The 69,220-nt window shown below is 42.2% G+C and overlaps 3 protein-coding genes and 1 long non-coding RNA gene across 6 annotated transcripts in view; 3 read left to right on the forward strand and 1 right to left on the reverse strand.

Annotated features, from left to right (window-relative positions):
* Positions 1-37,957: 37,957 nt before the first annotated feature.
* alpi.1 (alkaline phosphatase, intestinal, tandem duplicate 1) lies at positions 37,958-50,538 on the forward strand. 2 transcript variants are annotated; one of them, XM_020048749.2, is made up of 11 exons: positions 37,958-39,768; positions 40,237-40,362; positions 41,074-41,189; positions 42,578-42,752; positions 43,860-44,068; positions 44,335-44,469; positions 46,584-46,659; positions 47,101-47,235; positions 47,954-48,145; positions 48,279-48,395; positions 48,753-50,538. In XM_020048749.2, exons 1-11 carry the CDS (start codon positions 39,672-39,674, stop codon positions 49,022-49,024), a joined length of 1,650 nt encoding a protein of 549 aa, XP_019904308.2. In that variant the 5' UTR covers positions 37,958-39,671; the 3' UTR covers positions 49,025-50,538. The 2 variants fall into 2 exon arrangements, with proteins under 2 accessions (XP_019904308.2, XP_019904309.1); XM_020048750.2 differs by having other exon boundaries at positions 37,959-39,768; positions 43,896-44,068.
* Positions 50,539-50,881: 343 nt separating this feature from the next.
* Positions 50,882-57,720, forward strand: alpi.2 (alkaline phosphatase, intestinal, tandem duplicate 2). Its single transcript, XM_010898704.4, has 11 exons — positions 50,882-51,020; positions 51,917-52,033; positions 53,591-53,706; positions 54,421-54,595; positions 54,817-54,989; positions 55,073-55,198; positions 55,482-55,551; positions 55,897-56,031; positions 56,648-56,839; positions 56,998-57,114; positions 57,644-57,720. The coding sequence occupies exons 1-11, from the start codon at positions 50,942-50,944 to the stop codon at positions 57,658-57,660; spliced, it is 1,317 nt and encodes a 438-aa protein (XP_010897006.1). The 5' UTR covers positions 50,882-50,941; the 3' UTR covers positions 57,661-57,720.
* LOC105026909 lies at positions 57,531-60,307 on the reverse strand. The gene is made up of 4 exons (XR_004576025.1): positions 59,921-60,307; positions 59,237-59,420; positions 58,891-59,051; positions 57,531-58,718 (listed from the first exon to the last, which is right to left on the reverse strand). It is a non-coding gene; the product is annotated as an uncharacterized LOC105026909 (long non-coding RNA).
* A 1,904-nt stretch (positions 60,308-62,211) lies between these two features.
* Positions 62,212-69,220, forward strand: part of ankle1 (ankyrin repeat and LEM domain containing 1) — a 9,876-nt gene continuing 2,867 nt past the window's right edge. The window contains exons 1-7 of one of the 2 annotated variants that reach the window (XM_010898702.5): positions 62,212-62,550; positions 63,421-63,573; positions 63,702-63,807; positions 64,167-64,293; positions 65,168-67,771; positions 68,041-68,215; positions 68,431-68,593. In XM_010898702.5, the coding sequence (XP_010897004.3) occupies positions 62,516-62,550; positions 63,421-63,573; positions 63,702-63,807; positions 64,167-64,293; positions 65,168-67,771; positions 68,041-68,215; positions 68,431-68,593 (3,363 nt within the window). In that variant the 5' untranslated portion in view covers positions 62,212-62,515. Of the gene's footprint in view, positions 62,551-62,739; positions 63,159-63,420; positions 63,574-63,701; positions 63,808-64,166; positions 64,294-65,167; positions 67,772-68,040; positions 68,216-68,430; positions 68,594-69,220 lie in introns of those variants that run through there. The other variant, XM_010898701.5, reaches the window with a different exon arrangement.

Consider the following 69,220-nt stretch of genomic DNA (forward strand, 5'->3'; position numbering starts at 1 on the left):
ATCAATATGGGCCAACATTTCTAAAGAATGCTTTCAGCACCTTGTTGAATCAATGCCACGTAGAATTAAGGCAGTTCTGAAGGCGAAAGGGGGTCAAACACAGTATTAGTATGGAGTTCCTAATAATCCTTTAGGTGAGTGTATGTGTGTGTGTGTGTGTGTGTGTGTGTTTCCGTCAACAGTTCTTGAAGTGCCTTTGTTCTTGACACTTGCCCAGCCCTAAGCTTCAGTGATAGCCACTTTGGAAAACTCCATTAAAACAACTCAGCATGCATATAAATGAAATAGCTTAGAGGAGAGGGGCACCAATTGCTTCTCTGCTGGGTGTAAATTCGATTAGTGAGCGGCAGATATTCATTAGTCGTCCAAACGGTGCATCATTTACAGGAGGCCATGCATTTTATAGCTTGTGAAAAGGAGATGCTGATACAGTTCAATTAACCACTGCGTTACGGAGACTTGGTAAAAAAACAAAGCTGGATATGATAGAAAAAACACGCCACATTCTGTAGGAAAAACATAACCTCACAGTAAATAAACATGCCCTTTTCAGTGTTCTCTTATGTTATCTTAATTTGAGCATATAAAACAACAATCATCTGAAACTCATATAGCAATAATCCGGACTTCTGCTTTTGAATTTAGGGTCGCTGATGTGATGTCTATTTCCGAGCCATCATTATTGTTATTTCAAATAAACATTTAAACATTTCTGATTGAGTCACAACTAGGAAAGGTCACTTTCGGAATGTCAAATCTGTTACATATTGTTTCACGAAATGTGTATTTGCATGCGAAAGGTAAAGTAAGGAAAGTATTTCAGTAGACGGGGCAGTCATTTGGTCATGTGTAATGTTTAACACGAAACCTACTATCACGCACCCAAGGCCAAGACCCTGAATCTACAAGGACGATAACTGCTATTGCATATAAAACACTTTAATTACAGGATTTCCATGTAAATCCAAGAGCTGTTACATATTACAGCCCTCATATCGACGGAAACCTTTAGCACCTGCACACCTGTTGACCCTAAATCAGTACAGTAAGTCTTTTGTGTGAAGTTGGATTTTGCCAGTCCACCACTAACCTCTGACACAGTGCATCTTTGGCCAGGGATTGTATGGAGGCAATCAAATTGTATTGGTGTATGAATGAAGGGCCTTCCGATCACCCAGTTTGGGTCTGGAGGTTGGAGGAGGGAAGGAGTGGAGGAGGAAGGAGTGGAGGAGGGAAGGAGTGGAGGAGGAAGGAGTGGAGGAGGAGTGGAGGAGGGATGAGGGGAGGGTTTTTTCAGTTGTCTCAGTTAGTGTAAACAACTTTCAAGGTCTTGTCTGTTAAAACAGGCCTGACAGATGAAAACTCCCCTGGGGACACGTGTCACCTATTGACTCACCTATTCCACCTAAGGCACTCTTTTGTTGTTAACGGTCCACTACAGTCCTGGTTCGAGACTTGACTCCCCACGGCTGATAAAAATTGCCTGTGGAGAGGCAGGGCTTTGTTAGCAAGGGTTTGCTGATCTCATTGTACTGTAGCATGTTTCTGTTAGCATGGTCAAATATATACAGTGGGGAGAACAAGTATTTGATACAGTGCCAATTTTGCAGGTTTTCCCACTTTCAAAGCATGTAGAAGTCTGTAATATGTATCATAGGTACTCTTCAACTGTGAGTGACGGAATCTAAAATGATTTTTAAGTAATTAATTTGCACTTTATTGCATGACATAAGTATTTGATACATCAGAAAAGCAGAACTTAATATTTGGTACAGAAACATTTGTTTCCATTTACAGAGAACATACGTTTCCTGTAGTTCTTGACCAGGTTTACAAACATTGCAGCAGGGTTTTTGGCCCACTCCTCCATACAGACCATCTCCAGATCCTTCTGGTTTCTGGGCTGTCGCTGGGCAATACAGACTTTCAGCTCCTTCCAAAGATTTTCTATTGGGTTCAGGTCTGGAGACTGGCTAGGCCACTCCAGGACCTTGAGATGCTTTCCTTACGGAGCCACTCCTTAGTTGCCCTGGCTGTGTGTTTCGGGTCGTTTTCATGCTGGAAGACCCAGCCACGACCCATCTTCAATGCTCTTACTGAGGGAAGAAGGTTGTTGACCAAGATCTCACGATACATGGCCCCATCCATCCTCCCCTCAAAACGGTGCAGTCGTCCTGTCCCCTTTGCAGAAAAGCATCCCCAAAGAATGATGTTTCCACCTCCATGCTTCACGATTGGGATGGTGTTCATGGGGTTGTACTCATCCTTCTTCTTCCTCCAAACACGGCGAGTGGAGTTTAGACCAAAAAGCTCTATTTTGTCTCACCAGACCACATGACCTTCTCCCATTCCTCCTCTGGATCCTCCAGATGGTCATTGGCAAACTTCAGATGGGCCTGGACATGAGCTGGCTTGAGCAGGGACCTTGTGTGTGCTGCAGGATTTTAATCCATGATGGCGTAGTGTGTACCTAATGGTTTTCTTTGAGACTGTGGTCCCAGCTCTCTTCAGGTCATTGACCAGGTCCTGTAATTCTGGGCTGATCCCTCACCTTCCTCAGGATCATTGATGCCCCACAAGGTGAGATCTTGCATGGAGCCCCAGACCGAGGGAGATCTTGAACTTCTTCCATTTTATAATAATTGCGCCAACAGTTGTTGCCTTCTCACCAAGCTGCTTGCCTATTGTCCTGTAGCCCATCCCAGCCTTGTGCAGGTCTACAATTTTATCCCTGATGTCCTTACACAGCTCTCTGGTCTTGGCCTTTGTGGAGAGGTTGGAGTCTGTTTGATTGAGTGTCTGGACAGGTGTCTTTCATACAGGTAACGAGTTCAAACAGGTGCAGTTAATACAGGTAATGAGTGGAGAACAGGAGGGCTTCTTAAAGAAAAACTAACAGGTCTGTGAGAGCCCAAATTCTTACTGGTTGGTAGGTGATCAAATACTTATGTCATGCAATAAAATGCAAATTAATTATTTAAAAATCATACAATGTGATTTTCTGGATTTTCTTTTAGATTCTGTCTCTCACAGTTGAAGTGTACCTATGATAAAAATTACAGACTTCTACATGCTTTGTAAGTAGGAAAACCCGCAAAATTGGCAGTGTATCAAATACTTGTTCTCCCCACTATATATGCTAGGTCTTTTGGGAGTTTTCGTGACAAGACACGCAATTGTATGTGACATGATTGGGAAAGGGTAGTCAGTAAATTAAACTGTACAGTGGTGTCAGCTCTGTATGGGATCAGAGGTGGTTGGCCTCTGTTGTCCCCGTATGAAACCTGGGAGAGTAAAACCTGTTTCGTCTGAAGTAGGTTCAACCCTCTAAGTCGGTTTCCTTTTTGAACCCGTTTGCCCCTTTTCCCAGGCACAAACCCTTAAGGAACCACTGTAAAAACATCTCCAGTTACCAAATTCTCCGTGGCTGTGTTCCTGTGCAGATTTTTACGATTGAAGTGTTTGAAGTTAAGAATGAAAAATGACAATACACTGCGCCTGACCTGAGAAAAGGCTGGTGAGAGCATTCATTCGCAATTACAAACCGCACAAGGATAGGAAAACAAGGAACATGGTGAATTCCCCAACAGAGATGTATAACACAGAAATTCAGAAGTAGGCTGATGCTCCAGTTTACTTTTATGTGTCTCAGACTGACGTGCCCGTTGTTTGCGAGTGAAGTGTGTGTGTTGAAAGAAAAGGACTCCAGTGAATACCTGGAATTATCTTCATACAAAAGTGAGATATAGACAGGTATTTCTAAAATAAGAAAACAAGTGAAATATGCTTTGTCTCTAGAAAGAACAACCTGAAAACTTCAAAACAATAAATGGTGTTCTCAAAAGGACATTCTCTGGCTCTTAGTGATAAAGCACAAAGCCCCTAGCTCCCTTTTATGAACACGTCATTAAAAAGACACTAACACAATGGCTCGTCTGACATTGTACTTTCACTGGACTAAGAACCACCTGCAATACGTTAAGGTGGTGTTGTTCATTTACTATTTCATTTAAACGCATTGAATTCAGAATTCTTCTTCTCACATATAAAGCCCTCCACCAACGTGCTCCACCCTCCATATCTCGGACCTTATTCCCCAATACCATTCCTCCAAGTCACTCCGCTCTTCCACTGCTGGCCTCCTTATCATCCCTCGATCCAAGCTGCGGAGCTTTGGAGACAGGGCTTTTTCATGGGCTGCCCCAAGACTTTGGGATGCCCTTCCACAATTCATCCGTGACTCCAAATCTGTGGCCATCTTCATCCACCACCTCAAGTCTCATCTGTTCAAACAAGCCTATCCCTAGCCCCTGCCCTATGTTGTTTGACCCCCCCCCCCCCTTTTGTTTTTGTTTTGTTAGCTGCCGTTTGTCTCATTGTTCTATCCGAAGTTGTTTATGTATGTATTGTAAAGCGTCTTTGGGTCTTTGAAAAGCGCTATATAAATGTCATGTATTATTATTATTATTATTTCTTTATTTTAATGGCCAGCAACAGGCTGCTGGGGTACTGTAACTTTGTCAGCAACCGCAAAAAACACTGTACTACACCGTTACAGATGTCTGTTTGTGTACCTGTGGAGACCTGTATGAAGCTGAAGCTAGATTTGGGCTCCGTTTGGCACCCGAAACTCACCAAGGGGTTACGGCTTATTGAGGCAATGTGAGCCCACACGGGGCTCGAACCAGCGATAGTTGCAATGCAAAGACGACTGTCACCCACGGAGTACCAATACCATTGGCCCACAAAAGTTGCGGGGGCAAGGGGAACAACTACTTCAAGGTTTCAGAGCGACGTGGCGTGACTGAAATGCTACCAGCACCCACTGTGGCACTGACTGACAGACTCTCCATTTTCCCTCCGTTTTCGTAACTGTTTACGGTCAGATGGAGGATCTGAGTCAGACGGACATTGCTTTTCATCTGGTAATTTTCTTCTTGATTCATTCAATCTACGTGCATACCTCCTTTTAGGATGGACGTTTGGGGATGTTTTTTTCTAAAGTTATCAGAGAGCATTAAGTGGGTAAAAATTTTGTGATTTGAACAGGCCAATTATTGACTTGTGAAGGGGACTCCTGTTCTGTTTATTCTACTTCTCGACATGATGAGCGTTCACCTTGTGTCTACTCAATAACACCACTGGGTGTCACTCTGCGGCCCTGCTATTCCCAGCCAAGAAACGTAAGTGAGACACTGAATGCGTTTACAAGGCAACTCAGAGTTCTGACCATAATCAAAGTTACTAACCGGAATAGTTCATTGCTTTATTTGTAACTCAATTGTAGCATGTTTGGGAGGAAAGAACACAGCTAAAATAATCTCAGACCTTCTGAACAATCAAAATATGTACTACTCCTTCCCTCTTGCTAATCAACCAATCTACAACTCCACCCCCTTGATAATCAATAAATGTATTACTCCACCTGATGCCAATCAAGAGCATTTATTTTTTACCCAATTTGATTCCTGTTATCATATTTTCTGTTGCATTTCCTCCACCACCCAGTTTCTCCCCAGTTCCCTTGGTTAATCTCCTTACCAGGATCTGTAATGAGTATTAACTGTGCAGACAAGCAGATTTCAGGACTACCCCTCCTGCCCACACTCAGTCAACTTCACCTCCATTCTGCAACAACTGAGCAACCATTTTCTCAAACCATCAAGCTCCACCAACGATCCTCCCGACCCATGAAGCTCCACCTACCATCCTCCCAAACCATGAAGCTCCACCTACTATCCTCCCAAGCCATCAAAATCCATCAACCATCCTCCCGAACAATCAAGCTCCACCAACGATCCTCCCGACCCATGAAGCTCCACGTACCGTCCTCCCAAACCATGAAGCTCCACCTACTATCCTCCCAAGCCATCAAAATCCATCAACCATCCACCCGAACAATCAAGCTCCACCAACCGTCCTCCAGAACCATTAAGCTCCACCAACCATCAGAAACTTTCAAGATCATCCAACCACCTGGAACCATAAACATCTTTCAACCATTCAGAAATCTTCAAAGATCCTTCAACTTGCAAAACTGTCGCGCTCTACTTCAAACATCAGCTACTACTAAAATTAAATATTATTTTACATCTTTCAAAGCTCAAGATCAGTCAAGTTAATTTCATTCTATACTCATACCATTCTATACTCATACCATTCTATACTCATACCATTCTATACATGAAATCCACTAAAATATGTTCTGAAGGGTGTACAATAACTTACTAGCAGCTGTAGAAAACATTTAGCAAAGCAAATAAAATAGACAATGAATTGCAGATTCATATTCAGGGAGCGCTACGTGGTGCTGCAAAATAACCTTCAACATCTAAAGGTACCGACAGTTTTCTATTGTCCATGAGAGGCATTTGTTAAGAGTTGTACATGACGAGAATGTCCAGAAATAGACGAAAACTCATGTTATATTCCTTAACTCTTTTTAATTGGAGCAACAACAGAAGGGTGACCAAAGCCACCGACAGAAGAAAGCTTTCATAAAACAGTCCTCCGTGTGGAAAGAGCACTTATTAACATGGCCAGATGGGCCATACGTGGAGACGACACCATGAGGCCATTGCGGGCGTCCCACAATAATCCACCCGCGTGTCACGCTCTCTGATCTAGCTCTTAGGAAACACAGCAGGCGTGTTTGCAGTGGGTGTCCGCGGGCATTGAAGGCCCGGGCAGGAACAGAGCAACTGTGCCGGACAACCTGTTAGCCTGATGTCCAGAGCTACTACAGAGCCACTCCTGCCATCTTCTGGAGCGCCGGGGGAGTGGACATCACAGAGGGCAGTGTGTGTGTGTGTGTGTGTGCGTGTATGTGGGGTGTGCTTATGTGTGTGTGTGCTTGTGTGAGTGTGAAACTGCCACGAGTAGTGTATTTTGAGCTACACACCAGCCCCCCCACACCCCCCCCTCCCCCGCACTCACCCATCGTAGACTGTTCTCAGCCTCGCAGCGTTGCAGCAGAGTCAAAGGGCCTCTCTGCTCCTGTGGAGAGGGCCAGGCACAGTGGCAAGAATGTAGCATGTCAGTTTGCATGCCTCTGTGGGTGCAAAAGCTGGCAACCACTTCAAACAAGCACCAGCTCCACTCTGGCCCGGGGAGAGACTACGGCGGCGCTGCCGTGTCGAGGGTGGCTGAATGCTTCAGGGGTGACTCCTCATCATTTGCTTATATTGTTGTGAAAAAGCTGGCAGAGTGACACAGCATCCTACCAGTGCGGTTGAACACATCAGAGGATGACATGGTGTTTTCTATGCAAAGCCGTTAAAGGCGAAACTGTTCCGTGTAGGCTAAACGTTCTATGCAAATCACCCACTTCATCGTGATGAAGATGTTTTGTTATGGCGGTGTCATAACAAAACATCCTTGTGGTTAGGATAACCGGATCTGCTTTGGCCATAAAACAGACATCAGATCTTAAACATGGAACTTCCAAGGAATTATAATTTTTTTCTCCTGTATTCCAACATAACCTTTTTCTACTTGATTTTAGAGTGATATCTGCTGATACAACATCTTACGTTTACCAGGACATTATAAGTATGTCAGAAGGAAGTCTAGGACACATCCTGGGTAATAAACTGACCCAGTGTTCCAGTTCCAGGAAAGAAGTCCTCACCACCACCAACCCAGGTTAGCGAGCGGCTACTGGTCCCTGTCCAAGGCGACCCTACGCTTATTCCCTTGCGAAAGCCACCCAGTCGGCCCTCACGAACCCTCAAACCTCCCTCAAACCTCAAGGTTTATGTGAACAAGCTCCGTTTTGAATGGAAACCCAGTCACAGTAATAATAGGCCTCTCTGAAAGGTTGACCAGGAAACAGTGAACAGTTCAAAGAACAGAGGATGAGACCTACCCCTTCTCCCCTCTCCTTTACCCCTGCAGGTTTTGGGAGGACGTTCAATGTGGTCCCTGCATTCTATTTATTTATTCCCTCCTCCATTTTGATTATCGGGGTCATGCGGCTTAACAGCTGTTTGTTCTGGAGGAACGTTGTTGTACTATGAACACATTTTGGGGACTCGAGAGGAAAACGAGGCAGTAACTCAAGCACGAGGGGCTAAATTGGTAGCAAATGTATAGCCTCTGGCCTGCTTACCTCTCAGCTTAAGGTATTTGGAGTGAGCAATGCTCTCCAAGATTCACGGCCCACGGGCGGCTTCTTCTGAAATCATATTTCGACAGCGGTTATGGATGTGAAACGGCGCCGGTTTCTCATCTTGGTTTGTTCCCACGAAAGTGCACTGTGGTTTTTTAAATATTTTATTTTTTTTACTGTTTGAAGGTAGCATGCGTAGTGGTCAAGGCACAGTCTGAGCTTTCTCCTTTCCCCCAGCTAAGAGGTTAGAGGGCTGCCTCCGGGAGATATAGTCCAGATGCGTGTTTACCCATACATACGGGCAGTAACCACGGTAACACAACGCTCGTCTGACACCGCGCTCCTCGCTTGGCTCAGCAGCCGGGCTGGGTAGCCATTTTGCTTTCCTTCAGTGTATGTGGGACTTCACCTGGGAGATCTCCTGACACATCTCCACATTTGCAAGGGAAGGAACAAGGGCAAAACAATCATCCCCGTGTCCATTGATAAAGCTTCCATGAGGCATTTAATAGCGTCGTCCTCATTTAAAACAAGCCAGTTCTCTCCACTTAACCAATGCCGTCCAAAGGGTCTAGTGAAACCAAAGAGCTGGTCAAATGGACGAACACATTGGTCTCCGCACTCCGGCTGCATGCATTTCCTTGATCTGTGAGTCGCTGTCCTTTCACGAAGTCGGTCTAGTGCACGTTTTTACCACACTATAGCGAAGAACCGGCGCTGTAATATCCACCGTCATAACATCCACCTTAACTCCCCCAGTGATGTTTTCAGCTTAACAAAACTGTCAACCTTCACTTACTCCGTGCCTTCAACGGACAGGCAACGTCTTCAGCTTGTCAGTCAGAGAAAGGGGAGCTCAGTGTGGTTTGACACATCCAGCCCCTAGAATATATTGGAGGATTGGCTGTTTCATAACACTGGATTTGCCAGCCATAGATGTACCTGTCAGTGTGCTCAGTCTGATATGCAAGCTGAAGCCTCCGTCCGCCCCCACCAAGCTAATTAAAACCAACAATCATAAACACCCATCAAACATCCCGGCTTGAACAAAGCACCGAGGCTTTAATGAGTTGTCTGTCGCTGGAAATTCTGGCGAGCAGATTTCAGACGCAACACGTTTTGGCCCGGAGGAGCAGGTTCCTTCAGGAAAGCAGGGGGTGTCGCTGGGACGGGCTTTTTGCGGAATCGGCTTGCGTGGTTTTAGCTTGCAGCACGCAGCGACCTGCTGGTGCCCACCATGCCCACAAGCACCCAGTTCCCTAGGTAGATGGGTCGTCCAGCCAAGTTGTCCCAGAGTGGGGTTATCTTGCCTGGCCTGCTATGAACCCCTCAAATGAAACTGGCTACCTCGCCTCTACCAGACTAACATTACTGTAGCATGATGACGAGAGGACCTGTGTGTGTGTGTGTGTGTGCATGTGTGTGTGTGTGTATGTGTGCGCATGTGTGTGTGTGCGTTTTCGCATTTGTGTTTTTATTGTGCAGACGTGACAAACGTCCTTGCCTCCTTTTATTCAAATCCGCAGCACATTCACTGACTAATCCTGACGGTTGACACAGTCAACTGACATTTAGAACCTGTGCCAATATCCGCTGTCAGATGATAATTCAAGATCATTTGGCATTTCAAATTCAAGGCGTAATTGTCCTGTGGTAGTTTCGTCCCATTAATCAGTTTTTGCACACCCTCCTAGGTGTAACTAACCTGGCAATAATTATCACCAAATGTGCCAGAAGTTGAAACCTACATAATTGTAGTATAGACGGGGTAGCTGATGTTAGCTAGCATAGCCCACGAGTAGGAGCAGAAACTGGTCATCGAGTTTAAATGTTGTGTCACATGGAAATTCGATGTGCGGACCCACAAACGAAAGAAAATATAACTGGGTTTTTTTATTTACAAAAATGAATTTGTCACTTTCATGTGGTTGTGTGAAAGTTTCCGCTACCTAAGACCTCTCCGATTGACCCGTGAAACCCCAAACCCTGGTCTAGTCTGTTGAACTGGCATGTCTATGTTTAGTGACTGACCAATGGTAGCTTGCCAGGAACAGGGTTGAAAAATCCTCCTTTGTAAGAGATCATTGGTGCAGCTGCTTTTGGCATTACCTAGAGGGTTGTGCGTTTGTATTCCACAAGGTGACAGTAAAACCTTTAAAATGGATTTGCTGTGAACCTCAGTGGTGCCAGAGTCACATGAGTGAAATACTGGCTATGCTCCTGTTGATCCAAGGTACAATCAACAACAGCTAAAACATGTGACCCATGTTAAAGCTTCTTGAAGGGTCTTTCCATGGTATGTCCACAGTGCCACACCATTTTTTTTCTATGTACACTGGAGGAGCTTTTGAATTATGTATACAATAATATGTATATAATAAATCAGATGAGGTCTGATGTGTAGAGGAATATAGTGTAATGACGTAGTGTTTTGTTGTGCATTACACTTGAGTATAGTGTACAGTAGTGTTCTATATTGTAGTATAATATAATGTAGTATAGTGTATAGTAGTGTTCTATATTGTAGTATAATATAATGTAGTATAGTGTACAGTAGTGTTCTATATTGTAGTATAATATAATGTAGTATAGTGTATAGTAGTGTTCTATATTGTAGTATAATATAATGTAGTATAGTGTATAGTAGTGTTCTATATTGTAGTATAATATAATGTAGTATAGTGTATAGTAGTGTTCTATATTGTAGTATAATATAATGTAGTAAAGTGTATTGTGGTGTTCAGTATTGTAGTACAATATGATGTACTATTGTGTATTCTAATGTTCTGCATTTTTGTATAATATGATGTTGTATAGTGTACTGCAGTGTTTAGTACTGTAGTATAATTTAATGTAGTATAGTGTATTGTAGTGTTCAGTATTGTAGTTTACTATAATGTAGTGTAGTATTTTGTGGTGTTCAGTATTGTAGTTTAAAATGATGTTGTATAGTATATTGTAGCGTTCACTATTTCAGTAAAATATAAAGTACAGTGAACTGTAGAGTTCAGTATTGTAGCATAATAGGATGTGGTATAGTATATTGTAATGTCCTGTATTGTAATTTTTATTATATTTCTATTTTGTTTGTAAAGCACATTGAATTGCTTCTATGTATAAAAAGAAACTTGCTTGCTTGCTAGTAAAATATAATGCTGTGAAATGTATTGTGGTGTTCAGCATTGTAGTATAATATGATGTAATATAATTTATTGTATTTTTCTGTATTGTGGTATAATATAATGTAGTATAGTGTGTACTGTTGTATAATATGATGTTGCATAGTGAAATGTAGTGTTCAGTACTGTAGTATAATTTAATGATGTATAGTGTATTGTAGTGTTTTATATTGTAGTGCTCAGTAATTTATTATAATATATTGTAGTGTTCTGCATTGTAGTGTAATACAATGTTTTATAGTTCTGTATTGTAGTGTTCTGTATTGTAGTGTAATATAATGTTGTATAGTTCTGTATTGTAGTGTTCTGTATTGTAGTGTTCTATATTGTAGTGTTCTGTATTGTAGTGTAATATAATGTTGTATAGTTCCGTATTGTAGTGTTCTATATTATAGTGTTCTGTATTGTAGTGTAATATAATGTTGTATAGTTCTGTATTGTAGTGTTCTATATTGTAGTGTTCTATATTGTAGTGTTCTGTATTTTAGTGTAATATAATGTTGTATAGTGTCTTGTAGTGTTCTGTATTGTAGTAGAATTGTATGTAGTATAGTGTATTTTAATGTTCTGTACTGTTGTATAATATGATGTTGCATATTGTACTGTAGTGTTCAGTACTGTAGTATAATTGAATTATGTAAAGTGTATTGTAGTGTTCTATAATATAGTGTTCTGTACTGTAATATAATATAATGTAGTGTAGTTCATTGTGGTGTTCAGTATTGTAGTATAAAATGATGTTGTATAGTGTATTGTAGTGTACAGTATTGTAGTATAATATTACGTAGTATAGTTTATTGTAGTAGTCTATATTGTAGTACAATATAATGTTTTGTAGTATATTGTAGTGTTCATTATTATGTAATATAATATAATGTAGTGTAGTGTATTGTAGTGTAGTATAGTTTGTTGTATTGCAATTTTATATTATTTGTTGTAGCATGTTTTATATGAGGGTGTTAAAGTGCTTCTGGGATTTGTTTTACGAAAACATGACAGGCTGAATGTGAAAAATGCTCTGTACAACACCAGAGGGCAGCAGAGGTTTCTCCCCTGACAGTTGACAGCCAGTAAATTAGGCGAGTTTCCAGTAAAGGCGGAGCTGTGTTCTCTGTGAGGGGCTGATTAAAGACAGCGTCTGACAGGCAGATGGAGAGTGTTGACAGATGTAAGGCCCCCAGACATGCTCTCATGTGTCTGTGACTGACTCGGTAGACCCATGTGCTTCCAGTTACAGGGGAAAACTGGATCCTCTAATGTATACTGCACACACACACACACACACACGCAGACACACAAACATAGAGCCTCTGACCAGTAACTGAAAGGTTGTTAGATCGAATCCCTGAGCCAGCCAGGTCAAAAATCAATTGTTCTGCGTCTGAGCAAGGTAGTTAACTCGAATTGCTCTCTGCTTGTTGCTTTGAAAGAGAATATTTTCAATCAATTTATCGGTTAAAATATAGGTAAAAAATTAAGTAGCACCGTACATCAATAGTTTATAAAATGTTTATGGCTTATACATCCTCAACTGTTGCTGGATCAATGAATATGACGTCACTGTCAATGTGGATACATTCAGAAGGGAAATATCAGCTTTGAACAGTGAATCCTTTAGTATGAAATGGTATATATAATATAATTATTATTCCCCATCAATAATGAACCCTGATTATTAACGATTAGGAGACCAGTTATAGACAACTTTGATGACTATTAAGGATTACACTCTAGGTATCGACAACACTGATGAGAAACAATGGTCGCTGAGAGTATCGCCAAGAGTACTTTACATTGCTTTAACCACAGCCCTTAAAAGAGCCTGTCCCCACAGGTGTGGAAAAAAGCTAACCTAGTGAAGTATCCTCTCTGGGGCGCCCATTCACTCTGCTGCCTGCTTTCAGTAAACTGACAGAGAGGACTGTGTTGAAATAGAATAAATGTTTTTCAGAGAACAGGTTAACTAGCATGTTTATAGAGAAGGGCACTTAGCACCCACTGCCCCCATTCAGATGACTGATGACTGGCTGAAATAAATTGTGACAAATTGGTTGGAGTTGCAATGTTACATTTCAGTACAGACTTTGACGTTATTGATAATAAATAGCTATTTGAAAAACTCACTTGCTGTGGCTGTACATCACTTGTCTCATCAAATTGTTGGAGAGTCACTTAATTCCGCACAACTTGTAAAGTTATTTTCAAAGGAAACCTCTCAAATGTCAGAGATGCATCCCCTAATTTAGATGAATGGTAGCGAGCATAGTGGTGACGCCAGACACACTAGGATAGGAGATGAACAATGGGATGCTTACAGAATCCCATTGTGGGATTTCAGGGCTTGCTCAGACAAAAAAAACTGTTGCTATAAAGCAGATGTTTTATCAAACGAATGTAGTTAGGTCTTTGCAGTATAATTGCCAGCCAAGATTATTTATGTTATGACCTCTATGATCCGATTATAGGAAAGCATTTAAATGTAGTTTTTAATGTACCTGTCTTAGAACTGTACCTGTTTGTTCTGTACGTTTTGTAAGACGTTTTTGATGTTTTGTGTGGACCACTGGAAGAGCGGCTGGACTAATGAGGAGCCTAGTAAACTCCTAAACCGCAGTGCAGTGCTAAGTCTCTGAGGGCATCTGCTTTTGACTGTTTTATAAAAAAGAAATACCCCTTTGCGAGAAGGGTGACGCATGCTGGTTATCCACTGTTGACTTGGTAGAGCACTGGTTGCAACACAGAGTTGATGGTCTTCAAAATGATCATCGAAGTCTCCCAGTTTAGACACCTTACATGGAACCTGGCGTCCCGAAGCCTAGAACAAACTAACCATAATGGAACATTTCCCACTAAACCTTAAACTTCAGCCAAAGTAAATGCCATTTTGAAAAAAGGGACAGGATTTTTTTTTTTTTGCATTTGTCTCTTTTTTCAGATTTAACCACAGTTTAGTCCCTGTTATTCCCATTATTTAGTTAAGTCATACACACGCACAAATAGACACACATACACACACAGACACAAACACACTTCCCCATAGCTTCCAGATATTTTTGTGTGTCTTTAGTTTGCTGTTATTTGATTTGGTTTATATGTTTGTGTACATGGGGATCTTTTCATTTTTGTTTCGCCTGTGACGTCTTTTTCACAGTGTCAGACCCCAAGCTGACTCACTGTCGCCATGGCATCGGTTAGGGGGGGTCCAAATAAACAAATGCAGCGCACCAGCAGCAGGGGTTCAAGTAAGGTCTGGTCACAGAGAACTTTACAAAACTTTATGGTATGACTGAGAAGGATAACGGTTAGCTTTAAAAAACTATCTTTAGTCTTTATTACATTGTGAGACCTTTATCAAAGCCACCTGTTGTTCAAACAGAGAGTTTTCCCAGAATCAGCACGGTGTAAGGACTTTGCTCCAGCACCTACCCCCCCCCCCCCCCCCCCGGACTGTTGGAGAGATGTCACAACGCCGCCACCCTGCACAGGTACAGTGTGATAGGAACAGTAGCAATGCGGGTCAGAAGGTTCCCGTTTACATCTGCATCCTGTGGCCCTGCCATTTGAATTGAACTGAAATAGGTGTGAGTAACAATGTTTGGGTGCCGGTACTGTTATACAGTTACACTGTATATGTCCAAGTCAAGCAGACACTGTGTACAACTCCCCCTTCTTATATTGGCAGTGTAACAGTGATATATACAGTGAAATACATTAATTACTAGAGAACCAGGATTCTGAATTGCATTGTATTATACTGCCTCGTCTCAAACCTTTGTTCATGCTAGGGACCACCGCACTGTGGGCTTTGTCATCTGGGGATAGCTAGCATGGAAATAATGTTGACCGATGCTATTATATTAAAAACATATTATTGTAATAATAGTTTAGACTATCCTAACAACACAAATAATTGTTTTAACTTTCTTTCTAGGTCTAAATGGGAAGATTTACATAATAGGCTAGTCTAGTCCCATTATACTCCTGAACACACCTAAATATATAAATGTAAACAAAATTAAAATATGAAGGATTTAGGTCTATGGTGTGTAGTGACTGCCATGTGTTAGAATGGTATGTAATAGTTCATAAAAGAAACCTCAGGGAAGATAATCAAACAATAATTCACGGTAGAAAAGAGATTAATTGCTTTGAATTGCAATTCTATCCAGTCCCATGCAGTTTGTGAGAGTCATTGTGGTAAACAGATGACACAGCCTTTATCCGAGAATCATACCTTTAATTTGATAACTAATAATTCAGACGCGCAAAACCTTTTGTTAACTTTTTTGTTAATTTGGTGAGAGTGGAGTTGAAAGGGCCCTGTGTGTGCCAGTCGCAAAGTAGCGGACATTGGCTTTATATGTGTAATGCATAAATACATACAGCAGGACATTTTCAGTAGGGGTATGCCATTGACCTGCAGGCATTCCTCCACTGGGCCACTGACTGTCCTGATACAGGGTTTGAGAATTGCGAATTGCTGTTCTTCACTCTGTGATATTTTAATCGGGTGCTGCGCTTACTACTGAATTGTGTTGTATACTATTTTAAGAACTGCATTCTTATACTCACTGCTGACCTCTTGGTCATCACCTGACTTTTTAAAAAATTAATAAGATCTACAGGTGAATTTGTTGTAGTCACATGTGAAAGACAACAGCAATTTTAGGGATGTTGGAAGAGCATAAGCTAGCTGACATACCCTGAAATGCAGATGGCAGGGCAAGTCTTCCTGTTAGATCATCTCATAAACAACTAAAAGTTTCCTATATCAAATCCCCGATTGACCAAAATAACGTATCCTTTTTATGCATTGTCTTCTTGGTTCCCATTCTGAGCTATCCCGTCATTTTCCTCAATTAGAAAATTGACGCACCCGCTACCTACTTGCCCCAGACCCGTTTGACGCGGTAGAGTGGCTCAGATGGGCTTAGATCCCACTGAGTGGCTTCGGCGGTCTCTGTGGCGTCTCCCACCGCCAGGTGACGGCCTCTGCCAGCCAGGCGCTGCTCTCCCGCAGGGCCTGCACGACGAAGAAGGGAACCGCCAAAAGACTGGGCCTTTGCCTGTGTCTCCAGCCTGGGGCTGTGCCCACATCCTTCTCCAGTGTTACACGGAAGAGACGCAGGCAACAGAACAAGCATTCAGGGCCCTGGGTGGGGTTTTATCACCGGAAACAGCAGTGGTAGAGGAGGTGAGGAGAACTTCAAAAACAGATAAAAAGAAACCCCTTTTTAGGGTGGGCTGGGCACAGGCAAGTGGCCTCGGGCAGTTGTAATATTTTTCTCCTGGCTCGCGTCCCCTTTCTTGCTCCCATGTTCTTTGTGTAGAGCGGCATGGAGGGCAGCATGGCTTGGCGGTGTGCTCCTTCTCATTCCTTCTGCACTTTCAGATGTGTCTCCCCCCAAGGCTGGCATCAACCAGACTATCATGGCTAAAAACAATGTCGCATCGCATCGCATCATCTTCCGCTTATCCGGGGCCGGGTCGCGGGGGCAGCAGTCTAAGCAGGGATGCCCAGACTTCCCTCTCCCCAGACACTTCCTCCAGCTCTTCCGGGGGGACACCGAGGCGTTCCCAGGCCAGCCGGGAGACATAGTCCCTCCAGCGTGTCCTAGGTCTTCCCCGGGGTCTCTTCCCGCCGCTAAAAACAATGTCAAATTCTAAAATGTATGTTAACTTGTAGGAATATTTGAGCTGTGTCCATGCGAAAACAACATGTTTAGCCCTGCCATTTATATTAACCAGGTGTTCAGACCTTACAGACTTAACAGTTAATTAAAGAGTAAGAGTAAAGTAATTAAAGTAATGGTTTTCAGTTTGTTCGTTTTTTGTCCTTGTAATTCAAGCATCCCACTCACATGAAGTTTACATGCAGCAGCCTGAACACATTAAAAAACATGTCGACAAATACTGCTTTAATTTGTGTACCTCAATTTAGTAAATTGCGTATAAACAGACAGTGTTGCAAAAGACTGAAATGAAAGTGGGCCATTTGGACAGGAAGGGTTGGCTTATTCCATGACTGTGTAGCAATCCAAAGGCTTGATGTTTGAGTAATGTACACAGGCAAATGCACATTGGTCCCAAAGCTTCGACATTCCGTCAAATTAATCAATCCAACATTTGCTGACAAGTAGTATAACATACACATAAGATAGGTGCAAAAAAATTACTTCCAAATACTACATACATCCTAGTTTTTCTTCCTTCACTGACACCTTTTGGTGATGTTACCCTTTTTAAAAATTCCCCACTTCCTGATTGGTTGATCGTTGACTACCGATTGCATTTCCTAAAAAGTGTCAGGAAATGATGCGGTAGGCATGCCTCGTTTCGCAATGCCCCGAGACTGCGTCTCAAATAGATCCTGGTAGAAACTAGTGCACTAGGCAGGTGCTCTTTTTACGACCTCTGAGTTCACCAGGCCGTTCGACACAGCAAGGCAGGAGCCGAAGGATCTGACTGTACATGTCCATTGGAGTCCCAAGGTGGACTTTGTCTTATCATACATGTTTATGGATTCTATACTGATTCACTAGACCCACGTTAATCAAACTGTGCTGTCACAGGGTGACCAATGACCATACAGTGTTGGAGATGATGTTCAGAGGGCATTTCCTTTTTAGTTTTGCCACCAGGGGTAAATGAGAGGAAAAGGATGTACATCTCAATAAAAGTAAAAACTCTTGATCAAACGTGTACAATACAAGCTGGCAATTGTTTTTCTGAATTTGATTAAATATAGACAGAAATACTGCCCTGTATGTGTCCCCTGTCACATAATTTGCTTCCAATTATGTTTATATAGATAGTTGCAAAGGGGAGCTTTCTGGACAACATTTGTTGTGTTGTGTCGGAGGGAAAAAAACACTGCATTCCAAAGTATTGACCCTATTTCAAAGGTCATGAATGGTGGTGGTAGAAGTGTTGTTTTGGAGATGCTTTTCTCCATAAAGACCAGAAAGACTATCATTATATACTGCTTTGTATCAGAGAATTCCAAATAATAATATTCAGGCAATCTGCCCGTGTGCTGAAATTGAAGCATACCTGGGTCATGCAGCAAGAAACTAATCCAAAACACACAAGCAAGTCCACATCGGAAGGGCAGAAAGGCAATACTTTTAACATTTTGTAATGGCAGAGTCAAAGGACACAGCTAAAGCTAAATGAGATGCTGCGGACAGACCTAAAACGTGCAGTTCATGAAAAAACTATACTGCATGAAAAAGTGGGCCAAAATTGTTCCACAGCAATGTGAGAGATGGATCAACATCTACAGGAGGAAATGAGTATGCATTACGTACAACCAGACATTGAGTGTAAGCGGCAATGGTGTTTTCACAGCAGGGCATTGGATGTTGAACAACTTTCTTTATTAAAAAAAATGAAATTAGTATGTACAGTAAATATTGTATTATTTGTTCACGCAGGTTCCATGTATTTAATATTAGCTTTTGGTTGAAGATCTGAAAACATTGCAAAATACAAATAGAGAATCAGAAATGGGACAAATATTTTTAAGGCCCAGTAAATAAAGTCTATTCAAAACTCTTTTGAACGTACAGTGTTGAAGAATTTACCATTTAAATCAGACTGCCAGATTACAATGAAGTTGCATGTGCATAACCCTTTTGCACAAAGAAAAATATCACACTGAAAGTTTTGACATGTCACAGGGAGGAAACAACCACATTTCCTCCCTCCAGTGAAATTTATAAAAGTGTTAGACCCAGATGTCCTTCGAAGAAGCAGACCGTTTACTGATGGAAAAAAAAATCCCACAAAGACAACACTGTTTAATATAATTAGTCTGGTTAAAAGATGACACTGTTTAATATAATTAGTCTGGTTAAAAAATGACACTGTTTAATATAATTAGTTTGGTTAAAAGATGACACTGTTTAATATAATTAGTCTGGTTAAAAACGTACTCCAACTGAATTTCCATGGGCAGGATTTCTGAAGTGTCACATTGCAAGGTATAGAAATATTAGCTCAATACATGAGGTACGGCAGACTCTACACTAGTACCTTATGGGACTGAAATGTCTTTCAGTCGCCTATGGGGATCCGATATATTCAAATCTAGAGTCAAACGTTGCCAAAAATATCCTCCCTTACTTTGCTTTTGTAAAAAATACTGATGTTGTTTTATGCTCCCTCACAGCATCAAAGGTCGCCTCTGTTTTTAGTTTTGTCACTGGAGGCTTCTGTCGCCTTTTAATGTCCTGTTTCATTACCGGGCCGGGATACATGTCCATGGTAAAAACAATTGTTTTGGATCTGAACAGGTAACTCTGCCTCTATTGCATTTTTAAACAAAGATTTCAATCAAATGTGTATAGATTGAAAACACCCAAACATGTTAATTCAGTTCAATGCATTTAGCCGGGCTGTTATTTTAACAGAGTAAGGGGTAAAGCCATATTTGCATAATGCCCTTTAAGTTAATGTGAGATTTCCATCCATGAGTGTGCTTTCCAGGGCTTATTTACATCACGAGACAGAATAATAGGCTAGATTGATTTGGCTAGCACGATATGTCAGTGTAAACAAGCCCTAAGTGAGAAAGTCAGTGGGGAGGGACATTCTGATTTCTCATCAACATGGTTGATGCATTTGGAGTCAATTTAGTGCGGTAACTTGTAGTTTATTCTTCACAAAAGGGGATTTCCTCCATAAATGGGTGTTTTGGATTTTTTTACACATTGTGTGTTTTCCGTGTTGCGGAGTGGGACGCAAAAGAGTTCTGGTACGAACGTAGCTTGTGAACTAGCTAGTTCTGGAGAAGTCAACAAATCTGACAACTGACATTGGCATTAATGTCCTTCCTTATCAACCCTTCGCAAAGGCTGGACTAGAGAATTGTACTCTCCATAATCCAGTCTTGTAGTGTAGATGAAGGTTCCATTTTCCCAGGAGTTTGTTGTATCTCCTCTTCCCGAAGAGTTAGACCAGGTTTTTGCTCTTGCCGTTCAAGCTCTAGCACTTGCATTTCATTGGCAGACATGTTTGCTTCTGCTGCAAAATAACATTGAAGGCATGGAATGCCACACTCACCAGACATGCAAATATCGAGCTAGACATTATTAGAGATTTTCTGTGAAACCAGATCCAGAAGTTCAAATGTCTCATAGAGTGAAATTGGACCCTCTTACTTGTTAGCTTCTAGCTTGTTATAAATGTAGGTTATAAATAAATGGAAAGTTTTTACCTCTGACAATCTATATATTTTCAAAGCTGACATTTTGGTCATACAGTTGTGTTCAAAAGTTTGCATACCGTTGGAGAATTGGTAATGTATGTACCATTTGTAAAGAAAACATGAGTGAGCAGGCAAAACACACTTGTATTTCTTATGGGATTCACATTCAACTGTAGGTCATAACATAATGCCACAATCATAAACCAAAAGATGGCAACAACGAAAACTGACCCCTGTTCAAAAGTCTGCATGCCCTTAGTTCTTAATACTGTGTATTGTCGTCTTGCATGAACCACACACTTGACATCTCCCCAAAGTGTCAGGAGACTGTGATAGCCATTCCAGAACCTTCACCTTTTTCTGCTTCAACCACTGGAGCGTCAACTTGGCCTTGTGTTTAGGGTCATTGTCATGTTGGAAAGTCCAATAGCGTCCCATGCACAGCTTTCATGCAGAAGAATGCAAATGATTTGCCAGTATTTTCTGATAACATGCTGCATTCATCTTGCCATCAATTTTCACAAGATTCCCTATGCCTTTAGAGCTCACACACCCACAAAACATCAGTGAGCCACCACCAAGCTTCACAGTGGGGATGTTATGACCATATAGCTGTATTTTGGTCTCATCACTCCAAATTACAGTGTGCCAGAAGCTATGAGACATGTCAAGGTGCTGTGGGGCATATTGTAACCAGGCTTTTTTGTGGCATAGGTGCAGTAAAGGCTTCTTTCTGGCAACTCGACCATGCAGCTCATTTTTGTCCAAGTATCGTCATATTGTTCTCCTTGAAACAACCACACCGTCTTTTTCCAGAGCAGCTTGTATTTCTCCTGAGGGTTTTTGAGTGAGTTAGTTTGTCCGTCCCGACTCCCGTAACAGTCTTAACACATTATGCCTGAGGTTCAGGACAGACAACAACTTCGCTGGCTGTAACCTTATGTAGCTACGTAATATGAAGTCTAAAATAAAACAGTTCTGGTGGATATTCAGATTTGTTCAGGATAGACAAACACTTAGTTCAATGATGGCTTTTATTTCGAAAAACTAAATCTGAGTTATCGCTGCTAGCATAATATCTTGCTGCTAGAAGAACGGCTATCACTAGCTTACTATTATATTGCAACTATTTGTTGGATTGTCTTAGGATTTCTTCAGGATAGTCAAACACTTCGCTGGCTAAACGATTCTCTTGTCTTTTCACTTGACAAAAGTCAGTTATCGTCACCTATATTGATAGATACTCAGTGTCATTCACGAATGGCTGATTAGCTGTAAAAACGGCCAGTGGCAAAAGAGGAATTGTTTAGAATAGACAAAAACTACGCTGGCTACAAACTTCTGAAGCTAGGTGAAGCCGAAAATGAAACTGTTTACTGCAGTGATGGCCAAACGAGTCTTCATTAGCGTTATTTTTGCAGCCTGATATTATGCTGGCAGCACTCAGATTTTCATTATCACAATAAAAGCCATAATTGAAATGTATAAGGCGATATAGTTAACAGCCTAGTATGTAAAAAAAGCAACAGACAAGAACAACATTGGAACAGACATTAAACATAAAATTACAGACGAGATGGACGAACTAGATTAACTATATCGCCTTATATTGTTCAATAATGGCTTTTATTTAGAAAAAGAAAATCTGAGTTAGCCCTCCTAGCATAATATCATGCTGCTAGAAGAATGGCCATCACTAGTTTACTGTTATTTTGCGACTATTTCTGGTGGATTTTCTTAGGAATTCTTCATGATAGTCGAACACTTCGCTGGCTACACGATTCTCTTGTCTTTACACTTGAAGTAAAAGTCAGTTATCGTCATCTATATTGATACAGTAGTTATTGTATTAATGTCATTAACGAAAGGCTAATAAGCTGTTAAAACGGCCAGTGGCAAAAGTCATGCATTTCATAGATACTATTTGGGGTGGAGGTAAACTTAATAAGAAACGTTACTCAGTTTAATACGATGGTTAATTCTGTCTAACGACATATACAAACTTAACGTGATGTTAACGCATGACAATATTATATAATGTCAATATGCTGACACACGGAAAATGATCAGCTCGTAGTTGGTGTAGTGGTTAAAGACATAACCTTTCATGTGGGCGACCTGGGTTTGAATCACCACTTTCAATCGGCGGGCCGGCTGTTTTTATCTCACTTGTAGGTTTTTCTTTGTATCCCATACAACTCTTCTGGCAGTTTTGGCTGAAATCTTTTTCGGTCTACCTGACCTTGGCTTGGTATCAAGAGATCCCCGAATTTTCCACTTCTTAATAAGTGATTGAACAGTACTGACTGGAATTTGCAAGGCTTTGGATATCTTTTATATCCTTTTCCAACTTTATAAACTTCCATTACCTTGTAACGCAGGTCTTTTGACAGTTCTTTTCTGCTCCTCATGGCTCAGTATCTAGCCTGCTCAGTGCATCCACGTGAGAGCTAACAAACTCATTGACTATTTATACACAGACACTAATTGCAATTTAAAAAGCCACAGGTTTGGAAAATTCACCTTTAATTGACATTTTCACCTGTGTGTGTCACCTTGTGTGTCTGTAACAAGGCCAAAAATTCAAGGGTATGTAACTTTTGATCAGGGCCATTTGGGCGATTTCTGTTATTACTATGGTTTTAAAAGGAGCCAAACAATTATATGATAATGAATGGCTTCATATGATCACTGTCCTTAAATATAAGTTTTTTTTGCATGATCAGTCATATTTTCAAAATAAAAGCCAAAATGTCACAATTTCTGCCAGGGTATGCCGACTCCTGAGCACAACTGTAAATGTGTGGTGTGTTTCATGAAAAATCCTGTCTCATGGATCCCATCCGACCTGTAAGCCAAAACACGCTGGTCTGTGAAGTGATTAGTGACTCCCATTGGGATTAGACCAGGAGGAATCCAGGCAGAGGAAGGATTTCAAACAGTCTGAATATTTTAATAGCCACGACCTGAACTCCGAATAACTGCTGTGGTGAAAGGCTATTAAAGTGTCCTAAGTCATCTAAACCATGATCTCGGTAGCAGTCGCGACAAGTCCAACCTTCCAACCAAAGGGATATGAGTTGGTAAAGGTTGAAGTGATTCATCATTATATGGCATACACTTTTGAAATCTGAAGAAAACAGGAGATAGACTGTGCAGTAAACTGTTCTACAGTATGGAAACTGCCTGAGAAAAGTACACATGAACATTATTCGCCCAAATGCTAACATTTTAAACAGCGACAGTCAGGGCAAACGTGCTGTGGTTTTACAATGTATCCCTACTTGTTCATCTATGGTAGACTGGCAGCACTTATAAAGGCCATAGACGATGGCCGCCCACTAGACTACGCGGTTATGCTCTATGAAACAGCCAATGGAAATTCCATGCGCACAGAATGCTCCCTGGTATCTAGCGAGACCATTGTGTGATCCATCAAATAGGCTTATTATTCATCTCGCAGTCATCTTAGCAACAGAACAAACTGACATTTTGCAACTCTGCTCAAGTAGGACAGTCTTCCCTTTTTTTCTTCTCGTCATGTGTCTGAGTCATGGAGCCATTATGGAGTAATGTGTTTAAAACCGTGTAGTCTGAATAGCCTTCAGTACCTTGCTCTTCTCGCCTCACGCCCTTAGCCCTCGGTTGATAGAACGAGACAGAGGCAAGCGATTTTCAGCGAAGGCCCACCAGCGGCTACCAGAGGACCTTTGACATCCGTCACTGCTGATGACCGGAATAACAGAAGCCCCGTTTCCCTGATAGGCTGTGTCTGTTCGACACCTGTTGCAAGTGGAGGTCACCGCAAAAGGATGTTTTTTGGACAGGGGCCTTGCCAGCTACACGCATGGCCCCCTGGGTAAATAAACCAGGGCCTGACACACAGCTCCAGTCAGTGGGACTCATCACTTCCCCGTTGGGCGCCATGTTACCTCACGTGTGTGGGAAATGGAACGTCACACCTCAGTGACCTGGAAGAAAAGATGTCCAAGCAGGAAAGCGTCCTGTTGGGAAAGAAAGCACTAATATTGTAAAGTCCCCATGCACACACACACACACACATCTTTAAAGGGGCAATCTGGAATTGACAGATATTTATATACACATTGAAATACTTACATTTTTATCTAAGTAATGTTGAAAGTTCACATGTGCTTCGTTTTTACTGTTGTACCCAGAAGCCAACATACCGGCTTGTTTTACACCAATGTTGGTGAATACCATGCACTTAAACAAACAACCCGCAGGCTGAAAGCATGGCTGTAACTACAAGATGGATACCATGGATTGTCAGTCCTTGCCTCCGTAGGTCTGTGCATGAATGTCCGAGTGGTCGTGTTTGTCCAGTCAAGTCCCTCAGCTTTTCACTGGAACCAGGGCAGGTAGCTCCCTTTGTTATTGTTTTAACTGCTGATTCTGGCTTTAACTGAGACGTTTTTCAGGCCTCGTTGACCACCATAAAACGCTGACACACTCGCATGTCAGCATCTGGCAGCGCCTGTCTACAGTGTGTGTGTGTGTGTGTGTGCTTGCGTGCGTGCGTGTTTCCCGACTGTTCTAGCGGAGAATCGGGCTCCTTACCGGATGCCAGGTGAAATGAAACAGAGCAGCTGGAGTAGATCTGGTATTAATGGAGTCTCAATACCTTTTAATTAGGTTAGCTTCTTCCTGGCATTTTTTTCTGCGGATGAATTGTACTTAGAAACAGTGTTAATTTAAACTGGGATTTCTGTTGGCTCCAATACCACCATGCAAAGGAGAAGTGTTTGTACTGGAGGAAATACAGGTCACAGTGAGCATTGCAAGAGCCAGGTTTGTATGTGTGCAGATATTTTCTCTTTCCAGTTTTACGATAGTATCAGTGTATCTGTTTTACCAATTTCTGTTTTCACGTATGTGTAGCTTCATCAGATTTCTCTTTTCTCTATGTGTCTGTGTTTCTGTGTCTGTGTACAGAATGTCTGCTTGTGCCAATTTCTCTCCATCTCATGAACCTGCAGTGGCACTCATCCGTTTCTCTGAAAACAATTTAGAGAACACCCCTAAAGCTACAAAAGCCCCCAAACCTGAGTAATCTTCAGAGTATACCTGTGAATGTGTGTTCACAAAGCAAGAGAACAACAATCATCAATCCGAATCCCACTGTGTTGCTGCAGTGGAAGAACGGGTGGGGGGGAGATTGCCCACTATCGCTATCAAAGCACTGGGATATTTCTACCTGAATGTGATAAAAAAAAAAATTCAATGGTGGGTGGTGTTTTTACTTTATTATTATTTTTCTCTTTTCTCTCTTTCAAACAAAGACAATTTGGCCTTGTGGCAGTGAAGTACCGGAAAAAGGATGCTTGCTAGTTTTACATCTGCATTCACCTCAGGTAAAGAAAGTTTGCAAGTAATTTCTGTGGAAAGGTTTTTATTAAGGACTGGTGTTTAACCTAAACAGAGAGTGGGACACAAGGTGTGGACATAATAAGCAAAAGGAACCTAAGGGACTGAGGACCACGACTCCACACACCAAGAAGCTACACTCTCCCAGGGCGCAAAGAATAAAATGAAATTGTGGAAGCTTTGCTTGCTAATCTTCAGTGGATTCCGCTGCAGTTTTTCAGATAGAGCTTCAGGTGAGTTTTATATCTTGATTTGAGTTTAAATTGGAACACAATGAATGGTAAGAAAACACACCATTTTAAGAAGCCTGATGAAACTTTTGTTAATTTTTAATGTCAGTGTGAGCATGAAAAATATTGATGGGAAACTGACTTGATTGTGGCATTCGTGATGTAGCCTGAACATGGAACATAATTGGTAACTGAAGTGAGTGGGCTCTTAAGAGTTTCACAGACACTGGTGATGTATTTACAGTTATGCCATACTACCACGCTTCACTTCACGTCATAATATGCAGTGACATTCAAAACAGACCATTACCACACATATGTAGCGTAACCAACTCCAATCTTTTCTTCTTTGGGAACCATTAAGCTTATATAATGTTGTAGCTTCTTAAAGGCACAGTGTACGTTTTTGCCATTTGCCCAAATGACAACACCCGTGGCAGTGATTTGAATTGCAAGCTTGCACTGGAACACATTAATATATTCTGCAAATCAATGGTTTATTCTATTTTTCTCTCAAATAAATAAAACTAAACGACACCACAATAGATCAACAAACTTTGCTCAACATCCATTTTTGACCAGTAATATGGTAGCCATATAATACAACACCATCCATTCCTAATATCTGAGAGACTTTTATTGTATGTAGTGCATTGGTGTCATTATCTCATCTTTGCCATTTAGGTCCAGTTTATCAGCTTAGGCTTCTTGCCATCTTATTGTAGGATTTTGTCTGTCTCTCATCAGCCCTTTGGAGGTCTTTCTTGTCTCTCCAAATCAATTAAACTAATATTGAAATGCATACTTATTGGCGCTTTTCATAAAAATACTAATTTAAGTAAATAAAAGAAAATGTAAAACAAAAGACAGAAGACAATCCCAATAGGAATATGTGATAGATTTCAGGAACAAGGTCCTATTGCAAATTATTTGTTTGGCTTTTTTAACATTTTATACCAGATTCAGAGCTTTGTAATGGTATGTAATACAATACCATTTGATAACGTTATGGGAAAGATATGCTGTTTTAAAGTTGATTATCTGCTCTACTTATTTCTGAGAAAAAAGCCTTGAAAGATTCACACTTGCCAGAGAGCTGGTCTTTGTTTACGCCTATTCAGCGTAGTTCGCACTCTCTAATTTCTTAACCCCACCCAGCTATTTAAGTATTCAAATGAGGACAATCTGGCCTTGTGCTAAACTGGTCTGGTTGCTCTCAAATAAACACATACTATACAAAACCAAATAAGATATGCCCTTGAAACATCAGGTATAAACAGTACATATAAAGGTAACGTGGCTAGGCAGTAGGATTTAGAAATAAATAGTAGCTGCAATCTAATTGAGTTTGAGTTTAGCAGTCTTACTGTTTTACTGTACTGATGGTCTGGGTTGTCCACATCACACATCAGAATCAGAAAGAGTTTTATTGCCAAGTAAGTTCCACAACAAACTAGGATTTTTTTCTGGCCTGTTAGTGCAACAATTTGTACAAAATAAATAAAAACAATAGTGGACTGAGCATATAAACAGTAAACTGATCATTAATAAATTACTAAAATAATATGTAAGGTGCAAGATTTGAGTGTGTATATGTGAGGAGGGGTTATAGATTTGTCCGGTTGAGGGTTGTGTGTATATGTGGGGAGGGGTTATAGATTTGTCCAGTTGAGGGTTGTGTGTGTATATGGGGAGGGGTTATAGATTTGTCCAGTTGAGGGTTGTGTGTATATGTGGGGAGGGGTTATAGATTTGTCTGGTTGAGCGTTGTGTGTATATGTGGGGAGGGGTTATAGATTTGTCCGGTTGAGGGTTGTGTGTATATGTGAGGAGTTGTTATAGATTTGTTCAGTTTAGGGGTTATGTGGGGAGCGGGCTATAGCTCACTTTTGTGAAGACTATGCAAGCATAATAGCTAGGTATAATCATACACCTGGATGAATGACCAGTCAATCACGTAGTTTGTTATCAAACATAGTGACTTACTCACTTTTGTGAAGAAAAGCTAGCTACCCAACGAACAAGCTAGAAACCAGGAAATGTTAGCTAGCTGGTAAGTAACTATCGGTAACGTCAGTAGCCATAGCTAGATAACTACCAATGCAAAGGACTTTGACAACGATCTGAAAAGGAATGTAGCTAGTTAGCAAATGTTAGACTTACCCATATAGGTGTAGGAATGTTTTCGCGGCTGACAGAATATCCTCTGATTACATATGAAGTCCTTTACCGTTTGTGTTTGGTCTATTGCCTTTGTTTACTATGCTGTGTGTTGTCACACTCAAGGTGTTCAATACTCCAAAAATCTGTGCATCTTTAATTGTCATGGATGCCATGTGGCCCATTGTTTGTAAATGTAATCCATGGACAGTTGTTTTACACAAGACGAGCCAGTGTGTTATTTTCGGACTGGATTTTGTCCATTTCCTTCTCATACGCTGCATGCACAGGACATTCCACTGGTCACTTCATATGTGACAACAACACTGTACATCTCAGTTCCTTCACCGTCATTTTCATGAGAAGAATCTGCAATGTCTCTCGTTCTCAGACAACGTTTTGAACAGTATCCAAGTCTAGTATTTCTTCATTGTTGTCCGATTCATCTTCCGAGTCAGACGGGGTCATGGCATCATGTTTGTAATATTACCACAATACTTAACTTTGAGTGGCAATATTTGCATCAAGAGTGGCTCTAATCAAGCACATTCGTGCCTTGAATTTCAAGAAAGCTAAATTGCGCCCACACACTTGCTTTCAGTGAAAAGGGGGCTGATCTAATTTGTACTTTAGCAGACCCCGCCATGCATGCAGGTGTCTGTGTGTAGAGGAAGTTTGTACTCACTAGTGTAATTCACTCTAGACATGGATGTAGCACAAAATTCTGGGCCCTGTACATAGGCGGTCTCTGAGGGCCCCTCCCCACTTTATTCAAGATTCAAACATTTTCGAGGGCCCCTCTACACATTAGGGCCCTATATACTTAGTACCCCTTTTCCCCCCAGTCCAACGCCCCTGACTCTAGATAATGTAAAATCACTACTGTAATTAACTCTAGATAATGTAAATACACAGTAGATAAATGAATTAATGCTGCCAAATGATGAAAATAATTAATCGCGATTAATCACATAATCTTCTGTAGTTCATCGCGATTAATCAGAATTTTAGAATGTGTTCACATTTTGCCATTAATACACACTTTATGTAGTGCATTATGTTAAACACATACTGTGTTTTATTGCAAACTATGGACAGTGCTTGACTTGGAATTAAACGCAGGTTGTCAAAGCCCTTAATTTAGTTTAATATACATACAATGTCAGTCCATAAGATACCACAATAACTGGCTGCATCTAGATGTAGTCAATGCAAATCGAATTAGAAGGTTGCTGCTCTATGATCCCATAGTTCTACTATCTCATATTGTTCTCTTGATTAACGCACCAATAACAATAACTGCTACCTTAGGGGCCTGTGTAAAACACATATCAGCCCCTCTTATCTGGAGAGCTGTTGGGCGTGCAGGCATTTAACCCACTGAGTCACACCTAAGCTTGTTAATTTCTGTCTTTGATGTTTTGGGCTGAAATATGGTTGGAGCTGGGTTCAGGTGGAGGTCTGTGAATATTACATTTCCTGAAAAATTGTTAGCCACAACCAAATACTTGCCCTGCGCCAAATTCCCCTGTTTCGTAGTCCTAGTTATCTTTACACGTCTTAAGATTGTTACCAACACGTACATGAGGCTTTTTCACAGTTATTTAAGCACCCCGCTGGTGTTGTAGTTCATTCAATCTGGCACCCCGTTCCTCCCGAAGATTAACAGGATCCGCCTTCAATTAAGAATCCGGGACTTATACATTTACAAATTAAGCACTGCTTGTTTCTCCATTAAATAATTCCCAAATTCAACCAAATGCATAAAGTAGGCTACATGAACTGACAAATTTATTAATTATGGCTAGGGATGTTATCAACAAGAATTAAGCAGGGGACATCTGTAGTTCATTCAGAGCACAGCTGTTGTTTGTTAATTCCACTCTTAGAATGCTTTCATGGAAATATTAATGCTTAACATAGATTAGCAAAAACATTAAATAATGACAACTTACCATGCTGCAAGTGTGAGCGAGTGGATGCATGCAACAGAGTTAAGGGAGACATTGCTAGCGTTCTCATTTGATGGGTTTTTGGAGTGAGACTGGGGTGCGGGAAACAAGGTGAGATATTCCAATTTTCTGAATTCCCTTGTACTAACAGAGGTGTAGCGTACTAACGTTTTTAGGCTGTTGTTGTTAAACTAGTGCAGAGTAAACAAGATTCACAATATTAATTCTTACTTTCTAATGATTTATTGAAAAAAATGCCTGTGAAGTGCTCAGGTCAAGTCAACCGCCAATAAAGTTACCGGTAAACAATAAGTGCATGCAATTCTGACAGCTCCCACTACATTCAACCTTTAACTAGGGATGGCTCCGAGGCTCAAAAACGAAAACGGCGTCAACGGTGTTATTGGCATGAAGTATTTTAAATGTATTGCCTGCGTTGAATTTAATTTGAGAGCCCTTAAATAAATATATAGTTATAGAAATAAATTGATAAACAGAGCAGAAGTGAAGTTTCCCTTTAAATATTAACGTGTGTGTGTGTGTGTGTCCAGTGTTGGTAAATGTGCGTTTTAAAGCATTTCATTTAAAAACGATGCTATCTCTCTTGAGTTGACAATATCATGAAGATAGCAAAGTGTTTTCCTACTTATAATTTTCCTCCATTAGTGATGTCATTGTGTTTCCCAGGTAACTGTAGCTAGTGTCATTTAGATGAAAAAGCAGTCTGTTCTTGATCAGAATTAACATGCATGCACCACTTGCCTTTCTAGCAACACTTCTATGGCAAAGGCTAAGTTAAACTGCTTGAAGCTAGGTAGCTGGTTATCTGAATACACTGATTTTGTATTGGCGGAAAATTGTAGATTTAGATGTAGATTTGCAAATTTATCTACACCGCATCAGTGCATAATGCTAACAAATTAAGAAATCATGTGGCGCTAAGTAGATTGCTAGCTAGTGCCAATTTTGCTAGCTAGCTAGCTTAGCTAAGTTATGTAGGTACAAATATAACAATATAACCCATGAAGCTGTCCTGGAATGTCGTACTATTAATGTTAGATGAATAACTTCACCCTGTGATGGAGAGAAGCACATGGAATTAGTGGTAAGCACATTTAAGTTCTTGCCATTCCAAGTGAGTTTTTATGTTCAACGAGTCAAGATTCCTGTGTCTGAACAATTACAGAAAAGTTAGAAAAACACTCATATCTGTTAGAGCGTGAGGAAGTTACATCATGGGGCTATACTGTTAGCATGACTTTAGATCTAAACTGCTGGATGATACAAGTTTGTAAAATGGTAGGGATGGGGTCATATGAGCCAAAGGGGTTGGGGTAAGTTGAGCCAGTGACAAAAGTATTGACCTACACACCATAAAAGCTAAAGCTGGAGAAGGCGCACAATAACAGAGAAAATCAAGATAACAGACTGGAAAAACAAGAAACCAGGCAAGCCTAGCTCAGCCGGCCCGTAATAGAAATTATTGCCCTCTTGACATTCAAACCTGGGTCGCCCATGTGAAAGGTTGTGTCGCTAACTACTACACCACAGAGCTCTGCGTTCAAGAGGTGTCAGTACAGCCTCTTGTGTCTATCCTCTTTTGCCATTGGCCATTTTAACAGCTAATTGGACATTTGTGAATTATATTGATACAGTTCAACTGACTGTTTCTTATTAAGTTTACCTCCACCACAAATAGCCTCTATGAACAGTTAGCTTTTGTCACTGGCTGTTTGAACAGCTTATTAGCCAGTAATAGCCTTTACCAGTATCTACTAACTTACTGGTCTAATCATAGGAATTGAGCAATTGCTAGAGAGTCTGCCAAAGCTATTTCATTTCATGGCATAAGAACATATTTTTTTCTTTCATGGCATAACAATATACTTTTTTCTTTAATTTGTGAATGACATTGATACAATAACTATGAAGAAAGGTGATGATAACTAATTTGTTCATCAAGTGAAACGACGAGAGAATCGTGGAAATACAATAAATAAATGGCGTACTTCAAAATCCACCACAAAGAGTTGCAAAATATCTGTAAACTGTCTTATTTCAGGCTTACTATAATGTAGTCAGAGGTTTTAGCCAGCAAAGTTTTCGTCTATACGGAATTATTCATAATGCACACTTTGCTTTGTCTGCGAGGAGATACGAACTCGGGACCTATAGTTTACATGTTCGCTTCTCTAACCACAACGCTATTTAACAAAGCATACTCAGTCAGTCAGTCAGTCGTTCAGTAAGAGACATTCGCTCTTCTTGGCCGGCTCCGCTTACGCAGTCCGGCAAAAAAGAGTGAACTTTGTTTTGGCACTGAAAGGGTAAAAACAAATCAAAACCAAGAAGAAAACTGTTGTCTACGGTAGCTCTGAAGAACGTGACATAAACATTTCGCTTAACAACACCACTGACTATGGCAGTTCAGAAGACGTCCTGAGTGAGGATGATGGGGACAATAATCTGTCTGCATTACCCTATACGAGGTGAAAATGTTCAGAATAATTACTTTTTTTTTAAGAGTTATATTTTGAAAACTGTTTATCACATCATGAAATACATGTACATATTTTATTTGGAGACATTACTGTCATGACTTAATTAAAAACTGGCTCAATTCACCCCGCTCTATACAGTATTATTTATTCCAAATAAATAGGAATAGCTAGAAAATGTTTCTAAGATGGTTTATAGTTTGCTTACAAGGATTGGGCGTACTAAAAATGTTTAGGGTCCATCAGTTCCCAAATTAGCTATAAGATCCATTTGATCACCCTGGTCTCTCCACACATCTGTGGTTTAGTGCTAATAGCATAACTAGTGCTCAGTGAAACTTTTTTCAAGCAGCACCGTGTCATCCTCTATAGCTGTAACCATGAACACAACTAGATGTTACTAGTTGAAGCGACTAGCCACGATTTGTAAGTGAACGCCAGAAACAAATCTTGCCTGACCAGTGACATTCCAGCTAAAACTAGAGATACATTTCTGTGGCCTGAGGCTTCGTGTAACCTTTAAAGCCTCTCTATCCCCCGGTCCTTGCCACTATATTATGGCCAATTAGAGCTATTTGAATGTCAAACTTTAAGAACTGAAATCGACAGTAGATTGATCGATGGCATATCTCGCCCGTCTCTTCGCTGCTCTAAGTTTCGTGTGGGACTTTGCCGTTTACAACTGTGCCCAAGTCAAGCCCTCCGATGGCTGTAAATGTTCTGCTCTCTTTCAGAAGCAGACAACTGCATTGTGGCGCTGAGATCAACAGCTCTGCCCATAACTGGCATTACGTCATTTACGACCCTGTTTATTTGACATATCAATATGGATTTATAGCGTCTCTCTATTCAGAGAGCATCCCTCGGTGCCGTGTACAGCCAAAATAGATCAGAGACATCTGGGAGAGGGAATCCACTAATCATTCCAACAGCTCTAAAATATATTTTTTCTCTCTGATCAGTCTCCATATACTGTACAGAATATTGCTCTGTTGCTCTCCCTTACACACACGCACACACAAACACACAGATATACACTAAATCTGTTTCATAATATCACAATCCATCTCTCTGCATCTGCGTTTTGTCTTACCCAATCTTTACCTCACAAACAAACAACGCAAAATCTTTTTAACAATTCACTTCAAAAGAAGAGCAAAGGATTTACGCTATCTTTGAAATATGGATTTGTGGTCTTTCTGTCCTACGCACATCTATGTTCTGTTGACAACCTGAAACTAAACACTGTATCCAGGATGCATAATCTTTTCCACAATTGTTATTTTAATGGGAAATTATGTATAATCAACAATATCACAATGTATAAACTGACAGTATATTTTCGTACAAGTGAATTGCATTCTGGGGAAAAGATTACATGCTCATACAAATAAATCATTTTCCACTGTTAAAAATACACAAGAAACAAACAAAATATCAGTTCAGTGTCTCACAGGCTCACTGTGGAAATTATACAAATTGCAACATAACTTATTGTACCCCCACCCCCCCTAACTGTATGTTTGCTGTACACTATGTTACAGTTACAGTAACAGTACTAGCCTCATTAATACTTCACGCTAATGGCATTAGTAATGTAAAACTGATGTATTTCCATAGCTTACTGGAAAAAACAATGACCATTAAGAAAACCCCATTAAAAATAGTTGTGTTTTGAGTTAGATACATACTGAGGCTTTACAAACCGGCATAATGTGACTTGCAAAAATTCTGTTAACTTTCCATGAAAATCTTACAACCAGGTTAGAATGAGAAATGTGTGGGTTTGTGAACAAATTGTTACAAACAAACGCATTTACTCCCGGCAGCATGACCCTGTTATCGTTATGCTGTACATCAGTTGAGTCAACTTTCCTGGCGTCCCATCAAAACGGGGAGATGTGTTTCGGGGCCTTCAGAACCAGAGTTGCAGTCCACTAACTTAAATTAATAAATCACAATCCAGAGTAATTACATTTGATTTCACTGAACATTTTAACACATTTTAAGAACAAGCCATACAACATAGGCTATGGCATTAGTTAATTTAGTATCGCAGCTATCTGTTTATGGGGGCTCGTGTGGGAGGGTGAACACCAGATTCTTCGCACGTTCTGTATTCTGACATCGTCCCCTTGAAAACGATAGAGGATGGATCACATCAACTCCTGTTACAGGGTCATGCAATAGACATAACGAGAATCATCTTATGAAGTCATTCAGTCGTGCCTCAGCAAGACATACTAAATGGTGTGACTCAGTAAATACGTTGGATTCATTTGATTTTGATCAAAGCAGAACCGCATATGTTTTTCAGATACTTCGATGTGCACCATAAACAATTTATGGTGCACTCTTGGAAGTCGGTCTAGTTTAGAGGGAAAATTACAAACATTTTAATGTAAGCTTGTGTGCATAACTGAGAATAACCACATTTTCCATTGAGTGTAGATGAGGTAGTTTCATTGAGATTAACTTTAAGACCTTTTACAATATTTACATAATTAACATAATGCATGTGCATGTACATGTTTAACTAGCTAGATAAAGTCTTGTGTTGCCAGTCCTTGGTAACAATGAAAAACTGTTCTCGCACATTCTGGAACAAATCACAAGCTTAGGTAGGCGGCGCTGAAACTTTGGGTGGAAATTGTGCTTGTGCAAAATCTGTTGTGTTGTCAAATGTTAGCCCTAAGGAAGCAACATCAAAATCGTCTGAATGTTGAATTTCCAATACCTTCCTGTGTGTAAATTTGCATGCACATTTTCAGATCTCTTAACTGAAGCCATTCAATGAATGTGGAAGAAGTTGTCTGGCTCAAGAAACTAATCAATATAGGTCAGCTCTTCTGACACAAATCGCTAGCTTTTCTTTTTGTTGAAGCAACTTCCTTAATGCTATTTGTATTTGGTGAAGTTTGAATGGGTGGCTTAGCAAAATGTTTTAGCTGATGTTGACAAATCAAACCTAATAAATGCAGCCCATTATCCACAAATCCCTTTAGCTAGATGTACACTGGTACAACATGACCTTATCATCAAAGCATGTCTGCTTGGTTTTTTGGTCATGGAAAAGGAGGGTATGCAGATTAACTTTGATCTGTTTGAAGATTGTATCTGGGCACCCAAGTTCTTTTGGCGCTCTATGTTTCCGTTGCAATTGTGAATAGAAAAGTGTCTTTACATATTGTTTAATGTTGCCCAATGAACTTATTTTCTTTTGGTTTGATGGTCACAGGAAAAAAACTGGTAGACCAGTGAGAAACAGAAGTTGTATAGAAGATGTTAACAGTATTATGTTTGTCAATCAACTCAGTTTGGTTTACCACCTGAGAAAAGTGTTAGCTTGTTCACTAAGTAATGCAATCAGAAAGCATTTGTCTCACTTGCTATGGAGCTCAAAGAAAAGAGAATGTGAAGTTATACTGCACAACAATGAGGCAAGCAGAAACTGGTAGACTTGATTGAACAGGTGAAAATCAAGTATGGCAGTGTTTTTGAACTGCCTGTTCATTCAACCATTTCGAAAACAATGGAAGCCTCCACACTTGATTGCTAATCAGTCAGAGCCGCCGGCTTTTTGAAGTGGTGTGGCATCGCCCCACCACTTTCAGGGCAATGGAGTATCAAGCGCATTCAATGTATTTAAGATTATAAATGTAAAAAACGTTTTGCAATGGAAATAATAAACGTACATTTCTTGCAATTGAACAAACTGAAAAAAATAAATGTCAGCCTGTTTACTCTGTTGAATATAATGCACTACCTCAGTCACAGTGATCTCCGAGCTACAGCCAACTTTGCCTCAGAGGCAGAGCATTGACCACGCCTATCAACCACTCATTGCTTAGTAACACTAATAATCATCAGAATTGAGTCAGTGCAGATGGTTACAACTTTTTTTGCTCATGCTCCCCTATTGCCTGCCTCCTGTCAGGTGAAAACGCAGTCTGTGGAAATGTTATTAGTAAAAAAACAAACTCAAACTCCTCAACTTGTCCCCTATCACAATAGAATTATCATATCCATAACTGACAAACTGCTTTTGTTACATGTAGTTGCCTTAATTTGTAATGTAGCTACACTAAGTGTTAACTAGAGAGCTAGCATACATTACATTATTTGCTAGCTAGCTAGGTAGTATTATGTTAAGCTCACTGATTACATTTGTTTGCCACAGGAAAAAGACAAGTACATGAAACGATCTGCTGCTACCCAAGGCCAAGGGACAATAATTAGGTTCTGGAAATTTTAGCTTGCTTTTCAGGAACTTAATTATTGTCCATTGGCCTTGGTTAGCAGTTTGTTAAATTAAGTTAGCAGTTTGTTAAATTAAAACTGATGACGTGGTGTTGTTTCATTGACATGTGTAAAACATTTCAAAACCTAGCTAGCTAAAAGTTCCAGTCATCTACAATGAAAATATTAATATTTTTGTGAAACCATAACAGATAAATGACTACTAATACGCTAGGATTAATAGCAAATGTTTTCTAGAGCCAACAAAATTGTCCTTCACAGACAGCCATCGTGGTGTAATTGCATGGTGACACCTAGCCACCACCAGCCTGCACAGTGGTAACAAGGCATGATGGATCCATGTTCTCATTCTGTTTAGGCCAAATTCTGACTCTACCATCTGAATGTCTCAACAGAAATCGAGACTCATCAGACCAGGCAACATTCTTCCAGTTTTCTACTGTCCAATTTTGGTGAGCTTGTGCAAATTGTAGCCTCTTTTTCCTATTTGTAGTGGAGATGAGTAGTACCCGGTGGGGTCTTCTGCTGTTGTAGCCCATCCGCTTCAAGGTTGTGCGTGTTTTGGCTTCACAAATGCTTTGCTGCATACCTCGGTTGTAACAAGTGGTTATTTCAGTCAAAGTTGCTCTTCTATCAGCTTGAATCAGTCGGCCCATTCTCCTCTGACCTCTAGCATCAACAAGGCATTTTCGCCCACAGGACTGCCGCATACTGGATGTTTTTCCCTTTTCACACCATTCTTTGTAAACCCTAGAAATGGTTGTGCGTGAAAATCCCAGTAACTGAGCAGATTGTGAAATACTCAGACCGTCAGATTGTCTTGACCAGGACCACACCCCTAAATGCATTGAAGCAACTGCCATGTGATTGGTTGATTAGATAATTGCATTAATGAGAAATTGAACAGGTGTTCCTAATAATCCTTTAGGTGAGTGTATATACATATATTTCAAGTAATCCAGTCAAACAAAAATAATTTTTAATAACATATTTGTAATCAGATGAGGTAATCCTTGTTAAATGTAAACTGTCCTATCCACCTACCGTGCTCTCTACCTGTGCACCCGATACTGGGTGAGTTTCAGTGCCACTCATGTTTTCATGTTCATCCTGACATCTTTGCTGACATCTTTCCCACAGTAGGAACCAGTCCTTCTCAAGACCTCATGATGACAGCCATAATCTTCTAATTATTATTATTTCACGTTATTCTGGTGCCTTAGAAATAAACCTCTGCCTGTAAGACCGTCCTGAGTAAACATGCTTTCTAAGTAAATACTCAAGTGACAGGGGTATAATATGCTTGATGGGGGGACAAACTGTGCTAAGACAGATGGAGCCACTGGCATTTACACTCGTCTTGAGGGAAACCCGTACACTCTTTACATAAGCCAGCGTTCCTTCTCGAGTCCGGAGACAGATCTCTCACGACAATGGGTAGACATGCCTTCACAGGTTCGTGGGCTCCGATGTCTGCTCTGGTATTTTGGTTAGGGGTGTACATGTAAATATAATGACTTGCACATGCACATCTTCCCCAATTCAACTTAATATTCTGCAATCATTTCCCTTCATTATTGTTGTCGTATCACGTAAGGCCCTTCTGCTCTGTTTCCTCTTCCTTTTTTTTTTATTAGGCGCTTCATTAGGTGCACGTGACTAAAAACCACAATCTGCCGCTCAGTGTGAGTCACTGGCGAAGGGACCGAGGTTTGCCATGGTAACCGGGTAACAGGATGCAAGTCGAACAACATTCGACTTTCAACATTAAGACCAAACCCTGTTAAGTCGGTCACTGGTTGCACGAGTCTAGGAACAATGTTGGCACGTCTCACACACAAGCTTGTGTTTTCGCGTATAAAGGGAGAAAGAATATTGACACCACAGGCAGTCTCCTTTAGCTCACGGGGGAAAAATGCAATCCAATTTTCATCCTATTTGCTAAAAGCAGACAGACTTACTGGATTATTAAAACTACAGAGGGTCTCTCACATGCAGACAACACATTTCACATTGTTTTGTTTCCTGATAAATATCCACTTTAAAATGAGTAAAATGGAAATGTGACACTTTTCAAACGTAGGAGGCATGGCTCACAACTCAAAAATGATGTCCCGCAGAATACAAATGGTGAACTGTACATTCTCACATTTGTCTGTTTTTCCAGGGCAGAAGTGAAAAGAGTAATTTGTGATTTTCATTATGTGGATGCCAACACAAATTGGGCAGCCATTTCTCCTTTCTGTTAAATTAACTGCCGCAGAGAAATACACATTAGAGCGTTTGCCACATCAAAGGGTAATTTACATTTCAATAATACACATTTTTAGACAGCAAGCTGGAGAGTGAGAGAGACAGAGAGAGGTGGAGAGAGGGTGAAAAAAAAGATCAAGCCTTTTAAAACAAAAGTACAATTTAAAATCAAAGAGAAGAGAGAGGGGCTCCTTGGAGTGAAGAATGATACTGTGGCAGTATGGTCTTGTGTGGTCCCCCTCACACACACACGCACGCACACACATACACGCACACACTCTGCCTAAGCCTATGAGCTGGCTCGGGCCTTCGCTTGCAACACACCCTGAGCTTTAAAAGGCTGGGCTGGAGGTCTGGAGAGGCATAGTCTCCCCTCCTCCTTAGTGCCGTGTGGGTCGGTGGGAGAGCTCCTCCATCCTCCTGGACAGCGATGCAGACACCATCGCCGTGCGGGGCCCCCGGGCTCCTGCCGCTCCTCCTGGCCCAGCTCCTGCTCTTGACCGCTGCCGGACTGGTTTCCACCGAAGGTAATGTTGGAGGACAGCCGCGGCATTGTCCCTGCTGGTAAAATTAGCTCTGGTCAGGGCAGACAGACGTGTGAATGGGCTCGCAGGTAACCTCCGCCGTGGTTAGCAAGTGTGGTCAAATGTGTGAGTGGAGTGCAAGAATTGTGTGTGTGTGTGTGTGTGTGGCCAATCCAGCTTATGTGCAGTGTTATGACACCCTGGGATGGATGGAGTGTTTGTTTTTCCATGCCATAATGTTCTATTCAGCTTCCTAACACCATCATGACAGCGGACGCCTCTTTCTCCACGGGTAGGATTTGGAGACGTCAAGGTGTTTCTTAGCTGCTTTTGTCCTTTTCGTTCTCCTCAAAACCCATTTTTTACCCCAAAGGTATTCCAATGTTTAAAAGTGCCAGAGGAAAGATGTATTCACAGTTCACTGGACTGTAACATGAAATATTCCGTTTGTTTTTGTTTCTTCCCATATAGCGAATCAGGAGAAAGAGAGGGAGCCAGCCTATTGGAATGCTCAGGCCAAGGAGACGCTCCAAGCCGCGCTGAGACTCCGCCCCCTAACGCACCGCGCCAAGAACATCATCCTCTTCCTAGGGGACGGTAAAGAGCTGGAACCATAGACATACGATAACCAGATGGCCTTTATGTTAAGCATGGCATTATCTGGCATTGCCGAACATGGGGACTTTACTATGTAGCATGGGGATTTCTTTGTCAATTACAGGAGAAAAACTGGAAGAAATCTGTTGCATAAATAATTGGAATTGTAGTTATTTTTTATAGCTGTGAGGCTCGGGCGTGCATCCAACAAATGTGTTTAAAGAGAGTTGAGCTGCTTTGGGATGCACACTTAGAGAAACACTAAGTGCTTTTTGTGTTGAGTGGCAGGATACTCTGTAATTTACTCATGATTTTATTTTTTAGGTGCTTTTCAAGACATCCAAAGTCATTGAACATACAGGGACAAGAAAGTTTGAGAAGCAAAAGCTTTTTGTTACTATTGTCACTTCATAGGCGTGGAGCTTTTGAGCAATAATTTGATTCACTAAATAACAGTTCACTTGTTTGTCTCTTCAGGATGTACAATTTGCTACGCCGACATTCTTGGTCATCCAAGTTTAAATGTCCTAAAATGGATGCCACACCCCAGAGGATTCCATTCTCTAATTGATTGTGATAAGATTAAAGGAGTACAAAGAAGGATGAAGATTGAATTTGATCAATAGCAGAGATGCCATACTAGGTTTCATCTTACGCCAGGGAGATTCAATCCTATCAACAACATCATTGTCATCTTAATCTGTCACTCAGGAATGGGTGTGTCCACTGTTTCTGCGGCTCGCATCCTGAGGGGCCAGATGGAGGGAAGATCGGGAGAAGAGACAGTACTCGCCATGGAGACCTTCCCTTACCTGGCCCTCTCTAAGGTTGGAACGCATTCTAAACCCTCTCACTCACTCAATGCTTTGAATCTGTCTTTCAATACCCATAGTCAACAGTTTAGCGTACTTGGGTTCATACAGGGACTAAAAACCCTCTTCCGGCTTATAGTGTCTTTTGATTTTCAGAGGAGGTGTAGGCTTCAGCACATAGACATGTCTCTAACATGAGACAAGTGATGGATATGCCTAACGCTTTTCCGATCCAGATTGAGTGCAACTCTACAGCTGTGTAGCTCTATGTGGACCTGTTGCTCATCCCAGCAGTGGTCTGAAACCAGACTGGGAATGAATGAGGATAGGAATCAGTGCTCCACATTAGCCCAGATGTTCAGTGGAGACTTGAACAGACTCATGCATCATCTCTGCCACCCAGCCATCGGGAACACCGAAATGGCTGGGTGTGTGTTGGTGTGTTTGTGTGTCTGTGCATGAATTGTGTGCTTTTGTGTTTGTGAATGTGTGTGTTGTGGTGGTGGCTGGGAGTTGTGTGTATCTGTTCATGAATGGTGTTTGTATCTTTGTGTTTGTGTATGGCTGGGTGTTTTGGTGGTTTGATGTATCTGTGTGTGAGTTTGAATATTGTGGTGTGTGTGTGTGGCTGTTAGTTCATTCTGCATGCTTTGTTGTCTTGACATGTTGTATCTTATCCCATTCTACCCCTGTTTAGTTAAGTCCCTTGAGGGGGGGGGGGGGGGGGGGGGGGGGAAGTGTTCCACAGATTAAGTAGAATTTGACACAGGAAATGTAAATGCAACCATTGCGGTAAAATCTGGAAACAGAAGAATTAGGTTGATGATTACATAGATTTGAGAGTTCAAACTTGTAGCCCAGCATTTTCCTCCGATGAGTTCTGGTCTCATTGGGGCCTGTTTCAGTTTCACATTCATAGAGATGCACTGGAATGGAGATGTCAATACCTGACAGTGATTGAATGACCCCAGCTTTTTCCCTATGTTTCCAACACCGATACACTGCAAACACTGCGCACTGTACAATATTATCTTACTTGTGATAAACTTGTTTACAAGGATTAAAAAGTGACTTTGGACTTTGGGCAGTATTTGTTGCACCGTTACTCGTATTGATCCAAACCTCTTGGTAAAACTCCTAGTTGTTATGGTACTTCTTTATCCCTACAGATGCTGTTTCTTAATTTGATCATCCTGTTGTGACACACATTTCTTTCTGAACGGCAAGAAATGCAAACCTGTAGTGAATTCGAAGGTTTTAGTGTAGGGTTATCATTGTAAAATGTCTGACGGCATTTGGAAAATTTACCAAACCCGGTCAAAACATTTTGGTATACAGTATTTTAAACAATACCGTACACCATCTGCATTCCCTAATTTGTGTTTATATTTTGATCCGTACAGACGTACAGTGTCGATAAGCAGGTAGCAGACAGCGCTAGCACGGCTACAGCATACCACTGTGGAGTGAAGGCTAATTCCAAGACCGTGGGCCTCAGTGCCAACGCAGTGGCCTATGAATGCAACACCACCTTCGGTAATGAAGTGTATTCTGTGCTACATCGTGCTAAAGCACAAGGTAAGGTGTACCGCAGTACGAGTGTGCCCACTTTCAACAGACAAGCAAGGCAAAGTCAACTTACAAAATACACCAAAACATACAAAATACGAAAAATGAACAAAAACTACGAAACGTACCAAATACACAAAACATACAAAATACACACACACACACACACATACTCTGTGCTAGACCTCACCGCAGCATTTTATCAAGCTAAACGCACCACCCTCAGCTTGTTAGTAGCACTCAGACAGAGGCATTAACTTGAAATGGATGAGATCCCATGAGGGCAATATCGCAAAACACAGATCGTCTTTTTTGAAAAACAAAATCTTTTAATAGTCTGAAGATATTTCTACATTTTTACAAGGGGTTTTCCAGCTATGATTCCTAAAGTACAGATCTTACTAGTAAGTAAATGTTTTCTAGTCTCAGCACTGGTCTGTCTCATTGACCACCACAGAAGAGTTCTCAGTGCTATCTACACACCCAGTCAATATTTAAAGAAAATCTCTAATTGTTTGTTAGCTAGCTAGGTCTAGTCTACTGCCGATGTCAGGATACAATTTGAGGACACTAGTTAAGAAAAGTGTCCGGTAGAGCCAGGTTAATTTGACCAGGTTCCTGGTTGGAATTAGTTGGAATGGGGGAACAGTTCATTCCAGGTAAACAGTTTATCTAGGTAATAACGGAAACCCTGAAGGCGGAGCTTGGACAATGTTCATGATTTGCTATCTCAGAAACCTTATCTGAAGTTCAAATGTTCAGTCATTATCTACTGCTGTAAACAATAGTCATCCAATAATAAAGGGTGGGGTTATATAGTTGTAAAGGGAAACCCTTAAGTGAACTTTTCATGTAATTAGGTTTTAATTATTGTAGGTAAGGATGAATTCCAGGTCATTTCAACGGCCTGGACACAGAAGACTTTAAATACAGTGAATTTCCCAGACATCCTTGGGGTTGAGTTTGCGGTTCACGCTGACGCAGAAATCCCCTTTAAAATGTAGAAGTTCCGGAAGCATCCGTGTATGTGCCCCAAGATGCTGGCCTGAAATATAATGTGACAAACAAACGTTGTGACATGGACACTGCTCACCCCCCCCCCCCCCCCCGCGGCAGTAATCAATGGGACTTTACGGCACGCCTGTGTTCCAGGGAAGTCTGTGGGCATCGTGACCACCACCCGTGTCCAGCACGCCTCTCCGGCCGCCGCTTACGCCCACTCGGTGAGCCGAAGCTGGTACAGCGATGCCGACATGCCCTCCAGTGCCCGCCGGCAGGGCTGCGTGGACATTGCCACCCAGCTGGTGACCAACGTTGACATTGACGTAAGTCCTCGCCCTGTGGCCTTGTGATACGTAGCGTCATAAATTACTTACATGATGGGTTTAGAGCACCTTCCTGCCCCGCAGAAAGAAATGCCAACCGTAGGTGTGATCCTTTTAGGACTGTATTATTTCCATTGCTCAGTGTTGCATTTTGGGCATATTACACTCACGCGCACACACACACACACACGATTCACAAGTATTTAGGGCGTGCGTCTTTTGCCGTAACTTGTACTAACGTATTCCCATACTGTGTGGGGGAACAGGTGATTTTGGGTGGGGGGAGGATGTACATGACCCCGAAGGGCACCCCAGATCCAGAGTACCCCACTTCTTCATCCCGGAAAGGGGATCGCAAAGACAAGAGGAACCTCATTGATGTGTGGAGGAAAGCGCGACAGGTACTCTCCCACTCTGTCCCCCAGATCAGCTACACATTCAACCTGTAGAGGATTTGCCAGTTAAAAAACATGCCATCTACATATCCCAAAGAGCAAATTCCCTGTCTGAAAGTTGCGATAGCAGATGTTGTCTTGGGTGTAACTCCAGTAAAAACACCTTTAAGGAAGTGCAGTGCAATTTTAGAACACAAAATCTAAATAATACCGGTAAATATTTTATAAAATAAGAGAAGCTGTTTTTCAGTATTTCTGTCTCGGTTAAGATGCTCCTGTAGCGTCTCTGTCTGCTAGAAGGTTGTACACTGAGTAGCCCAGGGTTCGCTAGCTAAGGTCAATGTGGCCCATCTGGAGCACCTGGAGGGCAGGCTCAGTGCAGCTAAAGGTGCGTGAACCCAACCGCTTCACTCTGATCGGTCATATGGTTGTGGGGGGCGGAGCAGCTGGCAGACCGGACGGTGGCTCAGCCTGAGAAAACATTCTGGATCGTGGATCTGTAGGCATGAGTAACGGTCCTCTGGGATGTATCGAATTTCCACCCGAGGTCGAAAGAGCTGCTGGGCCCCGTAACCATTGTGTTGTTGCGGTCAGACCGTTTCTGGTCGGCGCCATCCCCATCTGATTTGTTTCCCGAGGTCAGGTGTCGGTCCTCGGTTTGTTTTTTAAGGACAGGGAGAGGTTATTTAACCAGCACCACACCGCCACGCCTCCTCTCCGAACCTAACGCTGTTGTGTCATCAGCATTCCCATTGAGTTTAACATGGACCTGCTGGAGGAGGGGTGCTGAGGAGGCACCCATGGGAGGGGGCAGGGGGGTGCCTGTATTAAATACCCGCGAGCAGGAGGTGGAATTGCCCCCCACATTACCACCTGGGTGACGACCTATCAGGAAGTCAAGGATCCAGTTGCACCAGGCGGCCTTCCACCCAAGGTTTCCCATCACCCCCCGATTGTGGGGTCCCCCTGCCGCACTTGAATAAGCAGCACTTGAAAACCTGTGGCATGCAGTGGCTATGATGTCACCTGTGGCGGTATGTAAATTGCATTGGGACAAAAGTGTCAGGGATGATGATGGAGGGGATGTGGCTCAGCCTCACAAAGCACCCAATGATGACCAGAGTGAGTGTTACGGTGTTGTAGTCATTTAGCTCAGTCACCTTTACAGAGTGAGTGTTACTGTGTTTTGAAGCTGGTGGGGGAGGGACAACCGACAGGAAAATACTTGCGTTAGTTGGTCCTCTGAGAATGCCAACAGCCCAACGCACTAAAAAGTCTCAACGTTTTGTGATCCAGAGTAGAATCGATCGCATGGATGACCTCTCCATCATTTTATCTTAAAGTGATTACCCAGCACTGTCACAACCAACCCCTTATGACAACCAGTCCACACTGCTGCTATTCTTCACATTTAATCATGTTTTTTGTCCTGTTCAAATCTGCTAAGTAGGGCAGGCTCTCGCCTGTAGGCTCCGTAAGTAGGTTTTGGTTGGCTGCCTAACCTTTCACTGCCGGATATCCTCATAACTGGGTTAGTGGCCCCAGAGCATGTTCTCTGTGTGCCCATCAGTAACAAGACCCAGACTACCAGTGGTGAAACAGCGAATCAGGAAACGGCATAAATAAAAATACAATTATGAAGATTTACCTAAAATGGGTTCCCTGAACCGGAGGTGAAGTCCCTGCCTCAGGTAGCTGCACCGTTGGCAAATGTGGTCGTCTTACCTTGTAACACTCCAGCGCCTCTTTGTGGCATCTTGGGCACCTGTGAGCACAGTCGAGGTGGAAGGCTAGAGAGTGTGTCAAGGCTGGCGTTTGTCAACGTCGCCTGTCCCAAATCCGCTGGGAGTTGTTCCAGTGAAGCAAAGCCTTAATTACAAATTTGGCATCACTAAAATACTGGTGAGAATTATTATATCAAACCCACAAGGCGGTTGCTACAAACTGAACCACCTGTCGTTGTCCGTTGAACATGACCGGAGGAATATACCACATCAACCTTTTCTTTAATCTTTGATTTCCGGTATAAATGCTTGGTATGACAGATTCTGTCTTATCTCTTGACCTCAATGGACTCTACGACTCTCACTGTGTCCTCCTCGATCCATGTCGAGTTTCAGGGCAAGGATTCCCAGTATGTTTGGCACAGAAAGCAGTTTGATGAGATCAACGTCAAGACCACAGATCGTCTCCTAGGTAGGCTGGCTTTACCCACACACACATACACACTTTGGTGGTGGAGAAGAAATATGGATGTAAGAAACATTCTTAGAGTAAAGAATCTGCTGGCAACCATCTGTCGTCCTCCCTGGTTCAAATCCCAAATGTCTTATGGATATTGTGGCTTTTTATGGCCAATTTACGGGTTGAGACTCCAGAAACATCGTCTTCTAACACCGCAATGTCTGTAACCCTTTTTCAAATTGAATCCTGCCCTAAGTAATAAATTATAGACTTTCACAGACGTTTTGACTGGGAGTTGAAGTCTTCTTGATATAGACGTTGCGACTGTGGGACTCTAACATACTGTCATTAACTGTTACCACAAGGTGAAAAACTATCCCCAGTTTTTTTCTCTTTTCCCCCACTGGCATGTCTCTTTCCCCTGGCATGTCTGTTTCCCTCTTGTGGCGCCAGGTCTCTTTGAGCCGAAGGACATGCGGTTTGAGGTTTTCCGGAATGCCTCACGTGACCCGTCCATCGTTGAGATGACAGAGAAGGCAATTCAGATCCTTAGCAAGAACCCCAATGGCTTCTTCCTCTTTGTGGAAGATGAGTACCTCCATTTCATCAGAGCACATACAGTATACATACTACTATACATACAGTACCCATACTACTATACATACAGTACCCATACTACTATACATACAGTACCCATACTACTATACATGCAGTACCCATACTACTGCACATACAGTATCCATACTACTATACATACAGTACCCATACTACTACACATACAGTACCCATACTACTACACATACAGTACCCATACTACTATCCATACAGTACCCATACTACTATACATACAGTACCCATACTACTACACATACAGTACCCATACTACTACACATACAGTACCCACACTACTATACATACTTTGTTTCTGATACAGGCACAGACCGGCTCAGATGAGGAATTTAGCCTGACTGCCTTCTAATCATTTATGATATTGTAATTACTGACTGCAATTGTAGTTGTAACGGCAGCTGAATTGTTTTTTATTAGAAAATAATTACTATAATAATATATATATATATATATATATATATATATATATATATATATATATATATATATTAAATAGTATTGTTTATATTGGGACATCCTAACCCAAGCTCCTGAAATGGTCACCCAAATGTCACAATGACTGATTGGTGTTTTTAGTGACTCACACCCCCCCCCCCCCACACCAGCTCAACCAATCATCAAGCCACACTGTCCACACACTAAAGACACCATCTGACCAGTCCTGTTCTGTCTTCACGAGGGAGAATTGACCACGGCCACCACGACGGCATCGCCAAACTGGCGCTGACCGAGGCCGTCATGTTTGACCGGGCGGTGCACCGGGCCTCCCAGCTCACCAAAGAATCCGACACTCTCACCGTCGTCACGGCAGACCACTCCCATGTCTTCACCTTCGGGGGAAACACGCCCCGGGGAAACCCCATCTTCGGTACACACGTCCTCGGGCCGAGGCGTGCACTCACATCCTCAATGGATGGCGGGTGTCGTATCACTGTTTATTTGCGATTTCTTTCCTGTTCATTTGGGTTTCGTGGCATGAAAGGTCATTTTCACCGTTTAAGGTTTGGCACCCAAGAAGGCGGATGACAGGATGCCGTTCACCAGCATTCTGTACGCCAATGGGCCTGGTTACGTGCACGCCAACGGGACAAGAGGAAACATCACTTTAGTGGATTACTGTAAGTACATTAGGGCGGTTAGGGCAGCGTTACATTAGACTGTGTGTTGTGCCAAGAATTTAAGGCAGTCGAGAACTGATTTCATTTTTAAATCCCTAATCTTGTCCTCTTCAGTTTATCAAGTCGTGAAAAACAAATATCAACCGTTAAATTGACATTTCAGCTTATTTCCTGAGTATATGGGAATGTGTGTGTGTGTGTGTGTGTGTGTGTGTGTGTGTGAGAGAGCTTGCGTGCATGCATAAATGTGAGCGTGTGTATCCGTGGATGTCGCTTTTTCATAAAGGTTTGTAGGGACGTTTGTTGTAAATGTTTGTGTATGAATATGGACACTGACCCAAACTTTCTGGGTGCCAGATGATGAGGAATATATGCAGCAGTCCGCCGTGCCTCTGGACTCTGAGACCCACGGCGGCGAGGACGTGGCCATCTATGCCAAGGGGCCCATGGCTCACCTCTTCCACGGGGTCAAAGAGCAGAACTACATCGCCCACGCCATGGCCTACGCAGCCTGTATCCCGCCCTACACCGACTGCCCCCCAGCCCCGCCCGCCTCGGGCGGACAGACACGCCTCCCGCCTGAGCCGCTGCTCGGCCTAGCCTGCCTCCTCTGGCTCCTGATCAGATGACGACACTGGTCGGGACACGCGTGCCGGGCGCGGGTTTCCGTGTTAGCACGCCCGCGTTGTCCGTGGAAGGTGTGTCGGAACATTGGTTTGGACGGGACGGACGATGGGGAAGAAATGGGGTTGTTAAGTGGGCTCATCCCCAAAGACTGATGAGAAAATGACACACTGTCTGTTTTGATGCAGGGCTGTAACTTTGATTCCTACGTCGTATTGCGGACCACTCAGTGGGGGGGTCTTGACTGGAACTTGAACCCGGGCCCAGAGAGGGGCCAATCTAACTTTCTTGCAGTCATAACGCCAAGTCAAAATAAGCAGATCTCATCAGATTCGTCAAGATTAAACTAGTGCGGGTGACAACTAATGACCGATATTACCAACACATTTTGTTTTAGGACAATGTACTGGAGGTGTTTAGATTTAAAGTGTGTTATATTTTTCATCACCCAAATGCGTTTGAATAATGTTATTTCACTCTTGCCTGGTGTCCCCCATCTCTCTATCCCACCAGCTATCAACCGCTTCTGTAGACATGTCACCAGCCGTGGTACAAGTCAGCTTGGTTTGAACGACCGAATGCGCTAAAACAGCTAATCTGTGTAGAGCAGATGGACTTGAGTCAGAACTCCACTGTTCCCGGAGAAGCACGCGTGACTTGAAGACATAAGCCAATGAAGGGACAGTGGAGATCAAAACATTTCCCAGATACAGACCAAACCTAGTGTCGGAGTGAAAAAAAACTACTTTGTTTGTTCCTCTCATGCATGTCTGACCACAAGAAACCCTACTGTATGACGACCAGCCTTGCAGTCAGAGATGTTTACGATAAACAAATAATAATTTACCTCACATGTTGAGCTGGACGTGTAATATGTTGTGATATGAGCATGATCTGTAAGTATAATCACTATCATACCTCAATTACCCACAAAATTCCAGGTTTGAAAGCGTGGGGATTTGAGGACACAGGGCATTTGCACACACATGACATAATACACCATTTTCATGGAACCTTTTTGGCTCTAAAGCAGAATTTTTACAACCGGTTACAAAAAATACATCTTTATGGGGAAATACATAAAATAAAGTGGAATGAAACACTGAAAGCAATCCAAAAATGTCTGATTACAGTTTTGGACAGGTTACAGATTACATTCAGGACGTAATTTACCCAATCCTGTTCTTAGACCGCGGCTAGACATATTCTGTGTCCTTGGATTGGACAACAGCACATTATACATTTACCAGGTGTTTTTTTTTTTTTTTACCATGTTATTAATTTGAATGGTTGGCTTGCCCAGTGGGGACGAGGTTAAATGTTGTCCTGTTTTTGTTCTATGTACAATGTCTACCAGTAAACAGAAATTACAAATAAACAGGAAGTCAACGGCGAAAAGATTTTAGGTTGTTTTATACCTTTCTGTTATAATAATTCTCAGAGTGTGTAGCATTATACTCATTTATTTAAAAAATGAATCTATTTTGTATGCAGACCTTGTTCGTGTATTTTTTACATTTGTAGGAAATTGTTTTGAATATTTCAAAAAAATAAAACATTCCATTGGTTCCTTTGCGTCCTCCATGGCTCCAATTCAAATGAATTAATATGTTTATTCATGCCTGTTCAATTGGTTATCTGTACAGTCACATTGTATTACTGTCCCTGTTATCCGTGTGTCTGTTGCTCAGGTTCCAAATGATGGTATCCCATGAAGGGTTGATAAGAGTGTGTGTGTGTGTGTGTGTGTGTGTGAGTGTGAGAGAGGCGTAGTCCGAGTGGATATGTCCACGTCTGTGTGTGTGTGTGTATATATGCTTTCACATGGCCAGGTTTACACACGTGCCCTTTGAACCCAGCATGTTCATAAAGGGAGCTGGAGAACTCCAACACATTCTTCAGATGGTATCATAGTTCTCATCATGGTTGGTCAACACACCTTAACTACGGTGGGATTAATCTTGTTTCTATCGCTGGACTGGACGTTGTCAGTGATTCCAGGTAAACACAATCCAGTTGCTTTTAAAATTCTCATTTAATAATTTGGGTTATGTATGTGTTATCTGAAATTAATCAGTGATCGACAGTTTCTACTCCCTCGTGATGTATAATCAGGCATTAGAGACACATTTTATGCAATCTGTATGTATTTGTATTTTAGAGGAACGGTTTCACATACTGTGGTTTATATTATATATATTTTTATTTTACAAAGGCAAGGCCCATATTCTCTGTTTGAACTGTTCAGTTGTATTAGCAACATGAAGCTAATTCTCTGAAAACAAGATGTGTTCATGTAAAACAGACTAAAGCCTAGTGAACTCCGTTACACTGTGTTGTTAACTCTAGAATCAGAACCCTCCAACCGTTTGTATTCCAGAACCAAACTTGCTGTGTTCCATAGACTGCAATGTCAGCTGGTAGTAATGTCAGTTCACTATCATAATGATGACTGTTTTGAATCCTCAGTTATGATATGGAGGCAGCAGGTAGGTAACAGTCAGAGCATCTGAGCATCCCAGAGGCATCAACGTGAAGAATCTATCATTCTGTCCTTGAGCATGATAGTTAATCCCAATTCCTGTGTGTCTCTGGATATGAGCGTTTGCTGAATAACAAAACATGTTAAGGTGTGAAAGCCAGGTGGGTATTTACTCTAAAGGGGTATGTTTGTCCACACCTGCTGGTCATCTAAAAAAAAATATATCTTATTATCTGCACCAGGCAAGCCACAAGAGGACTGGTCACCCACCAGAGCCCAGCTCCTCTCTAGGGTTCATTATTGCTCACTCTTTGCGCTTTTAGGCTGGGTGTCCGTCACTTTGTGACAAATGCTTTAGTGAAAATGTATAACTATGAATAAACATGCCTGACAACATACTGATGTTCATTCTCAGAGCGTGAGGTGCACCCAAGCTTCTGGAACAATAAGGGAAAGCAGGCCCTGCACTCGGCCCTGAGTTTGAAGCCCAATGTTCACCGGGCTAAGAATTCTATTCTGTTCCTGGGAGATGGTAAGTAAAAGAGACCCAGGCGTTTATACTAGGCTTAAGAAACCTCTCTGGATTGTAATATTTTGTACTCTTGTACTCAATTCACAACGACTACATTTTGAAGTGTGCTAGCTACAGCTATGGGTTGAGATGTCAAACGTGCCATCGGCTTATTGAGATCACATTTGCTTGTAAGTTGCAAATACAGCATGTAATAAAAGATTCGCTGTCCCGGTTAGGACTCATTATTTATAACGAAATCTATGGCTGTTTTTCATAATCTTATGACTGTCAAGATATACGTGGAATCCTCTATCTTGTTTTATGAATCTGTGCTCTCTAAGGATTTGCTATTTGGAGCCCCCATGAAACTTCCAGCCACAATATTGTTTGGACTGACAGTTATCCCTTTTTTATTTCTTTAGAACACATTCCAGACGCATTGTCAGTCAGAGCTCGTGTGTGCGATCTTTCATGTGTGTGTGTGTGTGTATTAATGCGAAAGGCCACACAGGTTATGTGTATCTCTGTACTCTATTCTATGTGTTTTAAAGCACCCAACACTAAAGCCAATAAATAACCAGGGGTTATTAGCAGAACATTATTTCTAATTTGCTGATCTTAGCTCAGGGCAGGGTAAAGGGCAGGGTGTATAAAGGTTGTGTCTCTTTCGGGAAAGGTTTTATATTTCAGTCTTTCAAGAGAAGTGTAATTCAGTCTTTCAGGTAAACAGATTCAAAACACAGATTTGTGTTTATTTGCTTATTTGGATTCCAAACAGCAGGTGCCATAGCAACTGGTAGTCTTCCCAGGGTCCAACATTCAACACAAAGACAAAAGGCATTTCAGGCAAAGAACCGTTTACAAACAATTAACGAAAACATAATCTTGTAGGCTTTATAATAATAAATATCAACAGAGAAACTGTATAAAGGAAGAGCGTAAGGAGAAGCTGTATAAAGGCTCTGTGTATTTAAGAAGATGATGTATAAAGGCTCTAGGTAATTAAGGAGAACCTGTATAAAGGTTGTGGGTATTTAATGAGAACCTGTATAAAGGCTCTGGGTATTTAAAGAGAACTTGTATAAAGGGTCTGGGTATTTAAGGAGAACCTGTATAAAGGCTGTGGGTATTTAAGGAGATGTATAAAGGCTGTATAGGTATTTAAGGAGAAGATGTATAAAGGCTGTGGGTATTTAAGGAGAACCTGTATAAAGGCTGTGGGTATTTAAGGAGATGTATAAAGCCTGTATAGGTATTTAAGGAGAAGATGTATAAAGGCTGTGGGTATTTAAGGCGCACCTGTATAAAGGCTGTGGGTATTTAAGGCGCACCTGTATAAAGGCTGTGGGTATTTAAGGCGCACCTGTATAAAGGCTGTGGGTATTTAAGGCGCACCTGTATAAAGGCTGTGGGTATTTAAGGCGCACCTGTATAAAGGCTGTGGGTATTTAAGGCGCACCTGTATAAAGGCTGTGGGTATTTAAGGCGCACCTGTATAAAGGCTGTGGGTATTTAAGGCGCACCTGTATAAAGGCTGTGGGTATTTAAGGAGAAGGTTTTTTTGTGTCCATGTAGGCATGGGGATCCCCACGGTGACAGCAGCACGCATCCTCAAAGGACAGATGAAGGGCGGAACCGGCGAGGAATTTGTTCTGGCCATGGACACCTTCCCGTACCTTGCTCTATCTAAGGTCCGCCAAAGACATCTCCCATCATACACTGTAAAGAACCAAACGCGACCTTAGCAAAGAACCCTTCATGGAGCAATTGAAAGGATTTCTTCAAAATAGTCTATGATGTTTTCTCCTTAAGAACTTATAGGGGTTCGCCACAGCAGGTCCTTTCACAAATCTTCTTTCTAGAGAGTAGACATTTTACAGAAGGGATGCTCTTGCCCTACGAGGTCCGGAGTCTACTGGTTTTCTGTTCTACCTCATCATTCATTGCACCATTAAATAAGTCCCTGATTAGAGGGTTGCAATGACAAAACGGTATGGAACTGGCTTCAAGGTCCAGAGTTGAGTTTGAGGGTCCTAGAGTGTAGATGTTCTAGAGTGCAGACGTTCTGGAGTGTAGATGTTCTAGAGTGCAGACGTTCTGGAGTGTTGATGTTCTGGTGTGTTGACGTTCAACCACAGTTCCATTTTCCTGCAATGTCAGGCCTTTGTGTTCATCTGCTTTGAATTAGCCCACTGCTGTGGGCATAACGGTGTGGTTAACTCACCCAAATTTAGTACAGTAACAATAATAGGAACAATACCACTAGTGGTGTAATTATAGTGTTTTTACCAGATGTTTCCATTCACTGTAACACAATCGATTCAGGAAAAACACTATTCAATTAAAAACTAAAAACAGACACAGCCGGCACGTGTTTGTTAACGTGAATGTTTTTCACACGGCAGACGTACAACGTGGACCAGCAGATGCCCGACAGCGCCGGCACGGCAACAGCCTACCTATGTGGAGTGAAGGCCCGATACGGCACCTTGGGCCTGAGTGCGTCCGCGATCCGCAAGAACTGTAGCAGTACCTTCGGCAACGAGGTCAACTCCGTCCTTCACCGCGCCAAGATGGCAGGTAGCGGTTAAATAATGTCACAGTCTGGCACAATATTTATTTGTCAGCCTCCCTAGATCAGCATGGATTTTTAGAAGAGGCCTTTTAAGAGGTTTGGATTACTACCTGGGAACTAGGCCTATTACTATTCGTGACATGCCAGTCGAATGGACAACGTCACGTTTATGTTTTCAGTGTTGGCTGAATCTTGACATGAGCACAACACTTCCGGTGTATTCCAGGGAAGTCGGTTGGAATCGTCTCCACGGCCCGCGTGCAGCACGCCTCACCGGCGGCCAGCTACTGTCATTCTGCCGACCGAAACTGGTACTCCGACTCAGATATGACCGCCGCAGACATCCAGGCAGGGTGCCGTGACATCGCTTATCAGCTGGTCCACAACACTGACATCAACGTAAGACACCAGTGGCGGTCATCGCAGATAAGAGAACAAAATCACCATCTACAGCCTGTTGATAGCCGCGTCTGTTGTGACAGGTCATTCTCGGTGGAGGACGCAAGTATATGTTTCCTAAAACAGTAAAGGACCCAGAGTACGCATCGTCCGCAGGTGTCCGTGGCGACAATGTTGACCTCACCGCTGTGTGGCTTAGCAACAAAAAGGTAAATGGCTGCAGACACTGCACATTGACCCAGTGGACTTAGCAGCCTATAATTGTATCCATGACTCAGTTTTCAACTGGGTTATTCTGGGCTGAAGATGTTTTGACATTAACTACTACAACTTTGACAATTGGTGCCCCGTGACGTTGTGATGACTGTTGACCAGTGGGCCTGTCCCACGCAGAATTTGGACATTTAGAAAACTTTCCGGCCCTTTTTGGTAGACGGTGTCACTCATCTTTAAGAAAACGTTAACTACATTGCAATTGTCTGTCCCATATAGAATGCAAAGTACGTGTGGAACAAAGCTGAGTTTGACACTGTGGATCCTGAAAAAACAGACTACCTCATGGGTATGTTTAACAGAGTTCAAGGGGTAATCCATTCCCAGAAACAGAAATCGTGAAAAATTTTCCACCATGATTGAACTTCTTAATAGTCCACCACTGAACTCAGCAAACTGTGTAGTAATTGGACATGTAGGGTAAAGAGACAATGAAGAACATTGTTACTGGCAAATTGATGCAGTTTTTCATAAAAATCTAGACCTTTTCCAATCTTATTGAGACAAACTGAACTCTTCCTTTGAAATCAATTTAAAGCAAACCCATTCTGTTCTCAGTCTACTCATCTAAAATATATATATTTTGTAAACAATTTTAGTATTTTAAATTTTTTGTGTGTGTTTTCCCATCCAGGCCTGTTTGAGCCAGGCGACTGTCGCTATGAGCTGGAACGTGACTCGAAGAAGGACCCCTCTCTTACTGAAATGGTTGAAAAAGCCATCAGGATCCTCAGTAGAAATCCCAAAGGCTACTACCTCTTCGTGGAAGATGAGTATCACTGTACACTCTTACATAAAAAAAAAAGGGTTCCAAAAAGGTGGTTCTCGAAAGAAGCATTTCGGTTCCAAGTAGAACACTTTTGGTATAATTCTCCATGTAGAATTCACTATGGAACAGGTACTATATTGAACAAAAAAAGGTTCTAAATTAAACATGAAAAATGTATTTAAAGGGTTCTCCTATTGGGGCAGCCAAAGAACCCTTAATTTCTAAGCGTGATACTTACCCACAAGCCCGCGGGCAACATCTTTCCAAAATAATGACATCCAGAGTCAAGAAACCTAGGACAAGGAGGAAAGGATGACGACAAGTAGTTCTCAGTATAAATGACTGAATTTGACAGTATTTGGGGGGTGTAAAATACATCAGAAATGTTGTCATAAATTATGCCCGGGCTACTTACCTCAAGCACTTTGATGCATGTCTGTCAAGAATTTTACAAAGCTAGTGTTGACATCTGATGGATCATATTTATTTGATAACAGTGACAATTCTCTCCTGTATCTTATCCAGATTTGACAGCCTCCAAAATCCTTCTGGAGCTGGTGTGAGTGGGGGAAGACAAAAATACCAAATTGATGATTGTTCTTTTCTTCCACTTCAAGGGGGAGAATTGATCACGGCCACCATGCCAGTAAAGCCAAACATGCCCTGACGGAAGCGGTGGAGTTTGACAATGCCATCGAGCGGGCGGCAGAGATGACCAGTGAGCTGGACACGCTGTCCGTAGTCACGGCTGACCACTCTCACGTCTTCTCCTTCGGAGGTCACTCCGCCAGAGGGAACCGGGTCACAGGTATCTCATTGTTAATGAGGCTCTCATCCTTCTATGAACTATAATGCCAGCCTGTCTGGAGAGCCCAAGACATACTGTCAATAAGGACAGTTCTTTATGCGTATCCGAGCTAGGCGGATGGCATCTCATTTATGCCCGGTCTGTATTGTGTATTCAAGGACTGAGCAGTAACAAGGGTGATGATAACAAGACTTTTACCACCTTACTCTACGGAAACGGACCTGGATATAAGCTAGTAAATGGATCACGTCCAAACGTGGCTGAGACAGAAGCAGGTAATTGTTGTTTTTCTGAAAATAATTCTGGTACTTGTCAATGACATTGAGGCACTGGTGAACATGACATTCTACTCTGTAAAAGAAGAGTTTCTTGGAGTGTCCTTTACTTTGAAACTGTGGGGAAAGTTCTTAAAAGCAAAGTTCAAAGATTTTGTATAGAAGAATATGAACAAACTACCACACTGAAAAATCTATTTGTTTGCTCAAAAGTCTTCTTCAAAATGGTTAATTGAGGAACCATTAGAAAGGTTTTTTTTTTAAGAGAGAACTTATTAGGGTTCCCCCAGTTACGATGTGAGAAGAGCCCCTTAAGGACCCTCCAAGAACACTTTCTTTGTATTGTGTAGCACCACCTTGTGGTTGTAAATGAAATAGACTGCATAAATAAGACAAAGATAATATTCACTCACTAAGAATGTTAACGTGTGTTTAATGTGTTGATCATATAACACCAGCAACAATCAAAGTCTTAACCAAATCAACTACATATTTATTCTATCTTGGTCACCATTGTTTCCCCTGTCAGGTTTTCAATTTAAATAACTGCACACATTATTCATTCTCCTCTTCCTGGCACCTCTCTTGGCCCTACGCTCCTTCAGCTGCAAACGGTTACATTCAGCAGTCCGCCGTGCTTCTGGACTCTGAGACCCATGGTTCTGAGGACGTGGCCGTCTTTGCCAAGGGCCCCATGGCTCACCTCTTCCATGGGGTCCAGGAGCAGAGTTACATTGCCCATGCCATGGCCTACGCAGCCTGCGTGGCACCCTATACGGACTGCGCAATCCCAGAACCGGAGCCTGAGGCGGCTCACGCGGGGGCCATCCACCCTAGCCTGGTGGTCCTGCTCCTGGGTCTAATACCAGCCCTGCGGCCCCTCATACCTGTATAGTCCTGGGACACGTGGCACAGGGTTGGATTCTATTGGATTGGAAAATACACGTCAGAAAGGGTCGGGTATTTCTTATTATGGTATGACAGGAGCGGATTAATTGCATGGTGTGACATTGCTATTTGTTCAATGAGCTGACCTATGACATCCACTGACACTCCGTACGAATGTGTATATATCCAATTGTAGTTTGGGTTTAACTTTTTTACTTAGAAACAGATTAAATAAAGATACATTTCTGAAAAGGCACAAGCTGGTAAAAGGCAACTCCAGCAACACCAACATTTCATCACTTTTCCTGGAACAATGTCAAAATGAAGACCAGAATCAATGTGTTTTGCTATTAATTAGGCTAAAATGTGTTTAACACCTTGCTCGGTCATTTACATTTCTTAATTAACTTTTCAGGATGGAGGGAAAAAATGCTATATATCAACTAGAATTTTTACAAGGGATATGGTTTTCTGCTTTATCATTATTCACAATTGAATAAATCTGTAAAAGCCTAAATAGTATGAAATAAAACCTTAACACTTCCCAATTGAACACATGAAGTGATCTGTGCTCTGTTGTCATCTCTTTTTTTCTCTGATCTCAAAATCATTGTTGTAAAAGTGAATAGAAGCACTTCTATGAACGGACAGCATCCGGGCTGCTCTGTCATGTTGTCAATCTCCCCAGGTGGACAGGTGACAGGTTCTTTACCATCCTGGTTAAGCAGGAAGTAGGGACTTAAAAGGGAAGGTTTAACATCCACCTTCTTTAATTCAACCAAGCCTTCAGCTTTCCCCAAACATACAGTAAATCCCAAATTAACCCCTTCCACTCAAACACTGGCCGCTGCAGTGAGTGTGAATTAATTATAAAATATTATTACACACCTAGCAAGTCACCCTCACAGTTTAGTCAGCAACAGGTGACCATTTAGAGCATCCAAAGTGTGAAGGACATAGGGGCTAGATTTGGATTCACAGCTTGTATATTGCCTGGACAAGGCTCCATGGTGCAACCACACTGAGTCGATTCCAGGGCAGCTACTTACCTAGAAGACAAAGCAGGGGGAGATTTACAAATAAAGGTTGTGGTTACATTGAGGGCAATCAGTCACAACTTGAAAGCGAGGAAGCATGCATGCCTCCAAACAAGCTGTAATCCTTAGAATATAAATTCGTTTTCATTGGAAAGGCAGATACAGCGTGTTTTACCAAAAGGAATACAGAATCATACTCAATTGCTATAATTACGTCACTTTTTTGCTGCGTTGACTCCGCGGTGGGCTTGCAGTGGGTGTTACGGTTTAAATGGAGTTCGGATTAACTGGTGACATTTCCAGATGCCACGTAGGCGTGGCATGAAAATCCTTGGGCAGAAATGATCGTGTAGGTGACTGTATCGATGCCTGTTGTAAACGCTGCAAACGTAAATAAATCGTTCAAATGTTCATTTTGTCATTCTTATTTGTGTCATGATCGCGTTTAATGTGTTTGTACTTAGACTACGTATATATAGCCTATACGGGAAACAGTTTGCTCGAACGCAGAGTGGATACGGTTCTTAGTTGTGGTAGAGTGCATTGCGCACAAATAAACTTGTGATACATCTGCATCTACCATCGGTCATGTTTCATATTCATAGCCTTTCATCATTTACACCTACCAAAATCAAATCCTCAACATAGGCAACACAACAGGTGTGGTGTAATAAACACTAACTGAGTTAACACGTTAAACAGTGCACAAATCCAAGTTCAATATGCAATACAAGTCATCTTACAGTGGTAAGGAGCGACACTACTGTGACTGAAGGAAAGATTTGCTACACGTCATCCCTTCTCTCTCCCAAATTTCCTGCCTATCTACAGCTGTAAATCCTAGGAATGTCTCTGATTTGAATAATTCTGAATTGTTCTACCTTTTCAGTATCTTGATATCTGAACTTGCGGTGTGTGTAAGTTCTATGTTTTTGTTCTTATCCTTGTAAAACATGTTGCTGCTGGGGCAATTGCCACCAGGGACACTGGACACTCATTGTAAGCAATCCTAAACGTTCACTGATTCAGATACGACCATGACTACATCTGGTGTATGAGAGGATCATGTGATTTGTTATAGCATTTACATAGATCATGTATCTTTATATTTGGACCCATTTGGGGATGTGAACAGGTGGGTAAAGTACCAGCTTTAATAATAAAGTATTCATGCACTTTGGATTGAAGGAGCAATAAAGCACATTAGATCTTTTTTCTCTATGAGTGTTTACCTGGACTAAAATTAGCTTGTTCCTGTGATGTCATTCTAACCCTCAACTGACTTTGAATTGAAGGGATCTCACATGGCTTCAGTTAAAACATTCAAACAAATCAAACTATGCTCTCTACAGTGAGGGAAAAATGAATTTGGTCCACTGCTGATTTTGTGTTTGCCCACTGACAAAGAAATTATCAGTCTATAATTTTAATTGTAGGTTTATTTGAACAGTGAGAGATAGAATAACAACAAAAAAATCCAGAAAAATGCATGTCGAAAAATGTTATAAATAGATTTGCATTTTAATGAGTGAAATAAGTATTCAACCCCTCTGCAAAACATGACTTAGTACTTGGTGGCAAAACCCTTGTTGGCAATCACAGAGGTCAGACGAAAATTATAGACTGATCATTTCTTTGTCAGTGGGCAAACGTACAAAATCGTCAGGGGATCAAATAATTTCCCTCCACTGTATGTAGAGCACTTGTCCGGAGACATTGTCCAGCTACTGGGATGTTGTGCATCCGAAACAGCAGGACACAACATCGTAATAATAATAATACTAATAATATAATTACATTTATATAGCGCTTTTCAAAGACCCAAAGACACTTTACAATGCATACATAACAAACAACTACAGATAGAGCAATGAGACAAACGGTGGCTAACAAAACAAGAACAAAAAGGGGGGTGGGTCAAACAACATAGCGCAGGGGCTAGGGATAGGCTTGTTTGAACAGATGAGACTTGAGGTGGTGGGTGAAGATGGCAACAGATTTAGAGTCACGGATGAATTGTGGAAGTGCATTCCAAAGCTCCGCAGCTTGGATCGAGGGATGATAAGGAGGCCAGCAGTGGCAGAGCGGAGTGACCTGAAGGAATGGTATTGGGGAGTTTGTACATATGGTGTGTTTGTGTGCAAGGTAACAGTGTTCTCTCTGTGGCCATCAATCATCAACAAGTTAACATCATTATACTTAGCTGAATGCTTTTAGCTTGCAGAGCAGAAACTGTCCAGTACCCTGTGGACCAAGAGGCTGTGACAAAATCAAGGCTGGACATAGCAATGTCCTTGTTAAATGACACCGGTATGCAGTACTCTACCAGGTATACTTAAATGCTGTGTCTGTTAGACTATATTAATGCCCATATTATGTACAAATGACCTCTCCCAGCTGTTGTCGGGCTTGTGGGGAGGAGAGCTCAGGGGCTGACACTGACGACTGGGTAAGAAGCTTAATTCAGCAGCAGACTGACGCTTGGCTGGAAGACTAGGATTCACCTTGGATAGGTTACCTTAATGTCACTGGGTGAACTCTCAGAATACAACAGTTATTTAATATTTCTAGTTTTTCCTATCAGATCGAGTGCACCACCTGTGGTACCACACAGAGTGTGTTGGCCATCCCTCCACAAAGGGGGACTATTTATGTAGGGTCTGTACACTTTAAAATAAAGTCATTGATTTTATAACTAATGGTTGTTGTCTTTCCTTCAGTCACCGTAATGTGTCACACCTTACTACTGTAAGATGACTTAGAGCTTGCATTGCATTTTGAACTTGAATTTGTGCACCATGTATGTGTTAACTCAGTGTTTATTACACCACACCTTTTGTGTTGCCTATGTTGAGTATTTGATTTTGGTATGTGTAAATGATGAAAGGATATTAATATGAAACATGACCGACGGTAAATGCAGATTTTGTATCACAAGTTAATTTGTGCGCACTGCACTCTACCACAACTAACAGCCGTATCCACTCTTCGTTGGAGCTGCAGCGTCAACAAACATCTCAAACTGTTTCCCGTATAGGCTATACGTAGTCTAAGAACAAACACATTAAACGCGATCATGACACAAATAAGAATGACAAAATGAACATTTGAACGATTTATTTACGTTTGCAGCGTTTTCAACAGGCATCGATACAGTCACCTACACGATCATTCCTGCCCAATGATTCTCATGCCACGCCTACGTCGCATCTGAAAATGTCACCGGTTAATCCGAACTCCATTTAAACCGTAACACCGGGTACAGTCTTGCGTCCCGTAGGCAGGACTATTCTAAACGAAACACAATCAAACATCACGCGGTGCTAAACTCGGCCGCCCGGACCAGATAACACAATTCTCCATAATCAAATGCTGTTTTTGTTTAGCACGACAAGAGAAAACTGGAAGATCATGAACTCGTGCGTTCGTCAGTCAACTTGAAGTAGGGTGTTTCACATACAGCACAGTTGTCACCAATGGAAATTTTGAAATGTGGCCCTGAAGCAGAAAGGTATATCCAAAAAGTACCAACATTTATTATATTTGCATATTTCTGTATTAATAACAAAATAAAATAAAAACTCCCCAACATTTTCCAGACGTGAGAATATAACTAGCCCCCCCAAACGGTTTAATTGGTTAGAATACTGATAGGCATGTCTCTGCATTAACCAGCCATCACTAGTAGGCGGGATATCGCCTGATTTGGCCTGTGATCCAAAGAGGCGGGTTTATTATGTACTTGGAGGGAACTTCAACCAGAGAAGCTAAGCACAAGCAGGGAATTGGATACGGATAGATGAAATTGTAAACAAAGGAGCTAGCGAACGTTAGCTTTAAGCTATTCATGTTTGGTCAGTGCAAAGCTAACATAATTGCAAAACCTATCCGATTAAAAAAGTTGATGCATAACCGACGCGGATAACTCCATGAAAATGTATCCACCCTCCATGCGAAATTGTATAGATTTTTAAAGTCTAAGCCAGCTAGCCATTTGTAGCTAGTTCACACAGCTTTGTTGATCAGATGACTAGAAACTGCGCCTATAATCATGCATCATCGAAGCAGGACCAGTCTGGCATCACAGCTTTGCAAAGCCTTAAATGATGGAGACCCTAGGTAAAGTTACTGCGTTCTCTTTGCAGCTACTACTTAACACACTAATCCCAGTAGCTACAATACTACTAATGTACAAAAGAACATCCAGGACACGCATAGCTTTGAATCTCGGATTTTGGGTCCGACCTAATACCATTTCGTGAAGGAATGTAAAAAGTCATGCCCTATTCTAAACTTTATTTGCTAAATGCTTGTCTGTGTACACCTTGATGGTGTTTCGATTGAAATCTTGATTTGATCGATGTCCTTTGTAACGTTTTAGATCTGTGCAGATTCTATTGAGCCAAGGAGCAAATCCAAATCTTGTAGGAAGTGAAGGTGTTGCTGCAGTGCATTTGGCAGTGGGCAAAGAGACAGAGAAAAGTATAAGATGTCTGAAGTTAATTCTACAACATGGGGCGGACCCTAACGTCAGGTATGCCAACTTCCTGGTAACGTGTAGGACGTCACCACATTATGTTGTATTACAATACATCGCAACATAACCTTTCATAAGCATGCGTATAGCAAAGCTTTTTAAAGAAATTCATGTTTTCCACAAAGGTCTTCAGAAGGCTTGACCCCCCTGCATGTGGCAGCAATATGGGGTTGCTATCAGAACCTCAAAATGCTTTTGAAGAATGGAGGGAACCCTAACCTAAAGGATCTGGTAAGAGACGTTTCCTTTGAATTACATTTTCCACCCCTTTTTCTTGTTTCCGGTTTCATGGCAAGGCTGACTAAGCATGGGCAAAGTGACTGGAAACCTTGTAACTAATCAGAATGCATCAAGAAGGTGGCGGGTGAGAATTAGCCAATTAAATCACCCACTGTTCTCTACTTTGTTCCCTACAACAACTCCCTGTTTCTCAGTCTACCTTTAGTCTTTATGTGTGGTTGTTAATTACACTCAACACTGGGCAATCTCTGCCATCAGTTAGCTTTGTACTACTCCTTGATCTCTTTTGGGATCTCTGATAGTTTGGTCTCAGAAAGCAGTGCTGCGTCACAGGGTTATGTTGTCTACAGGAAGGGAACAAACCTGGTGATCTGGCAAAACAACAGGACAACCGCAGATGTGCCCACCTGCTTCAGGAGTACCAGTCGCAGTCACTGGAGGAGGAAGAGGAGGAAGATCTGCCTCAGTTCCAGTACTGTAAGTTGTTGCCGGGTGGCTAGATTCAGCCTTGAGGCAATACAGCTATTGTTTTTATGCAGACAGTTACAGGGTTTATTAAAGTCTTTCATGAAAAAAAACATTGGACAAAGTGATTACCCACAACTAATCCCCAAATAAGTTTTTCAGCTGAATTTATTTCAGACCTTTACATTGAGAAACAATCTCATACCTGTATGTTTCCTATTAAATTTGTGAAAAAATGTGCTTGATGAGCTTGATCTTATGAATCTAACCTTTAAATGATTGAAAAAAACTAATTTAATCAAGAAATAATTTTATTCAAAAGCATGTATGCTACAATTGTTGGCACCCCTGCATTTAGTGCTTTGTGCACCTGCCCTTTGCCAAGAATACAGCTCAGAGTTGTCTCCTAATAACGTTTGATGTGGTGGGAGAACATAGAAAGGGATGTTTGTCTGGGGACTGTGATGGCCATTGCAAAAGCTTGATTAGTTCAACATTTTGGAAGTATGCTTTGAATCATTGTCCTGCTGGAGAATCCCACACTGACCAAGTTTTAGCCTCCCGCAGACGGGTGTTAGCTTCTAAGCAACTCTTTAGGTGCCCGGATGCTTATTGGCTGAAAGTGGTGTTATATCACACTTTACCACTCATTTGATGCTAAAGGACTTGCATACTGCTCTGATTATTACATTGGTAACCCGTTAATATAGCAATAAAGACCCACCCAGGGTTTGTGGTATACGGTCGGTATACCATGGCAAGTCTAGAATCTACACACTTCGAATAGTCCTTAGCTGTGGTGTATTAACTATATACCACACCCCCTTGAACCTTTATAAATACATGTTTGATTAAAAGACTGTAAATACTATTTCATTTCCTGCAGCTATTTACAATGGACAAAGAGACACATCAAGTTCCTCCGAATCCGAAGACTGCAGTGTTACCTCGCACAGCATTTCCTTGCTGAGTGACTTTAGCGATGACCCCCCACTGAGTAGCACGCGTCGGGCGTCTTTCTTTGATCTGTCTGCTATTAGCAACAGGAACAGTGTGCCCGGAGGATCCCTTTCTGCTGCGTGCGGTTACATCTCTGACCATAGCGTACGACTCGCCAACGAGTGGGACATGGACTCCGATTTGGGACCTGTGGCGCCATCAGTGTTATCTAGCACCCGTATATCAGTTGCTGGACCTAGATCCACACTGCCTGTACTTCAGGAGGGCGTGCCACTGACCGACCATAGTCGGCTACCTCAGCCTCAGCGGTTTGGCCTACAACACCCCGCAGCTGGACTTTCTTCACCGCCACGGGACGCCGTCCTGTCTTGTGGCACTCGGCGTGCAAGCCGCAAGAGCGTGAGCTTTAGAGAGGAAGTAGACGAGTACTTGCCTGTTTTTAGCAATGACTCTCCCGAGCAGACGCCCGGTGGCCAGGGCGGTCCCCGCTCTGAAGGCTGTGGCTTTGACTTCTCGGCGTACTCCGAGTTCTTGAATTCGGAGCGCACGGCCAACGTTCTGCATCGCCAGGGGATTGACGTGACGTCACCGGATCATGTGTTTGTTTTCTCCAGGGACAATAACATGTGCACCGAGATCGACATGGACAAAACCGTTATCGGACCCTTGCCATTTGAGGAAGAGAAAAGAGAAGTCAGAGAGAACTTTGATGAAGAGGTGAAGGTCCTTGAAAGGCCATCTTGTAGCTCTGGTAGCAGCAGTGAAGCTAGTAAGTACAGCAGCTGTGAAAGCGACCATTACATTACCACCCTTGAGGCTCCTTTGCAAGCCAGACGGATTTCATTCTCAGAGGACAAGGACAGCAAATTAAGAAATACTAAAATCAACAATTGCATTAAGTCACAGAGTTCCATGGACATTAACAATGGTCGTGATGAGTTCAACCGAGATAGTAATGTTGTGATTGAAACTCCCAAAGGCTCAAAATGTTCAGAAACTGCCATTGTGAAGGATGAGCTCGAAACCTTGGCAACTAAACTTACATTGTCAGACAAAATGTCCCAAATCCCAGTTGCATCTGAAATTTGTTGCAGTTCCTCAAGAGATAGTGTAGAAGATTTCCTAAAATTACAGACTGAATGCACTCCCAGACCTGGTCTTACTCCAGCATTGGAGGAGGATTTTGATCTGTCCCTGACCCCAAGTCCCTTTGTAACTGGTAGGACACGTTCAAGGCTGAGTCGCTCCTCTTTCAGAACCATCAAGACCCCCGAGAGTCTCCTCTCCAGTTCCTCGCTGTTTGAGCAAACCTTGCCTACACCGATGCGCACACACCGGCAAAACGTAAAGTCGCAAGGCAGTGACACTGTGTTTTATGACACGCCATGTGGTCGTAGTAGAACTCCTGGATTTTCTGGCAAAAGAACTGAGGGTACGTCTGGTGACACATTTGTCAGTAATGAGAGCCAGGAGACTCAAGCTAGCACTCTCAGAGACGATGGAGATCAAAGGGCCTGTGTCAGTGCTAGCCAAGTGGATACCTTCATGATCTGTAAGGAAGTGGCAGACTCTGACAGCCAAGCGGAGACCCTCATCATCTCTAAGATTGACAGAGGTCAAGGGTCATGTTTATCTGCTAGCCAAGCAGACACACTCATTATAACTCCAAGTTTGGCTGAAAAATTCTCATTCACGGAGAGAGAAAATTACAAAATCTCGACACAGACTTTTGAAATTGCTCAAATGGAGCCCACTTATATTAAAGACGTTTTTAAAGGTGGAGAATTTCTAACGGATGATTTGTCCAGTTCCAGCAATTCGTTGACAAATGAGGTAGCGAAAACCTGTGCGCATGTACAGCCAGGTCGCAGCTTTGGATCAAGAGAAGAGGATCCCTGGATGACAGAGGATGCCGCCTCACAGCCAGAATCGTCCTCATCGCCGTCAAGTTCCCAGACTACCTCGTCTTCATCCAGCTCAAGTTATTTCTCTCCGAAGAGAGATCAGCTCCCGTCAACCCCAGGCATGGGATGCACCCCACGCTACAGCGTAAGTCGGCTCTCAGGCTTCCACAAGCCCCAGCGGCTGGCCAACCTCTCCTACACCCCCGGCGGACGCCCTTTGATCCCGGATGTGGAGAAGCCAGTGGATTACCTCTACACGGACACAGAGCAGGGTCACGAATTGATCGAGACTCACGTGCCGCCCACATCGAACACCTCACTGAGCTCTAGCCTGAGCACATCCAGCAGCGAGGAGACGGTGCTGTACGACTGGCGCTCCCTGCAGGTTGCTGGAGGCGCTGCGGCCAATGCGAAGGAGAACCAGCAGCCTGCGACGCTGGCGGAATGGCCAGGGTCCAAAGGGCTGACGGACAAGGAGTTGAGACGCAGGCTTATGGACCTGGGAGAAAGTCCAGGGCCCATTAGTAGTCGCACCCGGCCAGTGTACATGCAGAGGCTGAGACGGTTGCAGCTGGAGTCAGCTGCTCAACCACCACCACCACCACAGCCATCGGACCAGCCGCATGGTAATGACCCTCCGGTTACGCTCCTTTGACTCTGTTTAGACGGGCAGCCCGAGGTTTCTTTTTGTTTCACTAATGAGTCTTGGTCAGAGCTGACATGCGAACAAATGACCCAATTTAGCTGTAAAACGATTGGGGCTGGTCAACCTGTTTCAAACATCACGTTTAATCCCTGGGTTAGTTACCTTTTAACGACGATCCAATTGAACTGTTACTCGTTTGGAAACAGCATTTGCCCTTTTCATGTGTTGTGACTGTCTTTGTCTGCACAGGTCTGGCACAGGGGCACAGTCCAGAGCTGTGTGTGGCCCTGCGGACGTTTGTGCTGCCAGACTGCCAGGCCAATGAGCTCTCACTGTGCCAGCAGTTTGACCAACCAGACCAGAACAGGAAGTGGCGAGAGGGTGTCATCAAGTCCAGCTTCAACTACCTGCTTCTGGATCCCAGGTTCTTTTAAACTTTTTTTAATGCCAACCAACGTAAGGAATTGTTAATACTTCAATTGGTCAAATCAAGGTTTTCTTAATCTTTCTTAAATCCCTTGAATGTTCTCACTTTGCCTTAAAATTCTGAGCGGTGTCGCTGAGGTATTTCAGACAGAACACAAGAGAAGTTGAGCAATGTGAGATGTCTTTTTTTCTTTATGTTTTTACACCATGCAGAGTAACCAGGAACCTGCCCTGCCGAAGTCATTCAATGACCCCTTCAGAGTGTTTCCAGACGTTCATCAGTGCCATATTCTACGTGGGCAAGGGCAAGCGCTCCCGCCCCTACAGTCACCTCTACGAGGCTCTGGACTACTACAAAGGGGATAAGACCTCTAAGGTTGGATGATCTGTTTTGTAATTGGACAGGCAAAGGCAAATAACCCTATGATTCTGCGACATCCCTCTGTCTTTTGCAAATGCAATGCAACAGTACAACCTTGTTCGACCACTGTGGTGTTTCCTAGGGCCACAGCCAATGATCATGCATACAAATCTCTGAAAAGTATTCAGACCCCTCTCACTTGCTCCGCATTTTTACCATCAGTCTACTCACTACCCCATAATGAAAAAGCAGAAACACGCTAGTTTATTGAAAATGGTTAACTGAAAAATCAAATGTATTTTGACCTTTTATTCAGTACTTTGTAGAAGCACCTAGGTATGTCCTTTTTTGGGTATGTCTCGATTTGGGGCACCTTGATTTGGGCAGTTTCTCCCATTGTTCTTACAGATGCTCTCAAGCTCAGGCTGTGTGCACGATGACGACTTTCCCCAGTCTGAGGTCCTGGGAGCTTTGGGTTGGGTTTTTTGCAAGAACCTCTCTGTATTTTGCACTGTTCATCCTTTCCTCAGTCCTGGCCAGTCTCCAAACCCATGCCGCTCTGAGCAGTCCTTCTGGCCCCATGTTTGGTCATATGAATAGCTCTAGGAAGAGTCTCAGTGGTTCCAAACCTCCATTTCACAA

Source organism: Esox lucius, chromosome 8 (assembly GCF_011004845.1).
Source record: "Esox lucius isolate fEsoLuc1 chromosome 8, fEsoLuc1.pri, whole genome shotgun sequence".
NCBI classification, from domain to species: domain Eukaryota; kingdom Metazoa; phylum Chordata; class Actinopteri; order Esociformes; family Esocidae; genus Esox; species Esox lucius.

Coding starts and splice junctions, on each gene's coding strand:
- alpi.1 (XM_020048749.2), top strand. CDS start 39,672: ATGCAGACACCATCGCCGTGCGGGGCCCCCGGGCTCCTGCCGCTCCTC. Junction 41,190..42,577: donor CTTACCTGGCCCTCTCTAAG/GTTGGAACGCAT, acceptor TGATCCGTACAG/ACGTACAGTGTCGATAAGCA. Junction 46,660..47,100: donor GACCACAGATCGTCTCCTAG/GTAGGCTGGCTT, acceptor TTGTGGCGCCAG/GTCTCTTTGAGCCGAAGGAC.
- alpi.2 (XM_010898704.4), top strand. CDS start 50,942: ATGGTTGGTCAACACACCTTAACTACGGTGGGATTAATCTTGTTTCTA. Junction 54,596..54,816: donor TCACCGCGCCAAGATGGCAG/GTAGCGGTTAAA, acceptor GGTGTATTCCAG/GGAAGTCGGTTGGAATCGTC. Junction 56,032..56,647: donor CTACTACCTCTTCGTGGAAG/ATGAGTATCACT, acceptor CTTCCACTTCAA/GGGGGAGAATTGATCACGGC.